The 72,089-nt window shown below is 40.8% G+C and overlaps 2 protein-coding genes across 2 annotated transcripts; both read left to right on the top strand.

The window, feature by feature from the left end:
- Positions 1-17,882: 17,882 nt before the first annotated feature.
- LOC148595821 (epidermal retinol dehydrogenase 2-like) lies at positions 17,883-29,155 on the top strand. Its single transcript, XM_088540110.1, has 8 exons — positions 17,883-18,212; positions 22,497-22,628; positions 23,820-23,919; positions 25,471-25,615; positions 26,135-26,257; positions 26,745-26,832; positions 28,295-28,426; positions 28,871-29,155. The coding sequence occupies exons 1-8, from the start codon at positions 17,883-17,885 to the stop codon at positions 29,153-29,155; spliced, it is 1,335 nt and encodes a 444-aa protein (XP_088396236.1).
- A 7,445-nt stretch (positions 29,156-36,600) lies between these two features.
- LOC104576662 (epidermal retinol dehydrogenase 2-like) lies at positions 36,601-45,432 on the top strand. Its single transcript, XM_088540102.1, has 6 exons — positions 36,601-36,930; positions 40,736-40,867; positions 42,123-42,222; positions 43,798-43,942; positions 44,709-44,831; positions 45,315-45,432. Exons 1-6 carry the CDS (start codon positions 36,601-36,603, stop codon positions 45,406-45,408), a joined length of 924 nt encoding a protein of 307 aa, XP_088396228.1. The 3' UTR covers positions 45,409-45,432.
- The last annotated feature ends 26,657 nt before the right edge of the window (positions 45,433-72,089 follow it).

Below are 72,089 nucleotides of genomic sequence, written 5' to 3'. Positions count from 1 at the left end.
GTGTGAAAAGACGAGGATTACACTGGAGGTGGGGTCAGTGTCCCTGTCTTTTTTTACTGCTCTCTACCCCAAGAGGAGGGCTATGGGGCCCGATGCACCTTTGCATTGACACAGTAAAACAGATCTTCTGCACTTATGTTATAATAGATGTTAATAATGGAAAATGTTCGTGTAAATGTGGATCATGTCAGTAAACATCTCCAAAGGGAGGAACAAGAGCTCCTCTTGTACTGGTAAACTGCCTTCTAATACTTTCTCTTTATCCTTTTCTCATGCAGGTTAGAAAGGAAGTTGGGGATGTCAGCATCCTGGTAAATAATGCAGGCACATGGATTGGGAAAACCTTCTCTGACATGTCAGGAGCCGAATTTGAAAAAGCCATAAGTGTTGACTTCCTGGGTCAAGCCTGGGTAATATATTTTTTTTTCCTCTTTCCTGTGTATACATGAGATATACGGGCAACTATTTTAATGTGATAATCCTCAAAAAGGCACCCTGGGGGACACCCAGCTTTGAAGAAGGGTGGGAAAGGCACAGAGAGGGGAAAAAAATGGGGTTTTTTAGTCATCCTGCCTGGCACTTCTCAGCACTGTTTACAAAACCCTACCTGGGCACTCTGGTTAATCCTGTATCTTTGCACAGCTGTATCACAAAGCAGCCTCTTGCTGTAACCACCGTGGCTCAAGTTAGCGCTGAAGTAATGGCACGGGCCTTTCCTGCTCCAGATGTCCCCTGGCATCAGAGAGCCTTGTCTAACATTGCGGGAGGCGCAAACGTGCTGCATGCACTGGTGCCAGCCTCCAGGTTATAAAAAGTGGGTTTTGCCCAGCTGCTGAGTTGTTCCAAATCTTTCGATCTTTATAGCAAAGGAGTCCAAGCACACACACCCAGAGGAAACCAGGCATTACAACACTTTTCCGCTATTGAAAAAAGCTTTCTAACTGTTCTTTCTTTTTCTCCTCTTCCTACTTATGAAATGCCAGCATCTTCCATGTATAATTAGTAGGAGGCGCAGTGGTGGATGAAGAGCCCACAGTAACTGCCAGTCAGTTACGTTTAGAGCACTAGGGCCTGTTGCTGCTGAGGGCCCCTCCATGTGTTGGCTTCTAGTTCCCTCTTCTGTACCAAATCTCTTAGTGCAGAACAAATCTCCAGATAGAGGATTGTGGTTCTAAGAAATGCTGCCTGTCAGCACTGTCTGTCTGTCTGTCTAGTTTTAAAAGCTAATTTTGAATGCAACATTTTTTAAGATACGTGTAACTTGAATGACATTTTATTACGTGTTTCAGACTTGCAAAGCCTTCCTCCCAGCCATGATTGCCTGCAATCACGGACACCTGGTTAGTATGGCAAGTGCAACAGCACTTGCCGGCTCCTACAAAGCATCAGGTTAGTATCATCAGGTGCCTGACATGAACCAGAGACACATGCGAATAACTTGTCCTGGAGATCTCAGGAATGCCTCACTTCAGCACTTTACACCAACACATTGAGCACTCAGGAAGAGCCTGCAGATACACAAGGTGGCAGATACTGACTCTGGAAGAGGAGGATGGTGGTACGATGCCCACATGGCACAGGGAGCTCCGTGCACATTTTGCCGGCTCCTCTGCAGCCTCTCTTATCCCCATGGGAGAAAGGCCATACATGTTCTTACACAGGCTCAAAGCCCTGAAATATGTTTTGGTTCTATGTGGATTTTTACACTTCTTTGGACATGGCTTTTGGGCTTAGGTGGTATTTTGTAAGGTTTTTCATTAAAAGTAATTCAGAATAATGGTATTTTAAGCTATTTGCCAGTTTCTTATCCCCAGTTGTTTTTCTCGGGACTGTGGCTGCTACGGTCCTGATTATTTCATGTTTGCTGCCCAGTGTCTCTTCAGCCTGTCTGACATTCTGGTCTTATGCCCCAAGTTCCCCTAGGAGAATGTTAGCTGTGGTATAACAAGTATCTTCTGCTTGGTCTCATGATCGTCTGTGTTATCATTCTTTGTTTCCAATCTGTTATTAGCATGTTAGATTCTATACCCATTATAGGATATGCCCTGTTTTCCTCGTTCATCCATGAATGCATATGAGAGCAATCCTGCCAGTCCAAGCATTCAGACCTTTTACAAATTAGCAAGCATTTTTTAGTGATATGGTTTCAGCATCCATGATGGATGGAATAAAAGCCTGTCTCTGATGACAGTTTTCAAAGTTACTTTTCTGATAGAAGGGAATTTAGTCACACTAAAAATAACCTAGTGAGTTACATATAAATACTCGCACTTAAATAAGGCTCTTACAGCTGTGAAATCATAAAATAACTTAGTTTGAAAGAAACTTCTGCAGGTCACTTCATCCAAACCTCCACTAAAAGCAGGCCCAATCTAGATCAGGTTGCTCAGGGCCACGTGCAGTCAAATTTGGATTATCTGCAAGGAGGGAGATTTCACATGTGCACCTTGATGGCTCCCTACTAGATGTACTTCAGGATGCCAATATTTTCCATGCACTGCAGAGTCCAAAACCAGACACAGCGCTCCAGCTGAGGTCTCACATCTGGAATCAAACAATAAAAATCCAACAGTATTCAGTATTCCCGTGCATACAAAATGATACTGCAGTTGCAAAGCAAAACAGGAGAAAAGATAGTAATGGGTTGAAGCAGCATTTATATTATTTAGACTGTTCCACTAGAAATATTTCCTACTAAAGAGTCAGCTGTGATATTAAATATGGCAAACACTCTGAACTGAGAGAATCCCTGGTTTGTATATGAACATCTGGAAATATATATGTCAAATAAGATCTTCATCTCATATGCCTCTATAGTATACCAAGGCTACCAAGAAACATACAGCTAATTAATATCATGACTCAAATAATACCATAAAACTTCATATTTCTTATGTAATAGATCATGATGTTTCAAGATGTTTTAGATATTTCTTCTTTCTCCACTCTACAGCTTACTCTGCAAGCAAATTTGCAGTCGTTGGAATGATGGAAGCTATAGATCATGAGCTGTATCAGGCAGGAAAAACTGGCATTAAAACCACAATCGTCTTCCCTGCCTTTGTCAAAACAGCTTTAGTCAGAGGTATTCGAACCTAGTAAGTAAAACCTTCGATCCTATATAACACACTATTTCATCTGCAAAAAAAGAAGGTCTAGTCACTGGATATTACATGTTCACTAATTATTATAAGCTTGATTTGCTTCTTAATTGTACACTTTTTGGCCTAGTGGCAAACACAACTACCTCCTTTGACATAAGAAATTAAAACTCTGCATATGGTCAATTACTAACATGCATCAGAGACTGCAGAGTAACCCTTCAATGAAGATCATGGAGTTGGCCTGCACAGAAGTTATTCATTAGCTGTTACAATTCACATCACTAAAATTCTTTCATTTTAATCTAGTGATAGAAGGAACAAATAAGACTGGAGAGGTCCCTTCCAACCTCAACCAGTCTGTGATTCTGTGATTCTGTGATTCTGTGACTTACTTTCAGAACTACTCGAGGGGAAGGGAGGAAGGGAGGAAGGAAGGAAGGAAGGAAGGCAGGAAGGGAGTAGGAAAAGAAGGAAGGAAGGAACGAGGGAGGGAGAGAGGGAGCAAACTTACATGAAATAATTTTTGTTCACATCTCAAAAAAAAAGTTTTATAATTTCATAATTCTTTGTTTCTTGTTTCAACAGCAACAAACTTTTCCTTCCTGTCTATGAAGCAGAGTATGTAGCTAGCAGGATCGTGGATGCAGTTCTAAAGGAGAAGTTTTATCTAATTATGCCTCCCACTCTTCTCTTATTTGCTTTCAAATAGTAAGCATATTACTCCTAAATTCTGCCATTTCTTTCTTTCTTTTGCTGCAAAAACAGCAGGAAAGTTTAGTAGAAAGGTTCATTCATGGTGTATTCTGAATTATGAAAAACCAGTGCTTTTAATTCTTAATAATTAAGGTGTTAACTAAATTTGGCTACTTTCATTGTTAATGCCTTTCTTAATCGATATTTGGATACAGCAAAATTTCTAGAATTTTTATGGGGTGGTACACTCGCAATATGCCTGGACCAAAACACTGCTTTCAGCAGCTGCCTCCAGCACTGACTGGGCTCTTCACAAGGCTGCTTGAGCTGTCATTCACCTTCCTCATTGCAGCAAGGAAGTGTCAAATGCACTACTGCCAGTCACTAAAAGTATAATGCACGTTCTATAAATTTATCATTTCTTTAGTTGGTACAGTTCATTGCTCTTGAAGGCAAAAACAACAACATGAAGCTAACTGTGTTTATCTCCTCAGTTTCGTTCCTAGGAAAGTTATACTGCTCTTCCTATCTTACGTTAAGATCGCCGACAGCGTGGATGAAGTGACTGCTCCAAAGAAAAATGTTTGAAACCAAAATGTTCTGAAGAGCCCAAGTGCCAGCTAATTTATTTTTTTCTGGAAAGAAAAAGACACCGCAGCTATACCTCAGTTAAATTAATCTTTAATCTTTTTTTTTCAATAGAACATCTGCTTCCCATATAATACTTGACATTGGTCAGGATGTGATATAATTCTAGTATTAAAATTAAATAATATTAATTCTTAATAAATTCTTAACTCTCTTTTAATCAGCATTGTTTAGCCCCAACGTGCTCTCTGTTTCATGGCTGTACTCTCCTTAAATATTTAATCAAACTCTCAGTAAAAGTCCCTGTAAGATCTGGCGGGGAAGTTTCCCTTCATTTCATAGGCTTTGAATTCACAATTTCCAAGCAAACTTTCAAAACACAGAAGGGTTTTCAAGCTTTATACCCTAGTTCTGTATTCCTTAAAAAAAGCCAGACCTCTAGTTTCCTATGCAATATTTGCTAACATGCCCTCAAATTTCTACTGTTAAATCCGACATAATCCCACAAAAACAGGAAACAGCAAACAGCACCCCTGTGTAACATCTTTTCCCATTAGACACACTCAATACGTATTCTATTCATTTTAACTCTAATTGCTGACTGCAGTTCACTCTCCCTTCACATTTTCATTTCAAAGTGTTTCAAGACAGCGAGTGTTTCAATAAGTTACTCCTGTCGTCGTCCCTATATCACCAAGCTCCAGACCTTACTTTGCAGGTCCTCCTTAGGAAAATTGCACAGCACATACCCGGAGACTCCCAGGACACACTGATAAGCAGGGGAGGAGCAAGCCCAAGCAAGAAGATAGATTTGGCCTGATAAAGCCTTGTCATTGAAACCAGTTGAAGTGCAAAGTGGTGGCATGGAGCAGCATTAGGGCTCTGCTGTCCAGCCTGTGGCTGTCTCAGCACCAGGTCTGAAACCTGCACACCATCACGAAGGTTAAGGGGATTAAGAACAGTGTAAAGGAAACGGCCTTATTTTCTGATTTCACCTGTCCTGCACAACCACCCTCAGCCTTATTGCTGCAGTCCCAGCTGCTTGGCTCCATTTCTTCTGGTTAATCTGCTTGTCTCAAGAAGGAATTTGTAAAGCTTATGCTTTATAAATCTCACACTGACCTGCTAGATCTTCTTATCGGCACCAGTAATCAGTAACTTTTTCTCTTCTGGGAAAGCACAGAAAAAGCTTTTCATAACATGTATGCACAGAAGGGAAGTGACATGGATCATGTAACAGAACTCTAAAACTGTAAGCTAATGCCTTTTTATTAAAGTTCAGCAGACCTTTCCTGGTTTTTAATATAAAATTATCTTTTTTTTTTCCTAAAGCCTCTGCCTAAGAAGAAACTTGGAGGTACTACAGTTCTTCAGAAATGTGTGTTTTCATTTTTGGAGGCTTTCACCCTATTTCCCCCACACAGAAAGAAAGATGCAGGGCAAATTGTATTACTTAGGCTGAAAATGGGCCTGGAAGGCAGTTTGCCATACATTTTCCTCCTTTGGGAGCAATCTTCATTCTCTGTGAAAATTATGTAGAAGAAAAGAGTGGATTAGCCAGATATGCCATGGCATGCATCTACCTCGGTAAGTGTAGCAATGGAGAGGATAGCTGTGCAATGCCAGATAAGTTATGACTTCTTGCTCCTGTTTTATATTCATTGCTACAATATACCTTTCCAGAGCGCAACTACCTCATTACAGAGTCATATGTAGAATCAAGGGTCTTACAGAGAGCGTTAGTCATGTTCAAATGGCAAGCATTTTGAGGAAGGTAAAGCTTGAATAATGTAGGCTCACCACATAACCTAACCAAAATCGTTACATTAAGCCCTAGCAACAACTGCATTCAACATTAGTTTCTCAGCAGCTTCTGTCACTATTTCAATTCAGTGACTCTGATGCTCCCCGTGCGATCTGCCAGTGCACCTGAGCAGTTAGGATGGTGCCAGATGAGAAGAGACACAGGCTCATTGTGGCAGCTTTTCCTTCATGTCACAGGCTGCAGGGTTCAGTGTGATTATTTTCCTGCACTTCACTAAGGTCCTTTGTGGAGGAAGCGTAGATTAAAATCATCTGCAGAAGCCACAGGAAAAGTATGCAGGTCCAAATGTACAATACAATATATAGCAGAAATCATGATGTAGCTCCTTAGACACTCAAAGCTGCAAAGTACGCTTGGAGTTTTTTCTGGGTCTACAGTGCACTGCCATAGTCAGGTCAGGAGAACAGTCCAAGGTACTAACCTCTCAGGAAGGTGGGAATTGCCCATTCTCCTAATCTTTTTTTTTTTTTTTTTCGTCTTTTACTGGAGAGATAGATGTTCTAGCCCAAACAAATTCATTTAAAATTGCCTATAAATTGTTTTTGTAGTATCACACATTCGTTCCTTCTTTTTCATCTAAATACTTACACACATAACATACTAGAAATACTGAGATGTAACTCGCAATACATAAGAACAACCAGACATCCCCAGAAATTCTGATATCTTGTTTTGCTTAATCTAATGAATTGGCATCACCCTATTGAATTATAAAATATTCTGGAAACAATCTCAGGATGCTCAGAGGGCTGGATCACCCTCCATACAGGCCAACCTTGAAAATTCCTTATTCTGGGCTCTCTGTCTAATTAAGTCATTTGAATCCTAATTATGAAGAGTGAAACTTGTCTGAAATAGCAAGCAACTTGTAGAGCCTGAGATAAGACAGGAGGAAACAGAGAATGGATAACCAGCATCACACAGGGACAAGTTTCCATCCTGCTGTGTGCCAGGTTTCCCTTGCTCGCAGTCAGGATGCTGGGGCCTGCTGGAAATGGAGAGGACGGTTTCAGGACACTGCATGTGCAGACTTCCTCTCCATCATATGCTCCCAAACTGCACAAGGCTATAGACACTTTTACACACAGACCACAGACTAGCACATGTGAGTAAGTATCTGAATATGTTAATCAGCGTGGGCAAGATTCCCATTAATTTCACTTAGAGTTGGAACACCTACTACAGGCATGGGTAATTACGAGCTATTGGGGAATCGCAGTGTCATCTTTTTCTCCTGTTCTAGTAATACGTAATTCTAAAATTGGAGAATCTATCTCAGGATAACCTAGAGTGGGATAAAGAAAGGAAATTATCTTAGAAAGGGTGTTCCAAAAGAGAGTATTTCTACAATATACAACTTTATAACAGCCACGTTTCTCATTTTCCTAGACTTTTTGTTTCATTTTTTATTCTGGATGTAAACACTGCAGACAGAAAGATCATCCATGCTGTTTGAAAGAAGTTTTATCTATCTTTGCCTAAGTTCATCTGATTTTCTACCATAAAATTAAGAACATGACTCCTTTCTCCCAGCACTCGCTCTGTTGAATGTCCCTATGAGTAGTAGGAGGGCTTTGCTTAAAGCACACTGTAAGATGCTTAAAGCCAATCTGAGGCTAGTTTTGATACTAACTAATGTCAAAAAACACTATTTTCAAACTCTGAAATATTTCAGGCAAGCTAATTCACGTGTAACTTAGGTCTTCTGCGCAATGTGACTGTGTACAGATCTCTCCTCTTTTCTACGGGCTTTTTGCACTGGTGTATTTCATATCTAGCCTATCTTTCTTTCTCACCCTTTTCCTTAGTTCCCAACAGTGGCCACGAGATTTATCCACTGCAAGGAAAAACCTTCTCCATCACTCTTTTTCTAGATAGAATTTGACACACCTTTTATCTAGACCATTTATATGCTCTGCCCTTTCTTCATCCTGTGCCTTTTTCACCATAGATTATCTGCAGGGATTATCTGCTCCTCTGTATACACAGAGCTCCTGGTGCTGCCTGGGCTTTCCTCAGTACCACATTAAACACTGTGGGTAACATCAAACAGAGCAAGGAAGGACACGGCAGAGCACGGTGCTCACTGGGCAGGCTCTACGCAGGAGCCCATCAGCACGAATCAACCCACAGGACTCCTCTGATGAAGCCCAGCATGAAAAGCTCCCTCTACAGCAAAGGAGGCGCTAAATGCATCACTCCAGAGTCAGTCAGTGCAGCCCTGAGCATCTACCCAGACAAAAGGGCCAAGACCTTCCTTCCCCATGGACGCGGCGGCTGCGAAAGCATGAGATATCACTGCTGATCCAGTGGCAGTGCCGTGAGCTCCTCACTCTGCATCCACAGCCCTCACATCACTCACACAAATACACCCACGGCGATGATGCTTAAAACAACCACCTCTTCTCTTGAGGTTTCACTTACGAAGTTGGCTGATATTACTGGATAAACAGGGGGCTCATTCTCTTCTCACATGCCCTGATCCATATGCAGGAGCCGTATCTTTGGCTTAAATTGATATATTTCTGACAAGACAGACGTCCATCCAAACCCCTTTAATCTGAATTAGATTGGTGATGTAAAGAGGAACAGGTGGCTCAAAGTACAATTCCCATACTGTACTAGCATTAGATTTCATGATACTTCTGAAGAACGAAGACCTGGCTGCATCACAGTCTTAAGATGACTATGAGACATGAGAGTACTGCAGCACTGGAAAAGGTAAATGAGATCAGAGGAGGTATAAACTGAGTTGCCTTCATCCTCCTGGGGAGAGAGTTACAACTTCATGCCCTAAAGAAATTTCCTCTGAAATACTATGTACAGTTCCCAGCACCCATGCCCCAAAATGATGAACTCCATGTGTGACTAGTGCCAAGAACACCTAGATGGGAAGGGTCCACCTCAGGAGAGCAAGCTGACGAGCACAGCATGTTCAGCTCAGCAAAACACATGCTGAGAAGGAAAATGGATACCCTCTAGCAGCAGGAGGGACATCAGTGCTCTTTGAACATAAGGATAATGAAAGAAGATATAAATATCAACCAACTAGAAATAACTTTAGACTGAAGGTGGCCTCTGACAGCCCAAGAACCAGTACTTGGCACAGCTAGGGTAGACCCACTTGCAAACGGGGGGTGCTGGAGACGGGTGTCACCGCTCCAACCTGCTCCGCCAGGGTGTCCAGCTGAGCAGAGCAGCGATGTGCCCAAGCCGCAGGACTGAGGATCTCTCGGAGTTACCTGAGATTTTGCCTCTGCCTGCTTCCTTCAGGTGCGCTTTCCGTGTCACAGAAAATGCCAAAACAAGGCAGGACCCTCCATACTTATGAAAGCCTGATATTTTTTAAATACAAAACCTTCCCCACTGCTTTGTTCTATCAAGCCTCACTTCCCCAAGCGCAGCAGGTCACATCAGAGGCCAGGGGGAGAACAAAGCAGCGAGGAGAATTTCCTCAAAAGCTTCCGCGCCGGCACGGCACGGCACGGCACCGCAGGGAAGAAAGTAGTGGAAAGACAGAAACGCAAAGCGCTGCCTCCCTGCCCCCCGGGCCCCTCCTGCCTCCAGTCGCCGCCGCTCGGAGCGGGGCAGGGGCGTCGCGGGGGATTTCGTGGGCGCTGCGTCAGCCGGGGCCCGCCGGCGATTGGGGGAGGCTCCGCTTTGCCCGTTTTCACTAATTATAAAGTGGCTCCCGCCGCCTCCCGCTCCGAGTGCGGAGCGGCCGCAGCCTCCGCTCGGCGCCGCGCAGGCTCCCCGAGCAGGAGCAGGAGCAGGAGCAGGAGCAGCCGCGGGCGCCTCTGCCCTCGCTTCCCTCGGGTTACCGCTCCCGCCGTGCCCCGCTCGCGCTTCCCGGGCGGCTTCGCAGCATCCGCAGCAGCGGCCGGAGCGGGACCCGGGCCCGGCGCGGCCCCGCCGAGGACGCCCGTGTGTGAGTGCGCTGTCCCGGCGCGGGGCCCGGGGACCCGGGCTCCCTTCACCCCGGCTCCGCGCTCCGCCGCGAGCCTCGCCCGGGGTGCGGGGAGCAGCGGGAGCCCGGGCGCGCCTTGGCCGCGGGGAGGGCGGCTCGGTGCGGCCGCCCGGCTGCGCAGGGCGCGGGTCGCCCGCTGCGGGTGTCGGCAGGCGGGACGGGCGGCGCGGCGGGCGGCGCTCACCTCTTCTCTTGCAGCCCCCATGGCGCGGCTCCTGCCCCTGGGCTGCGCGCTGCTGGCGCTCAGCACCTGCCTGCTGCTGCGCGCCCGCGCAGACTGCGGCCGCCAGTGCGCAGCCTGCGCCTACCGCCTCGGCCCGCGCGCCCGCATCCTGCCCCTGGTAAGCGGCCCACGCATCCCGAGCGGCGGCGCCGGCGCGGCCTTGCGGGCGGGAACGGCCTTGCGGCGGGGAGGGAAGCATCCGCCCGGAAAGTTGGGGAAAACGTCGGCGCGGAAAGTTGGCGGCCTCTTGTCAAGGGCCGCTGGAGCAGAAGTGTCTCCCTCCTCCCCCCTGGTACCTCCTTTAGCGCTGAGGTAAAGCACGCTAAGAAACCTCCAGACTGCGGCTTTTTTTTTTTCCGTAATTTTAAGGGCATTGCAATGATCTAAAAATATGCCCACAGGACAACTCGCATGAACTTTAGGCGCTAATGGGATGCACTCTTGAGTGCTGAGGGTGCTAGGCATCTAGGTAAGCCACACTCCATCACCTCGAAAAAGTAGAGAGATGCCTGAGGCCTGGAAGAAACCCAGTGTCACTTCAGTCTTCAAAAAAAGGCAAAAACGAGGACCTATGGAACTAGAGGCCAGTCAGCCTCTGAAAAGGTAATGGAACAGCTCATCCTGGTTGCCGTCTCTGACTATGTGAAGGATAAGAATGTGATCAGAAGTAGTTATCATGAATACACAAAGAGGAAACCATGTTTAACCAATCTGACTTCTATGATGGCATGACTGGCTGGATGGGTGAGCAGAGAGCACTAGGTTTTGTCTCTCTTGACTTCTGCAGGTCTATCATAATATCCTCATAGGCAAGGTCAGGAAACATGGCTTAGATGAGTGAACAGTGAGGTGGACTGAAAACTGTCCGAAAGGCAGAATTTGGAGGCTTGTGAACAGTGATACAAAGTCCAGATGGACACCAGTAGCTAGCAGTGTCCCCAAGGGACAGTACTGGGGCTAGCATGGTTCAATCTCTTCATCAATGAAGGGACAGTTTGATGATGATACCAAGCTGGTAGGAATGGCTGATATCCCAGAGGCCTGTACTGGCATTCGGAGGGATCTCGACGAGCTGCAGAGCTGGGCAGAGGGTAACCTCAAACTGAACAAAGGCAAGTGCAGGGTCCTGCCTCTAGGGAGGAATAGGCCCATGCACCAGTCCAGGCTGGAAACTGGCCTGCTGGAGAGCAGCTCTGCGGAGAAAGGCCTGGGGATTCTGGAGGACAAGTTGTCCATGAGCCAGCCATGTGCCGTTGGGCAAGAAGACCAATAGTATTCTCAGTGGCATCAGGAAGAGTTGAAGGAGGTGATCCTCCTTCTCTACTCAGCCCTGATGAGGCCACACCTGGAGTCTTGTCTCCAGTTTCGGGCTGCTCTGTACAAGAGAGACATGAAGCTACTTAGTGGTGGGCTACTAAGATGATTAAGGGACTAGAACACATCTACTAAGAGGAGAGGCTGAGAGAGATGGGACTCTTCAGACAAAGAAAAAAAAAAGAGAAGAGGTGTCAGTGGGGAGGATCTTAGCAGTGCAGGTAATTATCTGAAGTGAGGGTGTAGGAGATACGATCAGACTCTTTTCAGTGGTGCCCAGCAATAGGATGAGAGGCACAAACTCAAACACAGTTAATAATTCAGTGACATTCATTCTTAAAAGCTGTCTTCCTTGGGAACTAGAAAGCTCAGCTGGACACCAGCAGCAAGATTCCTTGTCATGCCAGAAGGAATACCTCACAATTTGCAGCTTCGACGGCAAGTAGTTCTTAAATTCCCTGTTCTTAGATTGCTTCCAGAATGAAGAAATTCATGAGTTGCTTGGGCCATTCAATTTACACTTGCATTGTGGGACAACCTCAAGAAGTATAGCATGTCTGGACTGTTAACACACTGAACTGGAATCTAAAAAGACACACTCACAAAGGAGAATGTAAACAATTCCCTTCCAAAGTCTTAAAGCTTTGATGCATAGCTTCTATTCCCATGAAGTTGGGAGACAGAAGCATCACCAAACAACAGATATGTCTTCCCAGTTAACCTTTGCAGCCTGTTCTTCTCTCTCCCAAAATGCGGCTGCTTTAACAATACAGATTTCTTCATTATTTCCACTTTCTCTGTAAAAATCACTTTTGTGAATCTGCACTCATAGACTTGGCTGTAATTTCATCAACCAAAACATAGAGGTCTGCCTTTTCACTTAAACCATAAAGAAAATTGTATACTTTTCTACATTTCCATGTTCATTTCTGCAAATAACCAGCTGACAAGCACGGAAGATGAGACAGAATTTTCAGCTATTTCACATTTCTCCATCTAGAAAAATACACCATAGAAATATATTTTTTATTTTATTCTTTGTTAATATTAACATAGCTGTCATGATATGACAGCTAATGACACAGTAAATGTGACAGATTCTCAGAATGTGATTCACTCAGTCTTTTCCCATCAGCCAGAAAAAAAAAAAAAAAAAAAAAGATTGTCAGCTTCCATCTGAGCAGAACTAGTGGAAATAAGTCAAAGTAAAGAATTTTGGTAGGAACCCACTCATGTTTAAATTTTGCTGCAGGTCAGCAGACTTGAGTTACAGGAGATATTTCACACTGGGTATCAGCACTATTGAGTATCTTGGTAGTACTTGGAATGGAGACCAGAATTCCTCGAAAGGGCTCTCAAGCAGGATTAAGAGTTTCTCAGGAACAACTTCTCTCTCTAAATGATCCCTTGGGCCCAAGGAGCATCAGCAGGACTGCAAAACATGAACCCACTCACAGCATCATGACCATTAACAACATCTGATTGCTACCAAAAAGTACAACATGTGGTTTCCACTAAAATCCACTGTCCCAGCACCAATCCTTGCCGGCCCTCAAAAGGTTAAATCCTCTAGTGAGGCCTGGCAACAAACATGGCAGTGTGCTGATATAGCCCCCTGACTTCCTTCTTCATATAAAATGGAATATCACCACCATTAATCTTCTCAAAACTTTTCTGAAAAGGAATTTAAGTCACTAACTAACCTTAACCTGGGGCAAAACAAATAGGCGTAGCAGCAGGTAAACAAAAAGACTCTGAATAAATACTTTCTGAGTAATAGCCCTCACTACTGAAACACCTGCCCTCTAATTCCTGCACGACTTTGAGATATTTTGTAGTTCTCTGGCACTGTTACCGCACTCCAAGTGGTTGCATCTAAGCTGTTAGATATAATATCCACAGATGCAAGAGAAACCTCCTATACACTAAATTTGGGCTGAGGATTTAATATCACTGTGATGAACTAGTAAAAACGCTGTTTTGATTTCATTGAGTTTTACTGTTCTGGTGACATTTCGGTACAACACCTTTGACCTCTGGGGATCAAGAGCATGTTTGGACTCATTTAGTCTTCCCAGCTCCTTTGAAGCTGAAATTCTTAAAGACAGGCCAGAGAGTTAAGGTTGTCAGATATTCTGTGTATTAAGGGATTCTCTTATTTCAGCTTGTGTCCCAGACTGGATTACTCTTAAAAGTTAAGCACATGAATAAATTCGGCATGCAAAGGCTAGAAATTTCCTGTCCAGGTCATTATAAAGCTGGGCTTAACAACTTAATATTATCACTTAATATTAGTGACCTGCAGAAGGCTCCTTTACCTCACCAGTGCTTACTGGTGTTTTTTAGGTTTTGGATATGTTTGGATTATTTTTGTCTTTCCAAATGTGTCAACTCAAGTTCATTTCCTGCACAGTCTACACAACTACATTAACTGTTGGCACTGACATGATATCAAACAGCTTTTGAATATCTGAGATAATATCCTCCCACAAAGCTGGAAGACATTTAAGGCACTAATACAACCTAGTAGAAAAATATTTTGTCAGAAAGTAATAACATTTCCTTTGATTTGTTTGTATTTATTGAGGCATTTGCATGGCATATTTTGTTACAGCATGTGAATAATTAAATTACATCTCAAAAAGATAAGCACAAACACAAATTATTCAGCTGTCTGGTAAAAATATTATTCGTCATCTACTTTAATAAAGTAATTTAATTCTATTATATCCATTTTCTTTGTTTTTGACATGATATTCTTAGGCAGTTATAATACATGAATACATGCCTTATTAATGTATTCCTGCAAAAATTGTTATAAAAAGGTGTGATACATAGCTAATAATAAATAATGTATTAAAATATGAAAAAGTAAATAAGATAAATACAGAATGTTATAAGAGATATAAAAAATGTAAAAGAATATATAACAATGTTAAAAATATGTAAAAATTTCTATGCCTAAAGGCATAGATGTATTTCATTAGTGTTCATTTCACCTCCACATAACTAAGCTTTGACAGTTCAGTCACACAAGAATGCCAGTCAATGAGGAGTCAGCCAAAAGCATTTGAAAGACCCAACCAGCTTGCAAACGGCGACCACTTCCCTGCCTATAATCTCCACAGCCTGTGGAAAGTTAGATAAAATCAGTAACACTTGCACATACTTCGCATGGTCTACTGCCATTTTGACACTTCAGTGTATTGCAGCATACAATATATGCTGGAAAACTGGTACTCTTTATCACTCTGGCAACTGCACGCGTGCCAGGGAATTTACACAACATTAAAAGCTGAAAAGCACCTTCTGTCCCTGTGTGGGCTGACTTTAGCATCAGCATGTTTGACTAGTTCTCGCACACGTAATAGAGATGGATCATGATTTATTTTTATAGGTCTGTGATGCTTGCTGTAACTTACATGGACTATACACGATTACACAAGAGATGCACAGAGAAGCTGGTGTACACTAAGTTTTACATATTCTTGGTTGTGTGGTTCTTTAATTATGTCATTGCTCTTGTTAGTGGCTTACCTTTAGCATGTTAGTCTCGTTATAAATTACACCAGTTTCTCTTATCTAATAGCTTTGTTAGGCTGAAAAATAATGCCAGCTATCTGAAGGCTTACCAGCAAAAGGTAAATAAGACAAACACTTACAACTGCTTGCATGGCTTCTTTGCCTGAGGCACTGTTTCTTTTGCAACGTAGACAAATGTCTTAACATTTGAGCCACCAGATGGTAGAGTGCCACCCATGCTAAATACATGGCCATGCCCAAACTACTTGGCTGCTTTCGACTCCCACTCTCTACCCAAAGCTAGCAAAGAGCCGCAGCCATCTCACCACTCTGGTGTCTCAATGTTAGCTGTCCAAACTATTACTCATCTTTTGAGCCTTGCAGAATGATAGCTTGGAGCGTCTTGAGTCACGTCAGCATAAGAGCAGGAAACTTAACGTGCATAAACATATGCTTTGGAAACAGGATCATCCTGTTGGGAGACTTGCAGCTCGCAAGGTGCTTGGTTGCAACAGAATTCCTTATGGACATGGTTTGCCTTAAAACATTATCCTAACAACCAGCCATCTCTTCTTTGCCTCGTAACCAGGGATTCATCACTGACGCATTTCCCTGCTCCTTCCTGAAGTCCAATGCACTTGCAATTACTGACGGCAACACAGCCCCTTCCCCTAGTCACGGAACATTTGCCAGGCATTGGCCAGCTCCTTGTTTAGAGCCACAGTTGGCTGAGGCTTTGAACTCTGCCCTCAGTCATAATGAGCTTGGGGTTTGGTAACACCCTTTCCTGGAATCTAACCAAAAGGAACAATAATTAATTGCACATGGAAGTAAATAACTTCCATATAAATATTCTTAGCAGTGACAGACTAGAATTTTTCACAGTGTATAGGATGTAACTTGATATGAGCTACATCAAACTGCATGAGCTATATGTGTTTGAGTCTCTTACCAGCTGAGATGAAAACTGCTCCAGAATCCCCAAAAGCTGTAATTTGAAATCAGAAATGTACTCACCACATAAAGGTGGGAACCAAAGCACACCATGTCTCTATCATTCAAATTCTTTCCTCCTGTGCCTTGCCTATAAGCAAGACAAGACTTTCCCTATTGCTTATTCCAGATGCTAACTGCAACAGATAAATAGCCCTCTCCTCATTTGCCTTTTAGATAAATAATCCCTGGAAGATATTGCAATGCTCATGAGAAACCTCAAGCTAAATAGGAAAAGCACCATCTTGTAGGCCTAAGAATGGACAAAGAGTAGGAACATGACTTTTATTCAATATTCCACTACTTACAACAGAAAACACTGACACAACACTGGTGCAGGATCGCATGCTTAAATAACATATGCATAATGTGCTAGATAATGTATATATGAAAACTGATGGGGAAAAATGATGACCATAACTATAATGTAAAAGGCGTAAAACAAAGCTAGTTGGTGGTTTTACAGTTCTATAACAGACATTCATAATAAGTATTTGCCTTTTCATGCCCATCCCAGTAACGGAGAGAGCCGGAGAACAGAGATTTATGTTATAACAAGCATTTAATTTTGTAGCTGCAACAAAGTAGCAAGACAGGGAGGAAAGACAGTGTCTTTCCTCTGACTTCTTGGAGAGGACATTCCTCAGACACCAGGAGAGATGCCAAGAGCCACTGTCACCTCTGTGCCTGGGGCAAGCTGAGGTGGGAGGGGCGGTAATGCAGGACTGAGGTTGCATAAGGCAGCATCGCATTGCACCGACTGCAGAGGTGAATTGCACAGCGAGCCAGACCTGGCCCCCTCATCTTTGGAAACCACCAACTTTGGAGTTGAGCTCTCCTGAAGAGGAGGTAGGTGGTGAGGCCAGGGCGGGCGGCGGGGTGGGTACCCGCCGGGGGCCCATTTCCACGTGGGAGTTGCCGTCACCATGGCCTGGTTTGGCCAAAAGTCTTCACTTGCCAGGGGTCTGATGGGGCTGATCCCTCTTGTCAGCGTTGAGTTGTGTGTGTTGCTCCTTATCTCAGTCTGGGAGTAGGGCTGGAGGGTTCGACATCTCATTAATCCTTGCCTGGTGGAAAATTTTCATTTGGTACCACTGAAAGGCCCCAGCGGCCTGGGAGGCAGCAGCAACTTGGCCCAAATTATTTGAGCTGGGGAAGGGCTTATCTCTAGACCCAGGATACCCTTGGTGCGCTACCATAGCAACGATGCTATGAAAGATTCTTTGTCTTTTATTTTTTAGTTATTGCACTGTTGAGGTTGTCAAAGTATTTCCCTTCTTTGGAGCTTTGCGTGATCCTCATGTAAATACAAAATCCAAAGGAGTTTTACATTTTTACCTGACTGGACAGTAAATGGCTGCTGAATGTAATGTAGACCTTGCTTTTACCAACTAAAGCAAAAGAAATGGTATGGTCTGAGGAAAAAAAAGGCATTTAAAGCTCAATCCTACTAATAGGAAACTTGCAGCTTTCACAGAACAAGTCTTCAGTTATATTGTGTATTTGGACAGAAGAGAAATGTAAACAAACCAGCTTTTAAAAAGAAAAAAGGCTTTACAAATCTCTTGCTTAGTCTATCTCTCAGTGTTTTGCTGTTCCAGTAAAATATTGTATTTCTGGGTTTTTATACTTAGTCCTTGTGCCTGAAAAATCATGATCAGCTTCAGAAGCATCCTGAAGATACCACAGTTCCTCAAATTTTTAATTACTTCGCTCTATTTGACTTTCATCTCATGCATTTGCAGTCCATGCAAAAAAAATCTTGCTGGGGAAATAGTTCTTATCACTGGTTCTGCAAAGGGGATTGGAAGGCAGCTTGCCTTAAAGTTTGCTTCTCTGGGAACAACCTTGGTTCTCTGGGACATTGACGAAGAAGGTAACAAAGAGACAAGAGCATTAGCCCAAGAGAAAGGCGCCAAAAGAGTGTTTGCCTACAAGTGTGACTGCAGCAACAGAGAAGAGGTCTATGAACAGGCAGAAAAGGTAAGATATGGCTACTTGCTTCTAATATGGCTTCGTGCTTCTGATTTTCACTTGCTTATAATAGTCTATCCTGATGACATTTTTGTAAGCATTCTATTCAGCTGAGGATATTTTTTCTCTTTTTGACATGGAGCTTCCACATGAAAATCGAATTATTTTTAGTATTAAAAATGGATTTAATATGTTCTGTGTGGATGAATATATTTCAGTTCTTCATTAAAATGAGATATCTTATTTCAGATAAAGAGGATGGTAAATTATGTGGCCAAGTTTAGCACTTTATTTTAGGTTTCTGGGCTTTAAGATTTCAAACAAGAAGCAAAACAAAATATCCACGGAAATTGCTGAGGAGATAGTTCCCTTTCCTTATCCCTTTATCTAGATATTTGTAGTTCCATAAAGGGTGATTTGGGTATAAAGTTTCAGAAATGTGTCCGGGAGCGAAACTTCATGATGATGCAACTTCATTTTATTTTTTCAATCAACCCATCTGGAAGACAGAGCAGAAAAGAATTCAGTTTAAATGATTCTCTTCCTGTGCTAACCTATATTTTGTAACCTATTTTATTTCTCTTCTGTGATGATAGAAGTGAGACCTTCCATGCTTCTGGACTGTGTTATTAATATTTACCTGTCTTTAAACAGTGAGTGTACTGCCTGAGAACATCTATGAGGGTAACCACACATACAATTTATAGTTATTCATTCTCCCATTCTGTCCCATTCTGTTTATTAGTCCCATTTATGAAAATAAATTCATTTGTTAAATTCTCATTATATGTACATCTTTCACAAGTCACATCTTTAACATCCTTTGCCTGAAGGCATATATCAGAGAAGTCATCTGAAATGTTTCATCACCCACACATTTCAAGAGATTTCTTTAAAATCACCTGAAAAAATAAGTTCATTTTTTCATCAGTTGTCAGGTGTGTTCTTTATTTTATGGTTGTTGCTTATAAATTTAACCAAAACAGATTCATTCTTTCTGAATATGCATAGAAAAGTTCGAAATAGAATACTCCATTGAGAAATGTTCCTGATTGGAAGAACTTCTAAAGAGTAGATTAAATTCAATATCTGCAAGAACTTAGGTTACAGTCCCATGGTTACAGTCAAAAACGTAATATTTCACTCTTACTTGTCAGCAACATTAGGGACATAGCTGACTGAAATAAGTAGGAAAAATTAGCTGTTGGGGCCACTCGTGACAGACTTTTAAGAATCACCAGTAGTAGTGCACTATTAGTTGCAGACAAGGGTATATATCATTATAGCATGACCATTACATGAGCCAAGACAAGCTGTAAGTTTCTCACAGTTCTGGCCTGTGCTGACCCAAAACACAATCCCCAAGGAGGACAATCTTTAACACAGTTTTTTGCCTGGTACAGATCACCTCATCTTCACAGGGTAAGTCACTGTCTACCGCTTATTCTGTTTTAGCCTGTGAAGTGAATCCCAGTAATTGCAACATCTTAACATCAGTTAGTATTTTCAGGAAAAAAAAAAAAAATCTAATCTGACCAGTACTTCAAATGTGACACAATCTTTAATGGGAATTACACTATAAATCAAGTGGCACACCTTCTGGAATCTTCTTCTTACAAGACAAAACGTCTTCAGAACTTACCAAGATCAAATCTCTAATTAAATAAAGAAATTGTCACCATCTCAAGGGAGATCCTGCCCCTCTATTCAGCACTGGTGAGGTCGCACCTGGAGTACTGGGTGCAGTTCTGGGCTCCCCAGCACAAGAGGGACATTGAGCTTCTAGAGAGGGTGCAGCGGAGAGCCACAAACATCATTAAGGGACTAGAGCATTTGTCATATGAGGAAAGAGTAAGCAAGCTGGGCTTGTTTAGTCTGGAGAAGAGAAGGCTGAGAGGGGATCTGATCAATATACACAAGTAGCTGAGCGGTGATTGTAGGGAAGATTGGTCCAGGCTCTTCTTGGTGGTGGCCAGTGACAGGATGAGGGGTAATGGGTACAAGCTGAAGCACAGGAAGTTCCATGTCCATGTGAGGAAGAACTTCTTTCCTGTGAGGGTGACAGAGCCCTGGAACAGGCTGCCCAGAGAGGCTGCGGAGTCTCCTTCTCTGGAGATCTTCCCAACCCACCTGGATGCCACCTTGTGTCATGTGCTCTGGGTGTCCGGGCTGGAGCAGGGGGGTTGGACTAGAGGATCTGTAGATGTTCCTTCCAACCTCAGCCATTCTCTGATTCTGTGTATGATTCTGTGTTCTCCACATTCCTGTAAAGCTATTTACTTCTTGCAAAAGCATGTACCAAAATTTTACGTTAAACTCAATCGCATATATTCTGTTAGACTCTTCTGTTTATGTCGAATGTCTGCAAATGATTTGTTTTCTCTTAGTGCAACAGAATCTCAAAACAAATCTGTTATACACTCAAGTCATTCCCAATCTCCAAACAGATTAACTGATTCAGCCCAAAAAGGAGCATTAAAGTCTCCAGCCTCTAGAATTTGCTCTGCCCTTATTGGCCACAAGTAATCTGAATTATAGACTGGCCTACGAGCCAAAACTTGAAGAGCTATCTTATACCCATGAGTTGGTGTAAAAATATTGCTAATACCAACACCTTCCATGATTAAACGGATCTGGAAGTCTATAATTTTTTGAGAGTAGGAACCCCTGAGTGAGGAGTCTTCCTGAGCTCTTGCAAATATGTGCAACTTTTCCATTGGTCATATGAAAAGACTTGAGCTTGGACAACAAAAATAAAGGAATAGCAGAAAAGGCCATTGATTATTATGGAAGCTTGCTTTCTAGGAAGCAAATCAGAGCACTGAGGTGCCCAGGGAAGAAGTTTTAGAACAAACTGATGAAGCAAAAAATAAGAGATGCTCAGGACCAAGGAGGGTTTACTAGGGAATGCTAAAGAAAGTCGAATACAGGACCAATGCACTATAACATGCATGGGTGACCTATTGCTGTAGCAGGTTACCGGATCCAAGAAAAAAAAAATAGCAAATAATCCATTTTTTAAAAGCACTTGAGAGGACACCAAGAAACTACAAACCTCTCATAGTGAAAGTTGTCTTAAACTATAATAAAGAAAAGAATTAACAGACATCTGGGGAAGCACATAATGGAAAATAACAAGCCTGAAATCATCCTTCCCACAATCTTCTGTGGGAGCAAGTCAAATGCACGACTGAGAATGAATGGAGTGAAATGCTTCTGACCAGGGATCAAAGTCATCCTGTAAAGAAAGGGAGGATCTTCATATGGATCAAGCACGCAGTTTAAAGGTACAAGCTAGGAGAGATTATGGATGTATTCCCCAGAGGAAGAGCTGGCTCTTCCTGCCATCCTCAGCAGTGTCTATGTCTGCATTCATTTGTGCAAGACGGAGAGGTGCTTGGATCTGAGCTCCTATGAGTGCCCGAGGCAGCTGGAGGAGCCTCCAAACAGTCTTCACCAATGTGTGGGGAAAGCCAAAGCAAGGTCAAATGATAGGACACCAGAGCCAACCACCCATTTATTCACTCTGCCAGACTGCGGTTTTCTTATGCTTTTTGAAACCATTCCATAATCTATGAGACAACAAGTAACTCCTTGCTTCCAGTATAGAAGTCTCTGCAGTGAGCCTGATTCCTAATGTTGAAAACCAATCTCAGCCATCAAAGTTAAAACACAGAACAGAACCTGCCCATAACAAACCCAGGGAAAGTTAATTGTGATTTTACCTTTCCCTCCAAGTGATGTCATCAGCGTATTTCATGGTAAATACATCTGTTTCTCACAATGGAAGAATTATCTAGGTGTCAAGAAATGTGCAGGTGACAAAGTTAAAGCAGGTTCACAATGTGCACTGCCACTTTGCAATCCATTATCATGGGTGGTTATGAAAAGCTAAAGTATCTGGAGTTCAGCACTAGAGAAATTCTTAGAGGAAGAAATAATAGTCATCACGATGTATTAAACACAAAGTCATAGATACAATATCTGGCTCAGGAAGTTCCTAAGCTACAACGTGTGAAAAGACGAGGATTACACTGGAGGTGGGGTCAGTGTCCCTGTCTTTTTTTACTGCTCTCTACCCCAAGAGGAGGGCTATGGGGCCCGATGCACCTTTGCATTGGCACAGTAAAACAGATCTTCTGCACTTACGTTTTCAGTAGAGACGTTAATAATGGAAAATGTTTGAGTAAATGTAGATCATGTCACTAAACATCTCCAAAGGGAAGAACAAGAGCTCCTCTTGTACTGGTAGACTGCCTTCTAATTCTTTCTCTTTATCCTTTTCTCATCCAGGTTAGAAAGGAAGTTGGGGATGTCAGTATCCTGGTAAATAATGCAGGCATATGGATTGGGAAAACCTTCTCTGACTTGTCAAGTGCCGAATTTGAAAAAACCATAAGAGTTAACTTCCTGAGTCAAGCCTGGGTAATGTATTATTTTCCTCTTTTCTGCATATACGTGAAATGTACAGGCAAATATTTTAACGTGAAAATCCTCAAAAAGGCACCCTGGGGGACACCCAGCTTTGAAGAAGGGTGGGAAAGGCACAGAGAGGGGAAAAAAAATGGGGTTTTTTAGTCATCCTGCCTGGCACTTCTCAGCACTGTTAACAAAACCCTGCCTGGGCACTCTGGTCAATCCCGTATCTTTGCACAGCTGTATCACAAAGCAGCCTCTTGCTGTAACCACCATGGCTCAAGTTAGCGCTGAAGTAACGGCACGGGCCTTTCCTGCTCCAGATGTCCCCTGGCATCAGAGAGCCTTGTCTAACATTGCGGGAGGCGCAAACGTGCTGCATGCACTGGTGCCAGCCTCCAGGTTATAAATAGCGGGTTTTGCCTGGCTGCCTTTTCCTCGTGCTTGCATGCCTAATTGGTATCTCCTTGATGTATGTGCAGAATTGGTCTAGATATTACCAGTGTTACAGCAAAGATAATATATACTGTGCAGTACATATTATCTGTGGGAATTCTCTGCCCCTTGGGGGCTCAGCTGGCATTAGGAGGTTTCCTTGTGAGGGATGATCGCTCTCCTCCCCATATTGGCTGCTCAAATTCCTGAGCGAGCAGCCTGGCTCAGAGGGAAATGCAGCATTGCAGCTGCCTTGCTGAGTGACCCCTCCTGCTGAATATTATTACAAATACGGAACTGTTTCACCTAAGAGTTGTTCCAAATCCTTGGATCTTTATAGCAAAGGAGTCCAAGCACACACACCCAGAGGAAAACAGGCATTACAACACTTCTCCGCTATTGAAAAAAGCTTTCTAACTGTTCTTTCTTTTTCTCCTCTTCCTACTTATGAAATGCCAGCATCTTCCATGTATAATTAGTAGGAGGCGCAGTGGTGGATGAAGAGCCCACAGTAACTGCCAGTCAGTTACGTTTAGAGCACTAGGGCCTGTTGCTGCTGAGGGCCCCTCCATGTGTTGGCTTCTAGTTCCCTCTTCTGTACCAAATCTCTTAGTGCAGAACAAATCTCCACGTACAGGATTGTGGTTCTAAGAAATGCAGTCTGTCAGCACTGTCTGTCTGTCTGCCAGATTTTAAAAGCTAATTTTGAATGCAACATTTTTTACAACATGTGCATGTCGAATGAGATTTTATTATGTGTTTCAGACTTGCAAAGCCTTCCTCCCAGCCATGATTGCCTGCAATCACGGACACCTGGTTAGTGTGGCAAGTCTAGCAGCACTTGGTGGCCTCTACAAATCATCAGGTTAGTATCATCAGGTGCCTGACATGAACCAGAGACACATGCGAATAACTTTTCCTGGAAATCTCAGGAATGCCTCACTTCAGCACTTTACACCAACACATTGAGCACTCAGGAAGAGCCTGCAGATACAGAAGGTGGCAGATACTGACTCTGGAAGAGGAGGAGGGTGGTACGCTGCCCACATGGCACAGGGAGCTCCGTGCACATTTTGCCGGCTCCTCTGCAGCCTCTCTTATCCCCATGGGAGAAAGGCCATACATGTTCTTACACAGGCTCAAAGCCCTGAAATATGTTTTGGTTCTATGTGGATTTTTACACTTGTTTGGACATGGCTTTTGGGTTTAGGTGGTATTTTGTAAGGTTTTTCATTAAAAGTAATTCAGATTAATGGTATTTTAAGCTATTTGCCAGTTTCTTATCCCCAGTTGTTTTTCTCGGGACTGTGGCTGTTACAGTCCTGATTATTTCATGTTTGCTGCCCAGTGTCTCTTCAGCCTATCTGACATTCTGGTCTTATCCCCCAAGTTCCCCTAGGAGAATGTTAGCTGTGGTATTACAAGTATCTTCTGCTTTTTCTCATGATTGCCTGTGTTATCATTCTTTGTTTCCCATCTGTTATTATCATGTTAGATTCTATACCCATTATAGGACATGTCCTGTTTTCCTCGTTCATCTATGAATGCATATGAGAGCAATCCTGCCAGTCCAAGCATTCAGACCTTTTACAAATTAGCAAGCATTTTTTAGTTGCATGGTTTCAGCATCCATGATGGCTAACTCTCCAAAGAATAAAAGCCTGTCTCTGATGACAGTTTTCAATGTTACTCTTCTGATAGAATTGAATATAGTTATCCTAAAAATAACTTAGTGAGTTACATATAAATACCCACACTTAAATAAGGCTCTTACAGCTGTGAAATCATAAAATAACTTAGTTTGAAAGAAACTTCTGCAGGTCACTTCATCCAAACCTCCACTAAAAGCAGGCCCAATCTAGATCAGGTTGCTCAGGGCCACGTGCAGTCAAATTTGGATTATCTGCAAGGAGGGAGATTTCACGTGGGCACTAGGTGGAATTCAGGATACCAATATTTTCCATGCACTGCAGAGTCCAAAACCAGACACAGCGCTCCAGCTGAGGTCTCACGTCTGGAATCAAACAATAAAAATCCAACAGTATTCAGTATTCCTGTGCAAACAAAATGATGTAGTTGCAAAGCAAAACAGGAGAAAAGATAGTAATGGGTTGAAGCAGCATTTATATTATTTAGACTGAAATATTTCCTACTGAAGAGTCAGCTGTGATATTAAATATGGCAAACACTCTGAACTGAGAGAATCCCTGGTTTGTATATGAACATCTGGAAATATATATAAAATGTCAAATAAGCTCTTCATCACATATGCCTCTATAGTCTGTCAAGGCTACCAAGAAACATAGGGCTAATTAATATCATGACTCAAATAATACCATAAAACTTCATATTTCATATGTAATAGATCATGATGTTTCAAGATGTTTTAGATATTTCTTCTTTCTCCACTCTACAGATTATAGTGCAAGCAAATATGCAATTGTTGGAATGATGGAAGCTATAGATCATGAGCTGTATCAGGCAGGAAAAACTGGCATTAAAACCACAATCGTCTTCCCTGCCTTTGTCAATACTGCTTTAGCCAGAGGTATTCGAAGCTAGTAAGTAAAACCTTCGATCCTATATAACACACTATTTCACCTGTAAAAAAAGAAGGTCTAGTCACTGGATATTGCATGTTCACTAATTATTATAAGCCTGATTTGCTTCTTAATTGCACACTTTTTGGCCTAGTGGCGAACACAACTACCTCCTTTGACATAAGAAATTAAAACTCTGCATATGGTCAATAACTAAAATGCATCAAAGACTGCAGAGTAACACTTCAATCAAGATTGTGGAGTTGGCCTGCACAGAAGTTATTCATTAGCTGTTACAATTCACATCACTAAAATTCTTTCATTTTAATCTGGTGATAGATGGAACAAATAAGATTGGAGAGGTCCCTTCCAACCTCAACCAGTCTGTGATTCTGTGATTCTGTGACTTACTTTCAGAACTACTCGAGGGGAAGGGAGGAAGGGAGGAAGGGAGGAAGGGAGGAAAATTACATGAAATAATTTTTGCACACATCTCAAAAATTTTATAATTTCATAATTCTTTGTTTCTTGTTTCAACAGCAACAAACTTTTCCTTCCTGTCTATGAAGCAGAGTATGTAGCTAGCAGGATCGTGGATGCAGTTCAAAAGGAGAAGTTTTATCTAATTATGCCTCCCACTCTTCTCTTATTGGCTTTCAAATAGTAAGCATTTTACTCCTGAATTCCATCATTTCTTTCTTTCTTTTGCCATGAGCCTGCAAAAGCAGCAGGAAAGTTTAGTAGAAATGTTCATTGACTGTGTATTCTGAATTATGAAGGACTAGTGCTTTTAATTCTTAATAATTAAGGTGTTAACTAAATGTGGCTACTTTCATTGTTAATGCCTTTCTTAATCGATATTTGGATACAGCAAAATTTCTAGAATTTTTATGGGGTGGTACACTCGGAATATGCCTGGACCAAAACACTGCTTTCAGCAGCTGCCTCCAGCACTGACTGGGCTCTTCACAAGGCTGCTTGAGCTGTCATTCACCTTCCTCATTGCAGCAAGGAAGTGTCAAATGCACTACTGCCAGTCACTAAAAGTATAATGCACGTTCTATAAATTTATCATTTCTTTAGTTGGTACAGTTCATTGTTCTTGAAGGCAAAAACAACAATATGAAGCTAACTGTGTTTATCTCCTCAGTTTCGTTCCTAGGAAAGTTATACTGCTCTTCCTATCTTACGTTAAGATTGCCGACAGCTTGGATGAAGTGACTGCTCCAAAGAAAAATGTTTGAAGCCAAAATGTTCTGAAGAGCCCAAGTGCCAGCTAATTTATTTTTTTCTGGAAAAAAAGGAAAACACAGCTATATCTCAGTTAATTTTATCTTTAACCTTTCTTTCAATAGAACATTTCCTTCCTATATAATACTTTACATTGATCAGGATGTGATATAATTCTAGTATTAATATTAATTCTTAATAAATTCTTAACTGTCTTTTAATCACCATTGTTTAGCCCCAACGTGCTCTCTGTTTCATGACTGTACTCTCCTTAAATATTTAATCAAGCTCTCAGTAAAAGTCCCTGTAAGATCTGGCGGGGAAGTTTCCCTTCATTTCATAGGCTTTGAATTCACAATTTCCAAGCAAATTTTCAAAACACAGAAGGGCTTTCAAGCTTTATACCCTAGTTCTGTATTCCTTAAAAAAAGCCAGACCTCTAGTTTCCTATGCAATATTTGCTAACATGCCCTCAAATTTCTACTGTTAAATCCGACATAATCCCACAAAAACAGGAAACAGCAAACAGCACCCCTGTGTAACATCTTTTCCCATTAGACACACTCAATATGTATTCTATTCATTTTAACTCTAATTGCTGACTGCAGTTCACTCTCCCTTCACATTTTCATTTCAAAGTGTTTCAAGACAGTGAGTGTTTCAAGACAGTGAGTGTTTCAATAAGTTACTCCTGTCGTCTTCCCCCTATCACTAAGCTCCAGACCTTATTTTGCAGGTCCTCCTTAGGAAAATTGCACAGCACATACCCAGAAACTCCCAGAACACACTGATAAGCAGGGGAGGAGCAAGCCCAAGCAAGAAGATAGATTTGGCCTGATAAAGCCTTGTCATTGAAACCAGTTGAAGTGCAAAGTGGTGGCATGGAGCAGCGTTAGGGCTCTGCTGTCCAGCCTGTGGATGTCTCAGCACCAGGTCTGAAACCTGCACACCATCACGAAGGTTAAGGGGATTAAGAACAGTGTAAAGGAAACAGCCTTATTTTCTGATTTCACCTGTCCTGCACAACCACCCTCAGCCTTATTGCTGCAGTCCCAGCTGCTTGGCTCCATTTCTTCTGGTTAATCTGCTTGTCTCAAGAAGGAATTTGTAAAGCTTATGCTTTATGAATCTCACACTGACCTGCTAGATCTTCTTATCGGCACCAGTAATCAGTAACTTTTTCTCTTCTGGGAAAGCACAGAAAAAGCTTTTCATAACATGTATGCACAGAAGGGAAGTGACATGGATCATGTAACAGAACTCTAAAACTGTAAGCTAATGCCTTTTTATTAAAGTTCAGCAGACCTTTCCGGGTTTTTATATAAAATATTTTTTTTCCCTAAAACCTCTGCCTAAGAAGAAACTTGGAGGTACTACAGTTCTTCAGAAATGTGTGTTTTCATTTTTGGAGGCTTTCACCCTATTTCCCCCACACAGAAAGAAAGCTGCGGGACAAATTGTATTACTTAGGCTGAAAATGGGCCTGGAAGACAATTTGCCATACATTTTCCTCCTTTGGGAGCAATCTTGATTCTTTGCGAAAATGACGAAGAAGATACAAGCCAATTAGCCAGATTTGCAATGGCAGGCACCTACCTGCAGGTAAGTGCAGCAGTGGAGAAGATAGCTGTGCCAGTCAGCCTCTGAAAAGGTAATGGAACAGCTCATCCTGGTTACCGTCTTTGACTATGTGAAGGATAAGGATGTGATCAGAAGTAGTAATCATGGATTCACAAAGAGGAAATCATGTTTAACCAATCTGATAGACTTCTATGACGGCATGACTCGCTGCATGAGTGAGCAGAGAGCAGTAGGTGACTCTCTTGACTTCTGCAGGGCTTTTGAGATGGTCTATCATAATATCCTCATAGGCAAGGTCAGGAAGCATGGCTTAGGTGAGTGGACAGTGAGGTGGACTGCTCTCTGAAAGGCAGAATTTGGAGTCTTGTGAACAGTGATACAAAGTCCAGATGGACACCAGTAGCTAGCAGTGTCCCCAAGGGACAGTACTGGGGCTAGCATGGTTCAATCTCTTCATCAATGAAGGGACAGTTTGATAACGATACCAAGCTGGTAGGAATGGCTGATACCCCAGAAGCCTGTACTGGCATTCGGAGGGATCTCGACGAGCTGCAGAGCTGGGCAGAGGGTAACCTCGGACTGAACAAAGGCAAGTGCAGGGTCCTGCCTCTAGGGAGGAATAGGCCCATGCACCAGTCCAGGCTGGAAACTGGCCTGCTGGAGAGCAGCTCTGCGGAGAAAGGCCTGGGGATTCTGGAGGACAAGTTGTCCATGAGCCAGCCATGTGCCGTTGGGCAAGAAGACCAATAGTATTCTCAGTGGCATCAGGAAGAGTTGAAGGAGGTGATCCTCCTTCTCTACTCAGCCCTGGTGAGGCCACACCTGGAGTCTTGTCTCCAGTTTCGGGTTGCTCTGTACAAGAGAGACTTGAAGCTACTTAGTGGTGGGCTACTAAGATGATTAAGGGACTAGAACACATCTACTAAGAGAAGAGGTTGAGAGAGCTGGGACTCTTCAGCCAAAAAAAAAAAAAAAAAGAGAAGAGGTGTCAGTGGGGAGGATCTTAGCAGTGCAGGTAATTATCTGAAGTGAGGGTGTAGGAGATACGATCAGACTCTTTTCAGTGGTGCCCAGCAATAGGATGAGAGGCACAAACTGAAACACAGGATCTATCTGAACACGAGAAAAAAAAGTCACGTGAGTGTGACTGGGCCCTGGAACAGGTTGCCTGGAGAGGCTGTGGGATCTCCATCCTTGGAGATCCTCAAAAGCCATCTGGACACAATCCTTGGCAACGCGCTATAAGTGACCCTGCCTGAGAAAGCGAGTTGGTCTATGATGATTCTAAATTTTCATTCTCTGAATTTATCATTTCTCTTGGCGTCTTTACAGGGCACTCAGTATTCCAGGGTGTGATCACAAATGGTATCATTGATCTGAATCCTAAATAGTAGAAAGTGAGAATGCGCAATGAATGGTCAACAGGTCTAGATCAGTCAAAAAGATTAGTTCCTCTGCATTAGGAACTCAAGCAAGAGTGTCTTGTTGAGTATGAGGCAAAGATGAGTTGGGTTTTGTAATAGAAACTAATTAGAGGAAGGAAGGAAAAAAGGATTACCCAAACCAAATTGGGTTCACAGACAGGAGCAGATGGTAAGGGAGAGATAAGTCAACAAGTAGAGTGATTTCCCACTACAAAAGTGCATGCAGTTCAAGCTCTACCTTAAAACTTATAACCTTATAATCTTATATCTTAAAGTAATAAGGAAAGATCACAGTGCCCATACCACAGCTTTCTTTCTGCATTTACAGATGAATCTGGTATATTTTACAACGTATCAAGAGCATAACTTTGAACTCCCTGGCTTTTCTCTGGTAAATTAGATTGCATATGCAGTGCTATTTACATTAAATATAAATAATTCCAAAATGTTATTATAGTAATTACTTCATGGTTATTTATAATTATTATAATTTATTTTGTAATTGTTTATAGCTTTATCATAAAAATAATTGTAATGTAAATATTCAATGTTTCAGATAATGCAGAAGCATGTCCTATTTAAAATACTGAAATAGATACTATTAAACTGTGTCTAATATAGACTCTAAATGTGCAGCGGCTCATTTTAATTCTGTAAGGAAGTTAGTTCAAAAACCAAACTGCTCAACATACAGTGTTTAAGGCCTTTCTCTCATTGCAGATGGCTTTGCAGGCCTACCTGTGAGACCAAATCATACATTCACTGAACACTTGTTACTCAGCATAAATATTATTTCAGTGCCACAGGAGCTTCTCTTAAAAGCTGTCTTCCTTGGGAACTAGAAAGCTCAGCTGGACACCAGCAGCAAGATTCCTTGTCATGCCAGAAGGAATACCCCACAATTTGCAGCTTCGACGGCAAGTAGTTCTTAAATTCCCTGTTCTTAGATTGCTTCCAGAATGAATTCATGAGTTGCCTGGGCCATTCAATTTACACTTGCATTGTGGGACAATCTCAAAAAGTGTAGCATGTCTGGACTGTTAACACACTGAACTGGCATCTAAAAAGACACACTCACAAAGGAGAATGTAAACAATTCCCTTCCAAAGTCTTAAAGCTTTGATGCATAGCTTCTATTCCCATGAAGTTGGGAGACAGAAGCATCACCGAACAACAGATATGTCTTCCCAGTTACCTTTGCAGCCTGTTCTTCTCTCTCCCAAAATGCGGCTGCTTTAACAATACAGATTTCTTCATTATTTCCACTTTCTCTGTAAAAATCACTTTTGTGAATCTGCACTCATAGACTTGGCTGTAATTTCATCAACCAAAACATAGAGGTCTGCCTTTTCATTTAAACCATAAAGAGAAAGAAAATTGTATACTTTTCTACATTTCCATGTTCATTTCTGCAAATAACCGGCTGACAAGCACGGAAGATGAGACAGAATTTTCAGCTATTTCACATTTCTCCATCTAGAAAAATACACCATAGAAATATATTTTTTATTTTATTCTTTGTTAATATTACATAGCTGTCATGATATGACAGCTAATGACACAGTAAATGTGACAGATTCTCAGAATGTGATTCACTCAGTCTTTTCCCATCAGCCAGAAAAAAAAAAAAAAAAAAGATTGTCAGCTTCCATCTGAACAGAACTAGTGGAAATAAGTCAAAGTAAAGAATTTTGGTAGGAACCCACTCATGTTTAAATTTTGCTGCAGGTCAGCAGACTTGAGAGACAGGGGATGTTTCACACCGGGTATCAGCAATATTGAGTATCTTGGTAGCACCTGGAATGGAGACCAGAATTCCTCGAAAGGGCTCTCAAGCAGGATTAGGAGTTTCTCAGGAACAGCTTCTCTCTCTAAGTGATCCCTTGGGCCCAAGGAGCATCAGCAGGACTGCAAAACATGAACCCACTCACAGCATCATGACCATTAACAACATCTGATTCCTGCAAATGCCTTTTAAATACCTGCAGTTACTAAAATCCACTGTCCCAGCACCCATCCTTGCCAACCCTCAAAAGGTTAAATCCTCTAGTGAGGCCTGGCAACAAACATGGCAGTGTGCTGATATAGCCCCCTGACTTCCTTCTTCATATAAAATGTGAATATCACCACCATTAATTTTCTCAAAACTTTACTGAAAAGGAATTTAAGTCACTAACTAACCTCAACCTGGGGCAAAACAAATAGACGTAGCAGCAGGTAAACAAAAAGACTCTGAATAAATAATTTCTGAGTAATAGCCCTCACTACTGAAGACACCTGCCCCCTAATTCCTGCAGAACATTGAGGCTTTCTGTAGCTCTCTGGCACTGTTAGCACACTCCAATTGGTTGGGTCTCATGCTTGTCCTTTTTCCTGGTGCCATTATTGCCTATTCTGTAGTTTTCATACTATTAACTGTTAAAATTCTGTATATATATGGATCCATACCTTGAGAAAACAATAGCATGCGACTATTAAGCATAGCAGTTTGTCTGTCTGAAGTCCCAGATATTCAACATCACATCCCCTTTGTCCACTTCTCTATAGTACCTCACTCCTATTTGAGACCAGAATCCAGTTCAGACTCTCTTATCTCAAAATTCAAGTCCCTCCTGAGCAAGAATACTGTCTTTCCCTCCTTCATCATGACAAGGCTCTGAAGTGGCATAACAGGTGTTCAGACACAGCCGGGCTGCAGAAGGCATTTCTGCAGTCAGCATTTTGGAGACCAATATCAGAGAGTGTTTTAAGTATATATAAAGAAAGATAAATTATTTAAGGATTCATTTAAATACAAGTATGTATTATACACAAGGACAACTAAGCAGAGAAAAGAATATTTATCCATAAATAATTACAGAGTTCTTCTGCTTAAGCTGGAGGAGGAGAATACTGCTTGACAGAAAGAACAGGCCAGGCCACATAAGCAAAGAGCTTGAATGAACAGAAGACACCATACTTTTCCATAGCTTCTCCTCCTTGGGGATATGGTCATTTCACACTGGAAAGTGAAATTAGTGAGTTTTCTTTTCACTTGCCTTTCTACTAGGGAAAACTTCATACTTTTGTGTTCTTCTCATTTGCTTCATTTCAGCCCTCATAGTTTTTGTTTGTTTTTTTTTCCTTTGTGAAAAACATGGCACATATTAGTTTTTTGCAACATTTCTAGAATTTGGGGATCTGCAGCTTAAAATCTTGAGGATCGTAAGGCACCATAATGCCAAGCTCTGCACTTTTTGGTGTCTTTCTCAGAAAAATATATCATCACCAATACATTTCCTTGAAGTTAAGCAGCTAACAGACATTTGTGCCCTGGGTAACTATGGCCAGATATGATTACATGATCATAGCTAATATATCTAAATAGAGCCAGGACATAAGGAGTAAAAACTTGGTGCCACTTAAATATTGGCATGTTCAGAGATGACATCTCATGCTTTGATCACAGTTCAGTTTATTGCAGCATACATTTACATGCTGGAAAACTGGTACTCTTTATCACTCTGGCAACTGCACGCGTGCCAGGGAATTTACACCACATTAAAAGCTGAAAAGCACCTTCTGTCCCTATGTGGGCTGACTTTAGCATCAGCATGTTTGTCTAGTTCTCGCACACGTAATAGAGAAGGATCATGATTTATTTTTATAGGTCTGTCATGCTTTCTGTAACTTACATGGACTATACACGATTACACAAGAGATGCACAGAGAAGCTGGTGTACACTAAGCTTTACATATTCTTGGTTGTGTGGTTCTTTAATTATGTCATTGCTCTTGTTAGTGGCTACCTTTAGCATGTTAGTCTCGTAATAAATTACACCAGTTTCTCTTATCTAATAGCTTTGTTAGGCTGAAAAATAATGCCAGCTATCTGAAGGCTTACCAGCAAAAGGTAAATAAGACAAACACCTACAACTGCTTGCATGGCTTCTTTGCCTGAGGCACTGTTTCTTTTGCAACATAGACAAATGTCTTAACATTTGAGCCACCAGAGGGTAGAGTGCCACCCATGCTAAATACATGGCCATGCCCAAACTACCTGACTGCTTTCGACTCCCACTCTCTACCCAAAGCTAGCAAAGAGCCGCAGCCATCTTACCACTCTGGTGTCTCAATGTTAGCTGTCCAAACTATTACTCATCTTCTGAGCCTTGCAGAATGATAGCTTGGAGCATCTTGAGTCACGTCAGCATAAGAGCAGGAAACTTAACGTGCATAAACATATGCTTTGGAAACAGGATCATCCTGTTGGGAGACTTGCAGCTCGCAAGGTGCTTGGTTGCAACAGAATTCCTTATGGACATGGTTTGCCTTAAAACATTATCCTAACAACCAGCCATCTCTTCTTTGCCTCGTAACCAGGGATTCATCACTGAAGCATTTCCCTGCTCCTTCCTGAAGTCCAATGCACTTGCAATTACTGACAGCAACACAGCCCCTTCCCCTAGTCACGGAACATTTGCCAGGCATTGGCCAGCTCCTTGTTTAGAGCCACAGTTGGCTGAGGCTTTGAACTCTGCCCTCAGTCATAATGAGCTTGGTTTGGTAACACCCTTTCCTGGAATCTAACCAAAAGGAACAATAATTAATTACGCATGGAAGTAAATAACTTCCATATAAATATTCTTAGCAGTGACAGACTAGAATTTTTCACAGTGTGTAAGATGTAACTTGATATAAGCTACATCAAACTGCATGAGCTATATGTGTTTGAGTCTCTTACCAGCTGAGATGAAAACTGCTCCAGAATCCCCAAAAGCTGTAATTTGAAATCAGAAATGTACTCACCACATAAAGGTGGGAACCAAAGCACACCATGTCTCTATCATTCAAATTCTTTCCTCCTGTGGCTTGCCTATAAGCGAGACAAGACTTTCCCTATTGCTTATTCCAGATGCTAACTGCAACAGATAAATAGCCCTCTCCTCACTTGCCTTTCAGATAGATAATCCCTGGGAGATATTGCAATGCTCATGAGAAAACTCAAGTTTAATAGGAAAAGCACCATCTCATAGGCCTAAGAATGGACAAAGAGGAACATGACTTTTATTCAATATTCCACTACTTGCAACAGAAAACACTGACACAACACTGGTGCAGGATCGCATGCTTAAATAATATATGCATAATGTGCTAGATAATGTATGTATGAAAACTGATGGGGAAAAATGATGACCATAACTATAATGTAAAAGGCGTGAAACAAAGCTAGTTGGTGGTTTTACAGTTCTATAACAGACATTCATAATAAGTATTTGCCTTTTCATGCCCATCCCAGTAACGGAGAGACCTGGAGAACAGAGATTTATGTTATAACAAGCATTTAATTTTGTAGCTGCAACAAAGTAGCAAGACAGGGAGGAAAGACAGTGTCTTTCCTCTGACTTCTTGGAGAGGACATTCCTCAGACACCAGGAGAGATGCCAAGAGCCACTGTCACCTCTGTGCCTTGTGCAAGCTGAGGTGGGAGGGGTGATAATGCAGGACTGAGGTTGCATAAGGCAGCATCGCATTGCACCGACTGCAGAGGTGAATTGCACAGCGAGCCAGACCTGGCCCCCTCATCTTTGGAAACCACCAACTTTGGAGTTGAGCTCTCCTGAAGAGGCGGTAGGTGGTGAGGCCAGGGCGGGCGGTGGGATGGGTACCCGCCGGGGGCCCATTTCCACGTGGGAGTTGCTGTCACTATGGCCTGGTTTGGCCACAGGTCTTCACTTGCCAGGGGTCTGATGGGACAGGGGCCCAATCCCTCTTGTCAGCGTTGAGTTGTGTGTGTTGCTCCTTATCTCAGTCTGGGAGTAGGGCTGGAGGGTTCAACATCTCATTAATCCTTGCCTGGTGGAAAATTTTCATTTGGTACCACTGAAAGGTCCCAGCAGCCTGGGAGGCAGCAGCAACTTGGCCCAAATTATTTGAGCTGGGGAACGGCTTATCTCTAGACCCAGGATACCCTTGGTGCGCTACCATAGCAACGATGCTATGAAAGATTCTTTGTCTTTTATTTTTTAGTTATTGCACTGTTGAGGTTCTCAAAGTATTTCCCTTCTTTGGAGCTTTGCGTGATCCTCATGTAAATACAAAATCCAAAGGAGTTTTACATTTTTACCTGATTGGACAGTAAATGGCTGCTGAAATGTCTCCATAATGTAGACCTTGCTGTTACCAACTAAAGCAAAAGAAATGGTATGCTCTGGGGGCAGGAAGGCTTTTAAAGCTCATAACACCATGCTCTCCTGTATACTTTCTAATGTGCTCACAAATCAAAACATACAATGTGATCTCAGCCACGCATTACTGGAAAATACACAGTAGGGGTAGGTTTTAATTGCCTGCTCTGAAACACAAGGCACGTTTTCTGCTAAGGAAGACACTTTCCATCCTGTGGCTGATATGACCCCAGTATTTTGGGTACTTTTCAGCTGACCTAAAGTCATTTCTCTTTAAAACAAAGTACGCTATAGGCAGTGCCACATAAATGAAGAGAATGTGTTTTAAAAACTTTCATGGAAGTTGAGGACTGAAATAACAGCCATGTAGTAGCCAATAGAAGCCATTTTATTTAATCCTACTAATAGGAAACTTGCAGCTTTGAAAGAACAAGTCTTCAGTTATATTTTGTGTTTGGACAGAAGAGAGATGTAAACAAACCAGCTTTTAAAAAGGAAAAAGGCTTTACAAATCACTTGCTTAGTCTATCTCTCAGTGTTTTGCTGCTCCAGTAAAATATTGTATTTCTGGGTTTTCATACTTAGTCCTTGTGCCTGAAAAATCATGATCAGCTTCAGAAGCATCCTGAAGATACCACAGTTCCTCAAATTTGTCATTACTTCGCTCTGTTTGACTTTCATCTCATGCATTTGCAGTCCATGCAAAAAAAATCTTGCTGGGGAAATAGTTCTTATCACTGGTTCTGCAAAGGGGATTGGAAGGCAGCTTGCCTTAAAGTTTGCTTCTCTGGGAACAACCTTGGTTCTCTGGGACATTGACGAAGAAGGTAACAAAGAGACAAGAGCATTAGCCCAAGAGAAAGGTGCCAAAAGAGTGTTTGCCTACAAGTGTGACTGCAGCAACAGAGAAGAGGTCTATGAACAGGCAGAAAAGGTAAGATATGGCTACTTGCTTCTGATTTGTCTTCGTGCTTCTGATTTTTACTTGCTTATAATAGTCTATCCTGATGACTTTTTTGTAAGCATTCTATTCAGTTGAGGATATTTTTTCTCTTTTTGACATGTAGCTTCTACATGAAAATCGAATTATTTTTAGTATTAAAAATGGATTTAATATGTTCTGTGTGGATGAATATATTTCAGTTCTTCATTAAAATGAGATATCTTATTTCAGATAAAGAGGGTGGTAAATTATGTGGCCCTTATGAGGTTAGCTCTTTATATTGGGTTGCTAGGCTTTAAAATTTCTGTAACATATCAAGCAGGAACAAAAACAAAAAAATTCATGGAAATTGTTGAGAGGATACTTCCCTTTTCTTACCCTCTTATCTAGATATTAGTAGTTCCATAAGGGTGATGTGGGTTATTATGGTTTCAGAAATGTGACCAGGAGCCAAACTTCATGATGATGCAACTTCATTTCATTTTTCAATCAATCCATCTAAAAGACACAGAAAATAATTACAATTTGAATGATTCTCCTCTGTGCTAACCTATTTTTCAAACTGCTATATTTCTCTTCTGTGATGATAGAAGTGAGACCGCCGTGCCTCCGGGCTGTGTTATTAATACTTAGCTGTCTTTAAACAGTGGGGGAGAACATGTCTGAGAACATCTACTAACTCACATACAGTTTATAGTTATTCATTCTCCCATTCTGTCCCATTCTGAAAGATAAATTCATTTGTTAAATTGAGACAAGGGTATGTATCATTATAGAATGACTATCAGGTGAGCTGAGACAAGATGTAAGTTTCTCACAGTCAGTTCTGGCCTGTGCTGACCCAAAACACAATCCCCAAGGAGGACAATCTTTAACATTGTTTTTTGGCTGGTACAGATCACCTCATCTTCACAGGGTAAGTCACTGTCTACCACTCTTTCTATTTTAGCCTGTGAAATGAATCCCAGTAATTGTAACATTCTTAACACCAGTTAGTATTTCCCCGGCCAAAAAAAAAAAAAAATCTAATCGGACCAGTACTTCAAATGTGACACAATCTTTAATAGGAATGACAGTATAAATCAAGTGCCATACCTTCTGGAATCTTCTTCTTGCAAGACAAAATGACTACAGAACTTACCAAGATCAAATCTCTTATTAAATAAAGAAATTCCCACCATCTCAAGGGAAGAGATCCTGCCCCTCTGTTCAGCTGTGGTGAGGCCACACCTGGAGTATTGGGTGCAGTTCTGGGCTCGCCAGCACAAGAGGGACATTGAGATTCTAGAGAGGGTCCAGCGGAGAGCCACGAACATCATTAAGGGACTAGAGCATTTGTCATATGAGGAAAGAGTAAGCAAGCTGGGCTTGTTTAGTCTGGAGAAGAGAAGATTGAGAGGGGATCTGATCAATATACACAAGTAGCTGAGGGGTGACTGTAGGGAGGTTTGGTCCAGGCTCTTCTTGGTGGTGGCCAGTGACAGGACGAGGGGTAATGGGTACCAGCTGAAGCACAGGAAGTTCCATGTCCATGTGAGGAAGAACTTCTTTCCTGTGAGGGTGACAGAGCCCTGGAACAGGCTGCCCAGAGAGGCTGCGGAGTCTCCTTCTCTGGAGATCTTCAAAACCTGCCTGGATGCCACCTTGTGCCCCGTGCTCTAGGTGTCCGGGCTGGAGCAGGGGGGTTGGACTAGAGGATCTGTAGATGTTCCTTCCAACCTCAACCATTCTCTGATTCTGTGTATGATTCTGTGATCTCCACATTCTTGTAAAGCTATTTACTTCTTGCAAAAGCATGTACCAAAATTATTACTTTAAACTCAATCCCATATATTCTCTGTTAGACTCTTCTGTTTATGTTGAATGTCTGCAAATGATTTGTTTTCTCTTAGTGCAACAGAATCTCAAAACAAATCTGTTATACACTCAAGTCATTCCCAATCTCCAAACAGATTAACTGATTCAGTCCAAAAAGGAGCATTAAAGTCTCCAGGCTCTAGAATTTGCTCTGCCCTTATTGGCCACAAGTAGTCTGAATTATAGACTGGCCTACAAGCCAAAACTTGAAGAGCTGTCTTATACCCATGAGTTGGTGTAAAAATATTGCTAATACCAACACCTTCCATGATTAAACGAATCTGGAATTCTATAATTTTTTGAGAGTAGGAACCCCTGAGTGAGAAGTCTTCCTGAGCTCTTGCAAATATGCGCAACTTTTCCATTGGTCATATGAAAAGACTTGAGCTTGGACAACAAAAATAAAGGAATAGCAGAAAAGGCCATTGATTATTACGGAAGCTTGCTTTCTAGGAAGCAAATCAGAGCACTGAGGTGCCCAGGGAAGAAGTTTTAGAACAAACTGATGAAGCAAAAAATAAGAGATGGTCAGGACCAAGGAGGGTTTACTAGGGAATGCTAAAGAAAGTCGAATACGGGACCAATGCACTATAACATGCATGGGTGACCTATTGCTGTAGCAGGTTACCGGGTCCAAGAAAAAAAATAGCAAATAATCCATTTTTTAAAAGCACTTGAGAGGACACCAAGAAACTACAAACGTCTCATAGAGAAAGTTGTGTTAAACTATAATAAAGAAAAGAATTAATGGATGTCTGGGGAAGCACATAATGGAAAAAAACAAGCCTGAAATCATCCTTCCCACAATCTTCTATGGGAGCAAGTCAAATGCACGACTGAGAGTGAATGGAGTAAAATGCTTCTGACCAGGAATCAAAGTCGTCCTGTAAAGAAAGGGAGGATCTTCGTATGGATCAAGCACGCAGTTTAAAGGTACAAACTGGAAAGATTATGGATGTATTCCCCAAAGGAAGAGCTGGCTCTTCCTGCCATCCTCAGCAGTGTCTAGATCTGCATTCATTTGTGCAAGACAGAGAGGTGCTTGGATCTGAGCTCCTATGAGTGCCCGATGCAGGTGGAGGAGCCTCCAAACAGTCTTCACCAATGTGTGGGGAAAGCCAAAGCAAGGTCAAATGATAGGACACCAGAGCCAACCACCCATTTATTCACTCTGCCAGACTGCGGTTTTCTTCTGCTTTTTGAAACCATTCCATAATCTATGAGACAACAAGTATCTACTTGCCTCCAGTACAGAAATCTCTGCAGTGAGCCTGATTCCTAATATTGAAAACCAATCTCAGCCATCAAAGCTAAAACACAGAACAGAACCTGCCCAATAACAAAGCCAGGAAAAGTTAATTGTGATTTTACCTTTCCCTCCAAGTGATGTCATCGGCGTATCTCATGGTAAATACATCTGATTCTCACGATGGAAGAATTACCTAGGTGACAAGAAATGTGCAGGTGACAAACTTAAAGCAGGTTCACAATGCGCACTGCCACTTTGCAATTCATTACCATGGGTGGTTGTGAAAACTCAAAATGTCTGGAGTTCAGAACTAGAAAAATTATTAGAGGAAGAAATAATAGTCATCACGATGTATTAAACACAAAGTCATAGATACAATATCTGGCTCAGGAAGTTCCTAAGCTACAACGTGTGAAAAGACGAGGATTAGACTGGAGGTGGGCTCAGTGTCCCTGTCTTTTTTTACTGCTCTCTACCCCAAGAGGAGGGCTATGGGGCCCGATGCACCTTTGCATTGGCACAGTAAAACAGATCTTCTGCACTTACGTTTTCAGTAGATACGTTAATAATGGAAAATGTTTGTGTAAATGTAGATCATGTCACTAAACATCTCCAAAGGGAGGAACAAGAGCTCCTCTTGTACTGGTAGACTGCCTTCTAATACTTTCTCTTTATCCTTTTCTCATCCAGGTTAGAAAGGAAGTTGGGGATGTCAGTATCCTGGTAAATAATGCAGGCACATGGATTGGGAAAACCTTCTCTGACATGTCAGGAGCCGAATTTGAAAAAAACATAAGAGTTAACTTCCTGGCTCAAGCCTGGGTAATGTATTTTTTCCCCCTTCCTCCATATACGTGAAATGTACAGGCAAATATTTCAACATGAAAATCCTCAAAAAGACACCCTGGGGGACACCCAGCTTTGAAGAAGGGTGGGAAAGGCACAGAGAGGGGAAAAAAATGGGGTTTTTTAGTCATCCTGCCTGGCACTTCTCAGCACTGTTAACAAAACCCTGCCTGGGCACTCTGGTTAATCCTGTATCTTTGCACAGCTGTATCACAAAGCAGCCTCTTGCTGTAACCACCGTGGCTCAAGTTAGCGCTGAAGTAACGGCACGGGCCTTTTCTGCTCCAGATGTCCCCTGGCATCAGAGAGCCTTGTCTAACATTGCGGGAGGCGCAAACATGCTGCATGCACTGGTGCCAGCCTCCAGGTTATAAATAGCAGGTTTTGCCCGGCTGCCTTTTCCTCGTGCTTGCATGCCTAATCGGTATCTCCTTGATGTATGTGCAGAATTGGTCTAGATATTACCAGTGTTACAGCAAAGATAATATATACTGTGCAGTACATATTATCTGTGGGAATTCTCTGCCCCTTGGGGGCTCAGCTGGCATTAGGACGTTTCCTTGTGAGGGATGATCGCTCTCCTCCCCATATTGGCTGCTCAAATTCCTGAGCGAGCAGCCTGGCTCAGAGGGAAATGCAGCATTGCAGCTGCCTTGCTGAGTGACCCCTCCTGCTGAATATTATTACAAATATGGAACTGTTTCACCTAAGAGTTGTTCCAAATCCTTGGATCTTTATAGCAAAGGAGTCCAAGCACACACATCCGGAGGAAAACAGGCATTACAACACTTCTCCGCTATTGAAAAAAGCTTTCTAACTGTTCTTTCTTTTTCTCCTCTTCCTACTTATGAAATGCCAGCATCTTCCATGTATAATTAGTAGGAGGCGCAGTGGTGGTTGAAGAGCCCACAGCTGCCAGTCAGTTACGTTTAGAGCACTAGGGCCTGTTGCTGCTGAGGGCCCCTCCATGTGTTGGCTTCTAGCTCCCTCTTCTGTACCAAATCTCTGTGAAACAGATTTTAGTGCAGAACAAATCTCCAGATAGAGGATTGTGGTTCTAAGAAATGCTGTCTTTAGATTATATCTTCCTGCCTCGGTGGAAGATCAGTTTGTCAGCTTCTTGTGTTGTGGGGATCTAGAAAGCAAATAAGATTTTAAAATCTAATTTTGAATGCAACATTTTTTAGAATGTGTATGTGTATGTCGAATGAGATTTTATTATGTGTTTCAGACTTGCAAAGCCTTCCTCCCAGCCATGATTGCCTGCAATCATGGACACCTGGTTAGTGTGGCAAGTCTAGCAGCACTTGCTGGCTTCTACAAACTACCAGGTTAGTATCATCAGGTGCCTGACACGAACCAGAGACACATGCGAATAACTTTTCCTGGAGATCTCAGGAATGCCTCACTTCAGCACTTTACAGCACACTGAGCACTCAGGAAGAGCCTGCAGATACAGAAGGTGGCAGATACTGACTCTGGAAGAGGAGGAGGGTGGTACGCTGCCCACATGGCACAGGGAGCTCCGTGCACATTTTGCCGGCTCCTCTGCAGCCTCTCTTATCCCCATGGGAGAAAGGCCATACATGTTCTTACACAGGCTCAAAGCCCTTAAATATATTTTGGTTCTATGTGGATTTTTACACTTGTTTGGACATGGCTTTTGGGCTTAGCTGGTATTTTGTAAGTTTTTTCATTAAAAGTAATTCAGATTAATTGTATTTTAAGCTATTTGCCAGTTCCTTATCCCCAGTTGTTTTTCTCGGGACTGTGGCTGCTACAGTCCTGATTATTTCATGTTTGCTGCCCAGTGTCTCTTCAGCCTATCTGACATTCTGGTCTTATCCCCCAAGTTCCCCTAGGAGAATCTTAGCTGTGGTATTACAAGTATCTTCTGCTTTTTCTCATGATTGCCTGTGTTATCATTCTTTGTTTCCCATCTGTTATTATCATGTTAGATTCTATACCCATTATAGGACATGTCCTGTTTTCCTCGTTCATCTATGAATGCATATGAGAGCAATCCTGCCAGTCCAAGCATTCAGACCTTTTACAAATTAGCAAGCATTTTTTAGTTGCATGGTTTCAGCATCCATGATGGCTAACTCTCCAAAGAATAAAAGCCTGTCTCTGATGACAGTTTTCAATGTTACTCTTCTGATAGAATTGAATATAGTTATCCTAAAAATAACTTAGTGAGTTACATATAAATACCCACACTTAAATAAGGCTCTTACAGCTGTGAAATCATAAAATAACTTAGTTTGAAAGAAACTTCTGCAGGTCACTTCATCCAAACCTCCACTAAAAGCAGGCCCAATCTAGATCAGGTTGCTCAGGGCCACGTGCAGTCAAATTTGGATTATCTGCAAGGAGGGAGATTTCACATGTGCACCTTGATGGCTCCCTACTAGATGGACTTCAGGATGCCAATATTTTCCATGCACTGCAGAGTCCAAAACTGGACACAGCGCTCCAGCTGAGGTCTCGCGTCTGGAATCAAACAATAAAAATCCAACAGTATTCAGTATTCCTGTGCAAACAAAATGATACTGCAGTTGCAAAGCAGACCAAGGGAAAAGACAGTAATGGGTTGAAGCAGCATTTATATTATTTAGACTGAAATATTTCCTACTGAAGAGTCAGCTGTGATATTAAATATGGCAAACACTCTGAACTGAGAGAATCCCTGGTTTGTATATGAACATCTGGAAATATATATAAAATGCCAAATAAGATCTTCATCTCATATGCCTCTATAGGCTGCCAAGGCTACCAAGAAACATAGGGCTAATTAATATCATGACTCAAATAATACCATAAAACTTTCATTTTTCACCATAAAAATTTCATGATCATGATGCTTTCAAGATGTTTTAGATATTTCTTCTTTCTCCACTCTACAGCTTACTGTGCAAGCAAATTTGCAGTCGTTGGAATGATGGAAGCTATAGATCATGAGCTGTATCAGGCAGGGAAAACTGGCATTAAAACCACAATTGTCTGCCCTTCTTTTGTCAATACTACTTTATTCAGAGGTATTCGAACCTAGTAAGTAAAACCTTTGGTCCTATATAACACACTATTTCATCTGTAAAAACAGAAGGTCTAGTCACTGGATATTAGATGTTCACTAATTATTATAAGCCTGATTTGCTTCTTAATTGCACACTTTTTGGCCTAGTGGCGAACACAACTACCTCCCTTGATATAAGAAATTAAAACTCTGCATATGATCAATAACTAACATGCATCAGAGACTGCAGAGTAACACTTCAATCAAGATTGTGGAGTTGGCCTGCACAGAAGTTATTTGTTAGCTGTTACAATTCACATCACTAAAATTCTTTCATTTTAATCTAGTGATAGAAGGAACAAATAAGACTGGAGAGGTCCCTTCCAACCTCAACCAGTCTGTGATTCTATGACTTACTTTCAGAACTACTCGAGGGGAAGGGAGCAAGGAAGGAAGGCAGGAATTAAGGGAGGAAGGGAGGAAGGGAGGAAGGAAGGCAGGAATTAAGGGAGGAAGGCAGGAATTAAGGGAGGAAGGAAGGAAGGAAGGAAGGAAGGAAGGAAGGAAGGAAGGAAGGAAGGAAGGAAGGAAGGAAGGAAGGAAGGAAGGAAGGAAGGAAGGAAGGAAGGAAGGAAGGAAGGAAGGAAGGAAGGAAGGAAGGAAGGAAGGAAGGAAGGAAGGAAGGAAGGAAGAATGCAGGAGGGAGGGAGAGAGGGAGGAAACTTACATGAAATAATTTTTGTTCACATCTCAAAAGTAAAGTTTTATAATTTCATTATTCTTTGTTTCTTGTTTCAACAGCAACAAACTTTTCCTTCCACTCTATGAAGCAGAGTATGTAGCTAGCAGGATCGTGGATGCCGTTCAAAAGGAGAAGTTTTATCTAATTATGCCTCCAACTGCTCTCTTATTGGCCTTCAAATAGTAAGCATGTTACTCCTAAATTCTATCATTTCTTTCTTTTGCCATGAGCCTGCAAATGCAGCAAGAAAGTTTAGTAGAAAGGTTCATTGACTGTGTATTCTGAATTATGAAGGACTAGTGCTTTTAATTCTTAATAATTAAGGTGTTAACTAAATGTGGCTACTTTCATTGTTAATGCCTTTCTTAATCGATATTTGGATACAGCAAAATTTCTAGAATTTTTATGGGGTGGTACACTCGCAATATGCCTGGACCAAAACACTGCTTTCAGCAGCTGCCTCCAGCACTGACTGGGCTCTTCACAAGGCTGCTTGAGCTGTCATTCACCTTCCTCATTGCAGCAAGGAAGTGTCAAATGCACTACTGCCAGTCACTAAAAGTATAATGCACGTTCTATAAATTTATCATTTCTTTAGTTGGTACAGTTCATTGCTCTTGAAGGCAAAAACAACAACATGAAGCTAACCGTGTTTATCTCCTCAGTTTCATTCCTAGGAAAGTTATACTGCTCTTCCTGTCTTACATTAAGATCGCTGACAGCTTGGATGAAGTGACTGCTCCAAAGAAAAATGTTTGAAACCAAAATGTTCTGAAGAGCTCAAGTGCCAGCTAATTCAATATTTTCTGGAAAAAGGAACACAGCTATATCTCAGTTAAATTTATCTTTAATCTTTCTTTCAATAGAACATTTCCTTCCTATATAATACTTGACATTGGTCAGGAGGTGATATAATTCTTACTATTAATATTAATTAATATTAATTCTTAATAAATTCTTAACTGTCTTTTAATCACCATTGTTTAGCCCCAACGTGCTCTCCGTTTCATGACTGTACTCTCCTTAAATATTTAATTGAACTCTCAATAAAAGTCCCTGTAAGATCTGGCAGGGAAGTTTCCCTTCATTTCATAGGCTTTGAATTCACTATTTCCAAGCAAAATTCGAAAACATTAGATTAAGCAAAACGTAATATCAGAATTTCGGGGGATGTCAGGTTGTTCTTATGTGCTGCAAGTTACATCTCAGTATTAGATTTTCAGTCCGGTTGATGATTTATCAATCAGCTGTGAGGATTTATCCCTACCTGGGCTGCACAACAGGAGTAAACTCTACTTGCACTATCCAGCACACACTACTTCACAAGGACACATCATTGTCGAGTCTGAGGTTGTCTCTTCCAACACACTGTCACATGATCTTGGTGTTTGGGCTGTGATCTACATGTTGCTAAATGTATTTGTAAAATAATACTCCCCTGACCACCAACTCCAGAAGCTGCATTTCCAAATTTTCCTGGCTATTAAATCAAGCCAATTTATCAGAGGCAAAGACATTAAAGACTCCTTTTTATAAGGAATACTTGTTCCCAAGTATTTTATTTCAGCCTGTCATAGTGGGAAAGAACTAAGTAGTTTTGCTAAAACCATAGACAACAACAGCAGGAAAGAAAAGCAACAGAATAGAAAGCTACATGGAAAATTCTCTTTATCATCTATGCCAAACCAGTCAACAAACTGTCAAATATGGGAGCACATTTTAGTTTGTTTCCCTGAGATAGGCCTTTATACAGAGGACAAAAAGGATTTTAAGTCGTATGTCATAATTTGGCAGAAAGTGCTAACAATTTGGCAGAAAAGAAATTTCTCCTGAGAGGATGCTGGCAGAATAAGTGACTACTTTTAGATTATAGACTAGTATCCGAGGAAGGAGAGGAATGAAAAGATACTTAACAGTTTACACCTCTTTCCCTACTTCTGGACATTGCAAAGCTTCAGAGGATCTGGACTTTTATTGAAATATTTTAAGATACAGATTTCAATTAAGGCTGCTGGACAGCTCCAGGATTAACAAGGTAACTTCCTCCATCCCCACACCCAGGGAAGCATTTTTGGTCAGTGTTCACACACACTACGCATCCTTTACATTAAAGAATGTTCAATGGCACAGAATCCCCCAGCTATTAGAAAAGATAACCCTGATTTTAGTTACATAAAATAACAGGGTTGCCCTCCCACTTATCCCTTCTGCCTGGAAAAGGGCTAGGAGGCACGTGCGAAGCATCAGCACTCTCCTCACCTGCACACAAGCTGATGTGCATATCCGGGTTTGTGCTTTCCAGACTGTCTGCCTCTCTGCTCTGCCAGAATTTCAGTCTTCCCACAGACGAGTCTGATCCAAAAAGGAAATGCTGCTTAGCGTTTCCCTTGACTTTAGGACTTTTTTAAAAAAATGTATTCCACTATATACAAAAAAACCTCTTCAGCTTAATTCAGATTAGATTCGGATAGTCACTAGCTTTTCCCTGTCAGTTTGAATTTGAATAGCCAATATCAATCATGTGGAAAGTTTTATTTAATTCAGCAATTCTGAGTACTTTTCAGGAATGAGATAGATTCTAGCTAGATCATCCTCTGTGGTGCTCACTAATTCAGTGAGACCTCCTGTAAAGAAGATCAGGAACTTCCAGCCATTTTTGAGAAATCTGTAGTCTTGCCTCTGTAGGAAGACCTTAGATCACACTGTAACCACTCAGTTATGTAATGCTTAACAGAAATATTTTCCCCCAGAAATGGTTAGGAAAGAGTTTGACAGTAGTTATACACATTTCCATGTGAGCTAAAAAGGCTCCCACAGGTCTGGTTAGCTCCTTGCCAGCTCTGGTCCACAGTGATGTTTCTCACCACAGTTCTGAGGAAAAGAGACCAAGGAAGGAGCAAATGACTCAGGAAGATGAAAAGTTGCTCTGAGGTTTTTTGCTGCCATTCTTAGCACAAACATCACTGTTAAAATAGTTGCTTTTGCCTGAAAGCAAGAACTCCTCCTCTGAAAAGTACTGGTTTCTGAACTCTGTTTCCCTGTATGAAAAAGCCAGCAGAGCTTCAGTCAGTGAAATTCCCTGAGAAGTCCTTGCTAAGAGCACAAAAAAAAAGGAGGGTGTTACTAAAGGTTGGGAAAGGCAAGGAAGGAGAATACATTTTCTTTTGCCATTTTTGTGAACACTTTTTTTTCAGACCAGTTAAGGTGAAACAGATTGAATAAATAAAATTTAAATGTGTGTATGACATATATTCCTAGGTGTCATATTTTTCTCACACAAACACAGGATGAAAAATACTATTTAGATCAATTATAGTCTTTCTTGATTTTGACTTCTTAATTTTCTGAGGTCATTTGCTTTGTTGGCACATACATGTCTTTTTTATCAGTGTGTCATAGAAGTTCTCTCCTGCATGAAGTGACAAACAAAATATTTTAATATCTTGATGATGCTAGTTTAAACATAAAGCACATTACACATAATTATGGCACACTTTAAAACAAAGATTTAAATGCATAGCCTTTGCTTATACTAATATGCACTCTCTCACCTAAATGATCCCACATCAGTAAGTGTGGCATCTGTCTCAATTCACTTTGATGAGCTGTGTGGTGGATCTAAGCTACTCATTTCATTGCCTGGTTGTTTTATGTTGGAACAAAACACCTGACAGTGATTTATTTCTACCATAAGTTGCAGAAATTCAGATAAATGTTATATCTTGAAGTGCTCATTTAAATGTCTTAAAAGGGAGCGTGAGGAGAGGAATCCCACCCAATGGTTCTTAGTGGTCTGAGTGAAGATATTTGTCTTTACAATATCCATCACAAAACAGATGGGAAGGATTACTACCTAACGAGTTCATTTCCAAATTTAAACAGTGTTGCTAAAAATCCAGCATATAATACAAATATTTATAAGACCTAAACACTGTAATGCTGTGGATGTGTTTGATTATTCCTTCTTTCTTCACTTTATAGATTAATATTTATTTATAGTCAATATTTGTAATAATTAGTCATTTATAATGAATAGTCATTTGTAATAATTGAGCAAGCTGGAAGCAATAGATTCTGAGTTGCACGCTGCAGGCAAAATAAGCATTAAAACAACAGATGTGTGTCCTGTGGGTATTGAATTACTACAGGTGTTCAAATGTAGAACGATAGGTAAACAGCCTTCCCCTGGTAAAATCTGCCTCACATCACTTTTCAATCTCTACCAGAGGTAAATAATGAGGTAAGGATTATTATGCGTTACAGGATACTTTTCCCAGAAATGGTCTTGAGGCTAAGAATCATGTTTAAAACAGCCTTATTGAGTGTGGTCACAGTGGAACGGATCGCTTCACTCTTCTCATGTACAGCATTAGCAAGACAAACATGTCATCAAAAATACTAATAAGGATGTGAAGCTTGGGTTCAAGTTCTGAATTTATTCTTTACTTCTTATTATGCAAAATCTCCAGAGTAAAATTTTATACCTTTCTGTACTAACTAAAAACACTGTTTTTCCCTTATGAAAGCTAAAAAGACACATAATTTAGAAAAAAAGGAGTCCTTGCTAGATAACTGCCTAAAAGGTAGAAACACATGGTAAGTGTGAACAGTTTATTTTCAAAGTGGAGGTTGACCACAAGTAGATTCCCAAAGACATCTGTGCTGGATCTGTGCTGTTTTAATGCATTTGTTATTGATCTGGAATAGGGGGTGAAAAGTGAAGTAACAAAGCCATCAGACGATATTCAAGATATTAAGGATCTCCCCTTCCAGACCTCGGTCTCCTGATCCCCCACAGTCTCTGTGCACATACTTGCTACCAGACAAACTAAGGCAAAGCAGCTGCCTCCCAGTTGAAAAATGACACAATATTGCAGAATAGTTGGCTACCAAGATGGCTTTGCGTGGATGGTATAGACAGCACCATGTCCAAAATATAAGGGAAGAGAGGAGCCCAATCCCTCGTTACAACTTTCAAAGGAAGGTTACAGGTGACGAACGTGATAGAGAGAGCTGGGGAGACTCTGTGGCCTGTCCCTGTCTCCAGTGTAACACTGTGGCGCTGAACCCCTAGGGGCTCAGATGCTCTTTTCGGGTCTTAGGCTATCTGTGCATTGCTCAGCCTTCACCCCCATAGCTACACCCTCTCTGAGTTGGGTTTTTGTTTGTTTGTTTGTTTTCTTTTGTGTGTGTGTGTGGTTCTTAGACACAGAGAAACTTGGATGGGCTCAAACTAGAACAGTGCAGATTGTTGCCAGCAAAAAAAATAATAATAATTTTGTAATCACCTTGTAATTCCACGTGCAGTGCAGAACTGGGGTTCAGGGCCTCCACTCACTCCAAAATCACAGAACTGAACCCAAAATGGCAGAGGGCAGAAGAGGCCACAGTCCTTCCCCAAAACTGAGGACTGGCAGTTGTGCAAGGGCCCACAAACCAGTTCCCATCACAGGCTTAGTGCGGAGCGCCTGCAGCACCCACTTATAGAGAAACATGGGAGACCTGGGACGAGGGGTGTCTTCTGTGCCAAACACCCACTGTGACAGCTTTTAATGTGGAGTGATTCCCCTAGCAGACAGTGCCAAAATCCTCATCTCCATAATGCCTGACATCCTCATGCAAGTCTATTTTTGCACGTCAGGGAGGAAAGGTTGGTTTGCTTCAATTAACTTTATGCTATGTAACGGACAGGAGTTGGGGATGGAATAAATCTTGGCGAGTGAGAAAGCTACAGCAAGCACTTGTAAAAGTGCCTGCAGCATTTGTAATGCGTCTGATGTGCTCTTTGCAGTCCAATGATGGATAACGTGGCGCACACAGCTTCTGCGGGTCTGATAGCCTTTTCCTGGGACCCGTACAGTGACACATGTAAACTGTCTGTCTGAAAGCAATGTCTGAGACCGCAGGTTTTGCAAAGCAAGCGCTCTGCCTCCTGCATGCTACTGCCTGCACTTGCAGGCTGAGGGGGATATGAAAAGGAATATTAAATAAATACACACAGAGACATGAACCCTTCTCGCTTCGCTGCTAAGCCCGCAGTGCCTGCAGGTGGCACTCGGTGCTCGGCCACGGGCTTTGAGCCTTTTCCTTCTTTTCTGCGTCCTTCACTTGGATGTGGTCAGATTCACTATTAATTTCTATTATTTGCCAGTATTAGCTTTATATTAATGATAAACACATTGCTGGCATATTAATGCATGCTTACTGCCTTTAAATTGTCACTTTCCACTCAAGGAATTTCATTTCTTAGTACAACCGCACGTAGGCATTTACTTTTTTTTTTTTTTTTTTTTTTTCCTTTTTTGATATTTTTGCCTTGCAGCTCCTGTAACTTCTAGGATGCATCAGCAGTATAGAAACTTCACTCACTGCGTGTATATAGCCCCTGACTGCGTCCGTGACTGCATCCGTCTTTGAAACCACCCCCAGTTCCTTGAAGGAGCTCGACGGATCAGGCAGCCGACGGACCCAGGGGGCTGCTCAGAGCACCAGCAGGACAGGGCCAGTCCCGCGCAGAGAATCTGAGCAGCCAAGGCCAATCTGAGCAACACCAGGGCGCTGCTCCCGGCTGCACCAGCTGAGCACCTCACAGCCCACTCACCCGCTCCGCAAAACGTGCAGGCAAAATTTGAGACGCGAAACACAAACAAGTTTTTATTTTGTTTTTTTTACTTGTTGGCATGCATTTTTACCGTGAGAGTTTTCAGCATGGAAAGGGACTGATGGCTTCTTTCCTTACTGACACTTTCTGCCTCCTGTCTTCACAAGCTCCTCAAATGAGGAGCAACCTTTCTAAAGGCATGATAGGTTTTCACATCAAGAAACAATTTAGAGGAAACCTGTTTCCTTAAACACAAAAACAATATAACAGGCCACACAATTATAAAACTGTAAGTACCCTGATCCAGCTGTGGTTACTCCTAAGACCTTGCCTGTGTGGCTCTACTTTGCTGTATAAGCCTGGACCAGGAGGGTTGCCCACTTATGGCATTACATTTCTCAGGCATATTTTCAGGGAAATGATCTTGTTTGTGAGCTAAAGGAATTCAGGGAGCTCTTTTAGAAAACTGCTATTAGTGCTAGAAAAATCACGTGCAGCTTTTGAAGCTTTCTGGAGTCATTCAGATTACTGGGACTGTTTCTGTAGTCATTTTTTGAGGTTCTGGGGAACTTAATAAACACCCTAATTAACTAAAAGCCTAACAGTAAGAAGAGACAAGGCAGATGTGAGAAACTGGTATGGGCAAATTTTTATAAATGTTATATTTGAAGTGCAACAAGGTATTTAAAAAGATATATCCAAACAACTGTAGGATCTGCAAGATTTGACCCAGCATAGAGTCACATTTTGAAATTGTTTCAGCAGGAAATAACAGAAGTGGATGAGGTTGCCTGATATTTGTTGAGGTATGAAAAGAGTAAATGCAAAAATAATCAGAAGAGCTGGGAACAGACAGTCACAGCGCCCCGAGCACCAGCTATTGTAAGAAAGAGAACGCACAACAGAAAAAAAAAAAAGCGTCCTTTAAAGAGCGATAAGGAAGCAAATCACTTGCCTAACTTACACAGAAAAGGCAGGCATTTAAAGTGTACTGAGAAGACAATTACTATCCTTCCCATTCTGATGCAAGTTTTCTTTGACGTTACATGAGCTGCACAGGGAATTTCACCTGCCATAAACCTGAGACGATCTAGGTCCAGTGGCCGGGAAGGTTTAGTTCTTGCTTTCTGTGAAGCAGATAAAGCTCCCTGTGGAGACCACGTACCCTAGAAATAGCCTCAGAGATGAATGAAAACTATGTCCTTGTGCAAGTGTGCAGTGTGAAAAACGCAGGCGTTGCTGAGCACCTGCCTGGTAGGGTCAGACACCACGAGACAGGAGCAGCCACCCGCCAGCTCCAAGGCATCCGCTGCCTTTATCACTCGCTGGTGCTCGAAGCCAGAGCAGTACGGATATCACTTACTGCTATATCCACACCAGAGTGATGGTCTGGAACTAACATTTTGCTGCCTAGGTGAGACAGACCCACTGTGCGGAGAGATGTGATATGGTCTGCTCTTGAAGGATACATATTTTCTCCCAATTTAGTTCAGCTTTGGTTTGAATGCTCGACCATATGTCTTTGTAATTTTTCATGCCTTCATTTGGAAGCAGAAATATTTCACAAGATTGTATAGCTTTTGACATAAAGACAAAGCAAATGAAAAGGGAAAGAAAAAAAAAGCGGGGAGGCAGGGGGAGGCTTTTACATGAATTCTGCCATGCCTTTTAGATATCAAGAATGATCCTATTCCAGTTAATGCTGACGTGTTCCAGGTGTCACCAAGCTCTTCCAGCAATCAACTTTTAACATATTGTGTTTAAAAAAATTGCTCAGAGTTGTGAAAAAAAATACGTGTAGCAGTGTGTGAAAAGACTAAAGAAAATAAGTTTGAAAGAAGAAAACTAGAAGATAACTAGACTGAAGTGGTTTTTGAGCCCTCTCTGTGTATGTGAGCATAGAAATTGAGTCTGCCTTCCCAGATAAATGTGCGTATCACTGCAGGGAACCGAAAATGCAGAGTCCCCTTCAGCTGGCACACAGATTAGGCACGCCTTTACAAAAGTAGAGGCCTGAATATTTATGTATAGCATGAGTTAGTAAATGTTTGAACAAGTCTGTTGCTGTGGGAAAAAGTCCTATAAATTTCATCAGTCTCTGGAACTACTAATGCAGAAGTGCTATTTATTCATTGCTTCAAACTCCCAGCCTGCAGCTGTTCTTATATATTTTATTGGGAGAGATGTCTGTGACGCTGGAAAATCAATACTAAGATATCTTGTTTTAAAACAAGGAATCTCAAAAGTAAATTTTTACACTAACTTGAAATCCACATTTCTTATTTTATCTGGTGCACATTTCATTTCCTAGTTCAGTGGTAGAATATGTCATTGGGAAACTAATGGTTTAAAATTAAGTGGAAAAATGCACACATATTTTTACTTAAACACTTAAGAATGTGTCCATTCTCCCCATGATCTCTTCCTTCTTTCTGCCAAATATTGATTAGCAAGTATCGATTACTAAGTAACCTAGCAAAAATGTGCAATAAGATGTTATGCTCGCAGCCTGTTTCAAGCGGCTTCATAAAGAAAAACTCTTTTCAAATCTTGTTATATTTTAGGTTAATAGGATTCCTATAGAAACACATACTTCATATGCTTTTTTCCAGTCCCATGCATGCATATATTTAGTCCAAGAATTTCCATGAGTCTCAAGCAGAATTCTCTGGCAGAATGCCCTCCAAGTAAGAAATCAGCAATTTCCAATTTCTAAAGCCCCTACTACTGACTGTTGTCTCAACTAAATGGCTTGATTTCAGTGAATGCATTTCTCCACTTGCAAGCTGAGAACGTCAAACACATCACAAAGAGTTGTGTTAGAAATTTAAGACCACCATATCTATTACTAACATCTAAACATCTAAAACATCTAAAAAGCAGTTTGTAATAACTATATAATAAAATGATATAAATTCATTTTTTTTGGATTTTTTAGATATAACTAGTGAAGGAGGCTTTTCACATTTTCAGGGCTAACTGAAACTGTCAGTTTGGCACCCAGAAGTGGTGCTAATCTCTTTCATATTTACCTTGGAATCTTTCATTGAGAGAAATTATTCAGTCTGTCAAGGAGTCACTCAACGAAAGGGGAAGACTGAACGCAAACAGCTCTGATGGTCTCAAATGCCAGCAACTTATGAATTTCTACAAGTGCATCAACCATGGGTTCCTAGCCATATAGGCTCATCCACTTCTGTTTCTTTATATTCAGCCTTGCAAACATAACATGAAAATGAATGTGATGTAAATGAATGTGTACAGAGTACGATTTAGCCATATTGGTTTTATATTGAATTACTGAAGGTGAGGAAGGAGAAGGAGGATTTTGCGATTTTATGGGCTAATAGATATGCTCTATTTGTCACCTCAGTTTTGTACCTAGAAAATAATTATACTTACTTTAAATCACTTTGAGATTTAACAATCTAGATAATTTCATTGTTCAGAACAAAAAGGACTGAATTTAAAAAGCTCCAAAACTTTAAGACTAGCATTTCAAACTTCTCTATTCAACTACACAGTCACTGAGTTGTTAGATTTAGTTCTCTCTTTAAGTAAGTAACATTTTCTGTATGATATTTAAGATTTTTCAGGATGTTATTGTCATTCTTATTGTCTCTTAAACAAAATATTGTTGTGAAATTTCTGATTTTTTCACAAATGCTATTCTGTTTAGCAGTTTAAAAAGCACATAACTCGTACTGAGTCTAATCCTAAGCCTAGATGCACTCTTAACTCTTTCCTGCAAAGCAGCAAAAAAAAAGAAAGTAAATTAATATACATTCACACATGTCTGTAGCTATTTTCAGACAAGGTAAATTCTAACTATCCCTATGTAAACTTTGTAGTCTACTTGGCAGTAAATAGTTTAGAAATTTCCCCGTTTCTAATTCTTTGCCTTCTGTTTGATGATGTAGGGGGCTGTGCAGGGTGTTAAGATAGCTGCCTTTAAATAATATGCTAGGAAAATGTTTCAATGCAAACAAGAATATCATTAGGAAAAGAATGAAATAGGAAAGAGGGAATATGTTGTTACGGAGTGTGTATGATTTCTTTCCTCTGTTGCAGCTAGTTCTAATCTAAGTTTAAAATAAAATAAAGTAAAATAAAATAAAATAAAATAAAATAAAATAAAATAAAATAAAATAAAATAATAAAAAAGACACTTCCCCAAAAGAAACTATTGCTTTGAAACTTTAACCACATTTACCAATTTTGGAGGGAATGAATGTTCTAAAAATTTCGTTGTGTTTTTCCTGTTACTTGTTATTTCTAAAATTAGTGTGTCATGCAGAGAAATCATAAAAAGAATTCCTTCATGATTAAGTTATGTTAAGTTATGGCATTCAGCTATAAATTACATGTCAGAGTTTACAGGTATGCACATAGTTAAGCATAGGGAAAGGTAAGACGAACACTAATTTTACAGAAAAAAAGCACAGAAAATGTTAGTTACGGTCACAGAGTATTCTAGATGCATACAACTAGATAAAGGGCAAATACAGTAAAATTCACATTTCACCTCAGAATAGAGAAATGTCCTGGCCAGCTTTTGAAATTAATTTTGAATGAATTCTCTGAAAACTGCAGAACAAGAAGTGAAATATTGCTTCTTGCAAAAGGGAGATCTTTTCTCTGTGAAGAGTAAGAACTGATCAAGAACAAGTGCCGGGGAAGATTCTGTGGTCGCTCTGGGATTTATTTAGAGTCTGAAAGAAAGTAAGCTTCAATTAATGATCTCTAGACTCGATATCTTCTCTATTATCTAAGGCTCCACGCATTGAGATCCAGCCTGACCTTAGTGATCAATAAATCTCCGTATGAGTTAAATAATTGTATTGTTTTCAGCAGTGCTACGAATTCATATTTTTGTAGAGAAAACATGAAATAATAATACTTTGTGTTTGCAGTAGATTGACAGCAATGGTCAATGCGAGCTTTAACCGCTAAAAAAAAAAAATGTGCAGAGAGAGTTTATTTTTCCAAGAAGAAAAATGTAACATGGAAGTTTGTTTGCTCTGACAAGCCCTTCACGAAAATTTGATGGGAATCTCTGTCAACCAGGTTTCCATAACCCTGTTTGTTAATAACTAAAATGGCTTACAATTTAAGTGTTATATATTTCTGTTGCATAAGTAGCATATAAAAGCTAGAAGATTCTTCTAAAAGACAGAAGATTAAAATACAGACACTATTTTTATCCAATTTTATTGCCTTGTTCATATTAGAATTTGCACTTTCCTATCAGTATGACAAATTCTTTTTTTAGCTGGGAGATTAATCTGATTTTACGTTTTTGTTTAGTCTGCCTAAGATTTCTTGCCATGGACAAGGAAGCTATAAGCTAAAGAAAGAAAGAAAGAAAGAAAGAAAGAAAGAAAGAAAGAAAGAAAGAAAGAAAGAAAGAAAGAAATGAAAAGAGATCTGATAGAGTGATGGGGGTGTTTGTGTAGGTTTTGGGCCTCGAACATAAGAACTTGAGAAAATTACTGTGGGCACACAAATTGTGTTTCGCTCCCTATGACAGTATTTCAAGGGCACAAATGGCAGAACCACATGCATTTGAAGGCAATGGTATGTTTACTTTTTAGCCTCTTAACACGTTTTTCAAAGAACTAGGCGCCAGGATCACATCAAGACCAGTTTACATCATGGGAACTAGACTTTAAGCTCTGTTCTGCTCCACTTTGCAAAAATTCTTTATACCTCACTCATTTGCATGGCATTAGAAAATCATTCCAAGATATATTAAGCAGCATGACTCCTTGCTTGTTGCATGCTGTTTGTCGTCTCATCTTCTTCCCAAAGGAGATGCTTGGGCAGTGAAGTGTTGTCTTTTGGTAGGGTTGGTTTGATTATAAATATTTATGTTGTTTTAGTTTTTTTGCTAGAGAAGGTCAAATGATTGTGTCTTGTACACAGTTGGAAAGTCAGGTTTGTGACTGTCCTTATTTCCCAGGATATTTATTTCACAATCTCAGAGTGGCCTCCAAGAACATTCTGTCTCCTGGATAGACAACTTTTATGACAGCATTTACCCCTACTGAGGTGGAGTCTGGGAGCAAAGGGAATGCTCTACAGGGACAGGCATAGCTGTCAGCACAAAGCTCTAGAAGTTTTTTGGTTATTGCAGGAAACCCCACTGTGAGGAGAAGGACCAAAACTTGGGTTTGACTTCTTTACAGGAAGAGAATGTAGACAGCTGAGGACAGATCTGATATACTCAAAATAAACAGTATGGCTGAGGGCTTTTTATTCTAGGTGGATTGTTCTAAGTGCTGAAAAGCTTGGTGACCAAATATATCAGAGTCTTGTAGCCTGGCCAGGAAGCAAGTGAGGCATGAACAACTGAGTAACGTGTCCATGTCTGCCAGCATGGGATAGGGTCTCGTGGCCAATCAAAGCTCACAGGGAGCATTACTCATGGGCAAAGCTATGTCCGAACTTAGCACAATCAAGGAATGCACAATTGAGGAATGCAAGAGGACTTCTAAATTATGGATTCAGCTGATCAATTACAGATGTGGATCGACCTACTCCAAAGTAGACTGCATTTTGCACTCCACAGAAAGGCTTTCCTCACTTCATGATTCTTGCATGGATTCTGTTTCACACAGCTGTTTTTCATCCTTGGGCTAACTTTGTCCAAGCACAGAGCCAACAAGACAAAAGCAGGATGGTTGTGTGGAATAACTATTAGATGGAGCAGTTCATCATCTACCCCTTTCTCATATCTGAGTCCACACTACCTGATCACATGAGGCTGACACCATAAAAGACCCAAGAGAGATCATTATTCAACACTAAATGCAAGCACTGTGATGCAAGTTGTAATTATTCATCACACATGCAGGAGGGACTCAGAACAGCTTAGCACATTGCCCATGTTTCTCAGAGGAAACAGCATATTCTCATGGTTAAGCATGTCAAGGGCTGTTGGAAGATATGGGAGGGTGTGAACGGACAGACTATTTCTCCATCTAAAATCAGCCCCGTTAACAGTAGCAGCATTTAGCCACTCAAGCTAAATGGCTTTGTAGGTCTAAACCCAGGTAATCCTGGATGCCAACATGTGGCCCACCACTCAGCACTGTAACATCTGCTATTTTATTTTCACAGATAATTGATCACAGTGAAGACTGATGATTTAGTCACCTGAACAATTAAATACAATATATCTGCCAAGATTATTTTTCCTTTTTTTTTTTGTTTTTTTAAACCACTACAATCCTTTTGTCATTATTCACAGCATGGAATAAACTCATGTTTGGTCAAATGATAAGTTTGGTAATGTTGCTTTGCATTTTGCACATCTTTGTTGAAATAGAACAGGAAAGCATAACAATTTCTGGTAACCAATGAGAAGTAGACTCTGTGTAACCACTCAGGACGGAAAAATATAAATTATATCAGCAATATTTCTTGATTGAGTAAACTGTGAATGGTAGATGCACAATGCATATACTGCTGAAATTCTGTCACAAAATTATTAAAACAGTAGAAAGAAAGGCAAAGTAATTATATATTACACAAATATTCTTTCTGCATATTTTTAGGTATCCACTGTTATACAGAGCATTCAATATATCTGCACCTATACTCAGCAGAGAAGAGAACTTTCTGTTACTGTAAATGACTGATCCTGGTAGTGCAGAATGAGGATAAAACATCATGTATTTTCGGAAAACTACTCTATCACAGATCTATTGCTTTGAGGGAATCAAGAAGCATGTGGCAATAGAGATTCAGCAGACATAATCTACACAGATTCACAAAAGACATTTGACAAGATAAAAGAAAATAACATAGCAAAAAAAAAAAAAAAAAAAAAACCAGGAAAAGCCCTTGTGTGATTAATAATTGTTTTAAAAATGCTTCGAGATATAGGAATAAATGTCAAATGTCACAGACTTCACAGAAAATCTTTGGGACCCATGCTCAGACCAAATCTGCTCACCACTACAGAAAGCTGTGACTTGGAAGGTGACACGGTTTGCTACTGTGTATGTAAAAAGAATTTGGGCTGACTATGAACTGCAGAAGAACCTCAGGAAACTGAGCGAGTAGGTAGCAGAAGAGCAAAGGAAATCACATTTGTGTAGACAAATGTAAAATGACACCTGGAAATATGGAAATATTGATTATATGGAAATAATCTTAATTCTGCCTACAAATGTAACGACAGACTCAAGCTGCCCATAAAAACATATTTACTTGAAAATACCTACCCAGTGTTATGTAATGGGATAAAAATGAAAGAAAATATTTTTAGCTATTAGAAAATGAATACTGAACAAGACAAAAATAACATCATTTTGTAAATGCTATATATTACGAATACCAAGCGCATGACTGAAAGGGTATAGCAGAAATTAAAAGGTAGAGAGAACCCTAGCAGAGATGATTTTCAAACCATAGAATGGCTTTTTGAACCACAGAATGGTTCCAAAGAACAGTTAAAACAGATTAGGAATCTGATGAAGAAATACCTGGAAATATGATAGGAGATCTACAGAGTAAGAACAGCACGAAGAAGATGAATGGAGAATCTTTGTTTTCATTTCCACTGGTAAAAACACTGGGAGACTAGAAAAAAAATGTACTGCAGATATAATCATGAATATCATTACAGCCTGTGTTGCATCAGACGGACAGCCACAAGCTCTTGAATTAATCTCTGTGGGTAGATCAGCAGTTTTAACGGAAGTTGAATCTATTTGTGACACTTCAGTGTTTTCTACTGACTGAATTTTCTTTATGCCTAAAGAGGTACCTGAGAAAACAGATTCTCTCACTTGGTGCTTGCACTTACATAAGACTTTTGATGCAGGTTGCCTACTAAATGCATTGTACATAATCACCACAAGGCAAAGATTTCTGTGCTGCAACAAGAATGCAGGTAATGAGTTAAAATCTTTTCCCCTCGAGAATGGGCTGGCTTCATTGATACTGCCTGCAAAGAACTGACCCTTTCCTGTACTATCCTCAGAGGACAGCCACACGTTCTTTGAGAGAGGGAGGACTAGCAAGGTCAAAAACCACATCAGTGAGGACGCTAATAAGACAGCAGTGTGATGGGGAAGTGTCTAAGCACAAGTCATTTGTGTTGTTTCTTTACTAGGACAGATGTAGCCACTAAGAGATTAAAAGAGAACAAAATGTATTTATCTCTGCACAGACTTAGGACAACCAGACAAGGCTGTTTACTGCTGCCTTGTGATTCATGGGCACTTACTGTAGGAACCATGTGAGAAAACTCAAGGTGCAGAGGTGTCTTCTGTGCTTGTTTGTGGAGTAGGTTTTAGCAAATAACTTTGATGAGAACTGTAGGGGATTCATAGACGTTTTTGTCTTAAATTTGTGCCATATGAATATCTACTGACAGCCAAAGAATGATAGCAATGATTCTTTGCAACCATCTGTGGAGTATTCCAGTCATTCCCAGCACGAAACAGGACATCAAGCCAACCATGCCCTTTCCTTAACAGAAAGAAGACCAGATCTTGAGAGTATTGTTGCAATTAGAAAAGCCCTTCTAGTAAGAGAAGTACAAGTTTTGCAATCTTTTTTACATCTGTCATCATAGTATGTGAAGTTAAACTGTCACTTGTAGAACATGAAGAGAATTATTTTATGAAATTCATCTTGAGCTACTGCTGACAAACTGGTTTAAAATAGAAGAGCTTTGATCATAACATAGTCTATTAAATTAACAGTTTTATGCAGTTTTATCAACAGATTTGAGTACAAATTGTAGCTCGAATGGTGAACGTAGAGTCCTGTTTAGCCAATTTCGAGAGAACATGAGTGAGAAGGTGCATTGTGTTTATTTCAACACCCAAGATAAGCCACTAATAAAGAACAGCATCTTTGCATATGGGATACATACAAACAAGCAAGCACTTTTGTGAAATTGTTAATGGCAAGTTCAGATGAAGGGAATGTGAATTAGCAGATGGGTCGTCAGTTACAACATCACTAGACAGCACGTGCAAAAATGAATCCAAATTGTGAGGACTTACTGTAGACCTCACCTGCTTTTAACTGGTGTTTGGAAAGGAAATGGCTTAGAAGCAGAAGCATAATTCTTTTTTCTCAGTACGACCTGTTCAAACAAAAAAGTGTCCTTCTGACAAAATTTTTTACTATGTTTATCCAGCTCTGCTACTGCCTTTTTAATCAGAGAACTGATTTATCACAGAAGATGTACAAAGGGAGGAATTCTCCAGTGCTCAAGCACTGTACAAATAATCAGTCTCATGAAAGATATCAGATAGGATAGTTGTTCACTGACATTAGTCTGTTCTTTCCTTAGATCAGAATAAGAGAAGCTTCTAAATAAGGCTGTGAATATATTTGGTTATGCTGCATGAGGCTGTGACTACTTAATCACTTTGGTCATTAGTTTCAAGAAATACCAAGTAGCATGCCTGTTGAAAGTTTCATTTGTTCCTGCAGACCAGCACCATGGACTAGTCACAGACCAGTCTATTATTTCCTGTAGGGAAGAAAAAAAATAGCAGAATGTAAACCTGTAATTCCTACAGTTCATTCCTTTAGAATGGGAAGGGAAGGGAAGGACAACTGTATAAAACCCTATAATTTCAAAGCCAGGATTGCCAGATATAAATCTGCAGAAAAAAGCTTGGAAAGCCTTACAACAAACTTTCAGCATGGACAGTGCTTTCCCACCTTGCTTCAGCATCAGCAAGCACAGGGCGCTGCTCAGGTGCTCCAAGTGAAAAACGATGTCTCATCAGTCATCCAGACACAATATGTGCCTCCTAGATTTCTCACCACTATGGAAATTATGGCTATGTCATGCACAGACCGCTCTTTTTCAATTGTGGAGTAAGCTCTTACATCCCCTATTCGCTACTTTTACTGAGTTACATAACATCCCAAAGCAGAAATTTTGGCAACTGAGGCCAAAACTTCACATTTTTGCTGTATAACCACACGGGTTTTTGCTTAGTCCCACCAGATGAAAAGCACTTTGTAAGAATTCAGCAGCCTCAAGTGCTCAGTTCTTCTCTGTGAGAGCAACCTGAGCAGTCAGGCAGACAGTGGGGAACGCACCGCGCTCCCTCTGCCCTCAGCACCTGGGGCCACCATGCTGGTAGGCCTCAGCCACCCCTGTCAGGTGGCTGAAATTTCTTGTTTTTCACTCAGCCCCCTCTGTTTTAATGCATTCAGCAGCAACTAAATCAGAATTCTCTGTGTGGTCCCTCAGAGGCGCAGCCTAGATGTCAACCATCATTTTAACTCAGCTCAGAAGCAGTTATCCCCAAGCCTCACAAACACTTTTGCTTTGCATAGTCCTACTTTACTCTCTGACACATCAAAACCTGTTTCTCACACACGTACAGCACTTCTGCTGTACCCAGAGCTTTTTGCAAGTCAAAAGATAAAAAATATCAGACATAGGCCACCTTCAGCTTTTACAAAACTTTCAGTACAGTAAGGCTATATTCACACAAAGTTCTCCTGAAGATGCTGGACATACATTAGCGCCCAGTCTGTTCAGTCATGCTCCTCTTACTCTTCACAGACATTCACAAGGCCAAGAGCCTTTCTAGGCCTCATGAATTTGCCGAGGAATCATTGTATTTTAAAGATGGAAAATAAATAATAAACTTGTCTGTTTGAAAAACATACAATTTTAACAGAATGGCTTAAGATAATGCCTTCTATAATGTTCGAAAATCACTACACTACCAATTTCTCCTGCTAGATTCTTCTCCATAAAATTTTGTTTTTAATTGTCATTAGCAAATCCATATATTAAATTATTTTTAATGATTGAGTTAAAAGGAACCATTTGGGTACCTAATGATTAGCCATGATTTCTAACCACATCTTGACCACACTTCAAGAAATAAAAATGCACTCTCCTCAGCACTTCATCACGAAAGAAGTCTAGTATTCAATTTGAATGGGACTAGTTCAACTTTTATAGTTGTATTTTGGGTTTTCTTTTGGACAACCTATTTTGTTTTACAAAGGAAAAATATGGAAATAGCATTTGCAGTTAGGATACTAGAATCTAGATCCAAAGCCTCTCATTACTTTGGGCACAAGTTCATTCTCATGACTTTCCATCACTCCTATTAAAAAACACATCAGAGAATGTTATCATTGGAAAAAAAGTTTCTTCCCTTTGGAGGTCAGAGAGTCACAGAAAAAAAATGAAGCTCTCATAAGTTCAGTTGCTTGTTCTGAAACTTCTTAATAGAATCATCAAATTCTGAGTTTCCAGATCATATATTTCATTCCCTTTTCCCGGGGTTTTTAGAACAAGGCAGTCCTCTTATTCTGTTTTGGGTTCTTGCCAACCAACTCTCGTATTTTTGCTACCATTCCTTCTGCTATTTCAGCAGTAGTCAGTAGGTGGCGTCAGAATATAATGTACTTTACCTCTTTTTATTAATTTTTATTATTGCAACAAGTTTATTTCTATATTGACAACAACTGTAAGCGGAACCACCTGCTTTTGATCATCTTCTTTTAATATTTCAGCATCAGCTATTCGTTAAGTACCTACCCCTTTGAGTATAACTCTTTCTATTTAGGTGAAAAAAAACTTTTAATTTCCTAATGATTTGGGAAATGAATAATGAAATTCATATAATTCCTCTGGTTAAGGAGTATCATCCCAATAGTTCTTGATTACCTCTTTTAACTTTTTTTTCTGATTGTGTAGGACTTGGAGAAATAATTTCCTTAAAAAAAAAAAAAAAAAGTGTGATCCACCTCTAGATAAATATACTCATATGCTCTGACAAAATGAACAGTTTCTAATTTAGGGTGTCATTTACAGTGGATATTCTTGAGGATCATGAAGTTTGACCCTTGGAACCTTCAACTCTGGATCTTTCAGAGTTACTGGCAACTCCTGCAGTTTTTCTCCTACATTTCCTTCTTCAGAACTCAGTTAACTTTGGGGATATAATCAGCCCCTGCCTCGGAACAAGGATGTTACCTGCATTAGTCCTACCGTGAAAAGGCCTTTTTGGATAGCAAGAGGGAAGTTCTTTTGATAGGAAAAGTGCAAAATGCTTTCCTAGCTGATTGAAGACCTTAATTACCCTACTTCCCACTCTTGTGGGAAAAGAGCTTCCTAGTGGTGTTTAAGGGGCAACTTGCAGATCTTTGTTTCTTTCTTTTTACTTTCAAGATAAGCAAGAGTACTATCACTGTGATCACTGACACAACATACTGGCAGATTCTTGCATTTTCAAGGACAGAAAGACTAACTAATATTCAAGACACAGTCATGGTTCATGTGTCTCCCAATTATCCTAAAAGAGGAATTTCTGAGCTCTACTAATTAATGGAACCATTTCTATAATATTTTGTCTTGATGAGACTCCATATCCATCTCTTTTTCTTATATAGCATACAAGAAATCCTACAATACAAGAACTATTGTGATTTTCACTATGGCCTTTTGCTCTGTAAGAAGTGCCAGTGTACTTGTGAAGCATATTTGTCTTATATTTATCTATTGTGGATGTCCCCAAATGTCATGAATTTACTTTCTGTGGACAATATGCAAGCTCAATTTCTGGTGATTGCCAGTAAGCTCATAAGACAGGCAGTTTCTCTACCATAATGAGGCCTGAAACCAATTTGGCCGGGATCAAGGAAATATGAAGCCTCCAAATATTTCTGGAATTGCCTCACTATAAACTTTTTTCAAAAAGGCAGATTGAAATGTCTTATAATAGATGTGACTGTTTGCATCAAGAAGTAGATATTTTTAGGTTTGTGTTAGCAAGTGCCTCCTAAAGAGAAGCTGGTGTCTGGTCCTATCCTATTTTAACAACACTCTCAGCTACGTTTGGCGTCTTGATTGCCCAACAATGTGGCCTCAGTACTGCCTTCATTTAAGGCTTCATTTATATGGGGACACTCAGGAAAACGTCTGCTCAAGACAAATTAACTAGTCAATGTACATAAGTGAGGCTTTATTACATTTTCATTCAGAAGGAAGGCAGTTTTAGTTCACAGGAGGCTAAGCTATAATGACTTAAGTTACAATGAATGAGAGCATCCACACAGGGGTTTAATGCAATTCAGCATATGTGCATTAGTTTATTTCATTTTAACATTCCTGAGCGTCCCAGTGTAGGCAAGTCTTAGGAAAATAACACTAGCTGAAATGAAACCTTGGGTTTGCATTTGTCCCCTCCATAGCCTGCTCTGCTACCATGGAGACAGACAGCTCAGTTAGAGTCTAGGAATCTCATCTTCAAAGAAACAAAAACATTCCTAGTGAAAGTGCCTGCAAGGCTATTTAGGCCCTAAATGTGACAGGAGATGTTGTACTATTCATTGAAATCCCTCTTTATCACAAAAGGAAACAAAAATATTCTCTGCTCTTCTTACCTTCTTCTCATCTCTTTCTCTGAATGGGAATCAGAGCTCTTAAATTCATCATTCCACGGGCCACAGAATCCATGGGTCCCGCGTGATGCCCTGCATTCCCCAGCATATAATGCTCTCCCACATCCCTTCCACCCATCACTGCAGATCTTCCAAGACCTCCACAGCAACTCAGGCCCCTGCAGTCCATGCTCACAGCTCCAACTTGGCCTAGTGTGATCATCTCCTGGTTGCTGGGTCCGTCTGAATAGAGAGCTGGCATCCCTTATGTTCCCCATCAAGTCACTTCACCTAACTCTTTGTTTATTTGTCTATGTAACAGAAACATGAAAAGTTAGCAAAACTAATGTTCATAGAGATATTTGGAGTTTAAGACACTGGTTGGATACTAGGGTACTGATGCTCCTCAGCGTTGAAGAAAGAACTTGGTAGGAGTTTTAATTCTCAGGAATATATAGAAAGGAAGACATTAAAACAAAACTACATTCAAGTGCTTGAGGACATTTGTGTTTGGGGGATATATTCTGAATAGTGCACATAATTTAGATGGAACTCAAGCTATTTGTAAAGAGAAAATAAGTGACACATGGAAGTTGTTTGCATGTTAGCTGGAGAGACATTGATGGAAATGTAAATGCAGTCCTCTGGAGCTGGGAGGGACAGAGCTATAGCACATTCATGTGTTTTAAATAAGTCACAAGATTGTGTCCTAGACTGAGCCACAGTAAGAATGCTCCAGCTGGCCAATAAAATGGTAGACTGAAAGTTTGCATGAACAGTGAAAAAATCCAGAAGTTTGTTAGTATTTTCTGGTTCAGATCAAAATGAGTTCTTAGATTTTCATTTCTTTACCAATGACATGAAACATCAAAACATCTTTTGTTCATGTGACCATTCAGTTCCATCCAGCAAAAAAAACATTTTTTACAGAAAAGTGAAACTCCTTTGCTCTGTTCTGCTCTCCTCTAGATGATTAGTCAGAAGTCTCACAAGCCATCACTGGTCTCAATTCAGTTCCTTTCAGAAGTTGCTTTGAGGAAATCATGCCCCTGCTTACTTTGCTGGAGCACACTACAACCACATGAGTATGTATTATTCGGCTGATTACAGTGATCACACTCTCCTTGTTAATATATCTCTTCTGTGCATAAACTACTGAACAGTCACTGACATGGGCTCCCAATAAAATGCTCTATCTTGATGCTGATTTAACTTCTGAAAGCAGCCTGTGCTCCGCTGAGATGGTCTTGGTGCAAGCGCAAATACAACAGGATCAAAGAAGACAGTAGTATCACCCTTCCCTTTTCAAAGAAAAACAAACAAGCTAACAGCTTCCTTAGTCTGCTTAGGTGATAGCTGAGGGTGGCAGAGGCCAGCTCTGTACACCAGGTACCTCATGCTACTTAACCAGGAATGTAGTGAACCTGAAATCACCCAACTGAGGCCCATGTGCAGCAGCAGAAAGCATGAGATGGAAAGTACCAGCCTTCTACACACTCCCAACTCTTCCAGCTATAACAGTTTAATGGGAGTTCAAGAGGCTGAGCTGGGAATGTTGCTTGACAGGCGGACGAAGTATTTAAGGGAAAGGTGAGCAGGTAAGAGAAAAGAAGATGGATATGCTCAAAAATCTATCACAGAATCATAGAATCACAGAATCATTAAGGCTGGAAGGGACCTTTAGCCATCTAGCCCAACCTCCCTGCTCCAGTAGGGACACCTAGAGCACATGGCACAGAACTGTGTCCAAAGGAGTTTTGAAGACCTCCAGAGAAGGAGACTCCACAACCTCTCTTGGCAACCTGTTCCACTGCTCTATCACCTTCACTGTCAAGAAATGTTTTCTTAAGTTCCTGTGGAACTTTTGGTGCTTCAGCTTATGACCATTTCCTCTAGTTCTATCAGTGGCCACCAAGGAAAAGCCCCATCAAGATTCAGCAGAGACGGACTACATTTTTGATTTCTTTATTATCCCTAACATATTTTAGGGTCAAAGCATGACCATTAACCTCATTCCACTATGGCAAAGTGGTTATAGGCAGGGTAAGAATCCATCCAGGATCACATATTGTCTATGCAACTCTGTTGAAAAAGACACCAGACTGAGAGTAAAGAAAGTTATGGCCTATTTCTTGATTAGTCTTAACCTTTTGGATGTGTTAACACACACAATTAACTTTTCCCTCTGCTTTCCCACCTAAAAATCAGATGATGATGCTAAGCATTATGTGAACTGTGCATTTTATTATGTTTAAAATATTTATTATGCCGTTCTTTATGTAAAGTGTGGCTATAGTTATTGCTAAGCCATAACAGTGTTGTAAGAACAAACTTCCATGATCACTGTTACTTAAATTCTTAAAAATATCTTGTTCTAGTGACACATTTTTTCTTGGCAAATGTCGTCTTTTTTTTTTTTTTTTTCTTCTGAAGTGCTGAGTTCAGTGTGACTCAAAAGTCTAAAGCCAGGAAATAATGGGTTAAGATACACACCAGAACCACCTTAGCTGAGCTCTCTTTGAACAACTGTAGTTTAATTCACATGCACATATTTTGCCTTTGAAGATCACACATATTGTTCAGGAATTAAGGCTTTGAATTTGCCTCCATCTATTGCTAATTCTAAGCATTTGTTTACACGAGACATGGAGACTAAATCTTCCCACGTCAGCTGTGCATTTAAACTTGTGGTATCGCACTCAGGATTAGCCCCATCTCTGCTAAATTTTACAGCCATTTCCTTCACTCTCGACCACACACCTCCATGCGAAGTGGCATTTTCACAGGCCCGCTGCGGACCCCAACCCGCTCTTGCCCGGGTGCCACCAGCAGCTCCCAGGAGGTCGCTGGAACCCACCGTGGACACACGGTGAAAAGCTTGCCTTTGAAACAGGCCATTCCACATTCCTCAGGGAATCTCTCTCCTTTTGATGGCATAAATGGGGTGAATCACCTCATGCCCCAATAAGAGCTCTGTCAAGCTGTCCCAGCTAATCCTCTAACCCCTCAATTCAGCACTACCTAACACTGGGGACACAGCTGGATACAGGCAGACAATTCCAAGTGATTATTTCCAGCTCCAGGAAGCAGGGCTAAGGTTGCATTAGCAAGTACCCTAATTCCTCACTCTCTAGTTTTCAGAGATCAGAGTGTTATTGAACTGCACATCCTGAAAGAGTACGAGACATTGCAGAGCAATTTTGACAATGTGTTAACACGTTTTTCAGCAGGGAAACCAGCAGGATTATTGAGCTAATGACCAAGCTTTTTAATTCACGAGCTCACCCTCTTTCCCCTCACCCTCCCACATGCAATCCTCTCTTCCTTTGTGTGGCCATCACATTCAGAAAAAAAAAAAAAAAGGAAAAAAAAAAAAAAAGGAAAAAAAAAAAAAGGAAAAAAAAAAAAAAGAAAAGAGGCAGTTTATCTTTCATGGCTCTTAAATTGCATTGCTGCCCCTGTTTTCATGGATTAAGAATATGTGCATGTTATTCTTGTTTGCTGTAAGTTTAGTCATAAGTCTAATAAACCTGTATTTACCTGTGCAAACTATTATGTAGAATATAAAATACGCACTTTTTTCATAAAGAGAAATAATGTTGTGTTTTGAACTACTGTGGAATATTGGAAATTAGACCTTGCAAATACTGTAGTCATTTACAGTTTTGACCTGCAACTGTGCTTATGTGTGTGCTGCAAAACACACAAAGTGAAATATGGACAGGGAGAAATGAGGATTTTTAATAGATTCCTTTACTGTTCAATTTGTGTATTTTTTTAAATTAATCTTTCTGTATCAGATTGCTCTAACAAATCTGAAACCGGTGCACTGCATTGAACTTCATATGTTCAGTGGTCACCAGGTTTAGACCTCTTATAGACAGATTATGTAACAAGAATATAAATCTAAATATGTAAGAAGGAGATTAGAACTCGCCTTTCCAAAACAATTATTCATTTTCAGCATCGATCTTTAATGACGTTCTGTTGTTTTGCATGAAGTATGATTCATTTATGACTTTCGGTGGCTGCATACAGTGTATAATGTTAAAAGATGAATGTAATTTCCAGTGACACCTAATGACTATCACCTCTTCAAACAGCAAGGGTATCTGCTGCACTCAAGGACACTATTTTTTTCATTATAAAGCCATCAAGAAATAATGCTCAATATTATAAACTTTGCTAAGGAATGTGTTAAGTGCTTCAGAGGAACAGTTAAAAGGACAAGAGGTAGTTTCAGAATGTTTACAGTCCAATTTTCCATATGGCAAAGCAAAAGTTTGCCAAACCTGAAGAGAATTTGTAGGGAAATGCAAGAAATAAAACCTATGATCTTCTTTGGTGTCATGTGTGAACGTTGTATTGGTAAGATAAATATTTGGTAAACAAAGTAACATAAGGCTATTAAAAAATAAAAAATAAAAAATAAAACAAAACAAACAAACAAAAGAACTCCCCTGACAGAATTGCTCTTCAGCATTTTGTCTCCTGCCCAATTTCCCAATTTCATTTGCATTTGTTTCCACACACACATACATAAATAAATAAATAAATAAATAAATAAATAAATAGATAAAGTGAGATACAGCACTATAAGTAAACTATAGAGACAGGCCTCAATATTTGAATATGGTTGAAATGCACATAACCAAAAATCGCATTTAGTAATGAGTTTGTAAGTGTGGGTTTGGTTTTAAAGAGGCAGAAATAAGAACTCAGTTGAGAGAGGAACGCAGGGGTAAGAAGTTTGGTGAGTTGGAAGGGCTGTTGGGGTCTGGGGAGTGATGGAGATAGTGATGCACAAAAAGGGAACCATGCGAAGAACTTGGAATCTCCGCTCTAGAAAAGGTTAAATGAATCACAGTCAGTTATCCAGAGATGCCTGGGAGGCTGTTCGGATTACCGCAGGGTCTCAATGCGTTTTTGGGATCCTTGACCCATCCATTTCACTGGGAGTACATGGGGCCAGGACTACATTTCCCATCAGCCCCAGCGCGCAAAGAGGGTGGGGAGGAGGTGGTCCCCGTGGGGGCTGCTGGGAAAAAAAAAGCGTTAGGGCGCGAGCCCTGAGGTGGGGCGGGTGGTAACGGCCGCCCGGGAGCGGGGGCGGCGGGAGTTGCCGCCCGCGCGGTGTGGGGAGGCGGTTGGCGCTTGGCGCTGAGCCGTGTTGGTGAGGCTGCACCTGCTGCAAAAACCCGCTGCCGGCGTGCAAAAGAAAGTGTAGTCAGTCCCCGCGTATAATCTCTGCTGAGAACTGCTTAGACAGGGTGTCAGCAATCAGTAGCTGTACTGAGGAGGTTCTGGGCTGCGTGCCCGTGATTACGTGGAGAGAACAGGTTCTTACTTGGGAAGTCTCTGGTGCTTGGTATTCATCCGTTTGAAATATAAGTTATTACATTTATTATGTCAGTAATCACAGTAATATATATCCTGAAAAGTAAAAGCTCTTAAAAAAGAGTTGCCATTCTTATGTACTGTGACTACTTTTAACAGCAGTTGGTCAACATACCTGCAAAATTCAGCCCTCAGGAGACCTAAACACTGTTCTGCAGGAACATGCAGCAGATCCATGCAGAGCTATCTTAGCTTGCCTGAGACTTGCAGAAACATGAGAAACAATTTTATTTCTTGTGGCTTTTTGCTCTTTTCTAGGAAAGATGGGGAATATCGGGCTGGTAGCTAGGCCATCTATTCGGCAACATCTTCCTGACCAGTGGTTTCTCACCCTTTGACATGCCAAACATGCAAAATCCTTGGGAAGACATCAACAACAACCCGTCAATATTCTGGAGTGCAAATAAATAAATGCAGAGGAATAAGAAAATGGGAAATGAGTCTTCAGATCACTTATAACTGAAAACCGTTTGGACAACACTGCCCAAGCTGCACTGTGGATTTTCCTTTACGAAAAAGGTAGCAGATCAGTTATTTTCCTTAAGGAGGTTGGGTAGCCTGTCAGTGAAAAAAAATGAAGGAAGGTCCTGTTAAATGTGATTGATAGAAAGATTTTTCCTTCCTTCTTCCTAAATCTGAGTATCTATATTTTCCATCTTGGGTTGTGATTCGTAGAAATTTTCAGATTGAGCTGCCTGTACCTTGGTGGCAAATCTAAGATCTGTGACAAGAAGCTTGCTTTTTTAGTACCTTTGTCACTCCTTTATCTTCTTTATAATCCATAGATGTGACAGACTGATCACAGTTAAAAAAGCAGTACATCTGCTGATTCACATTTTCTATTCAGTGATGCCTTTATTAGTTACTTTCCCCGATTACGACACTATAAATACTGCATGCTTATGCTTTGATGTCTGCCAAAGCAGGTACACCTGATAAAGCCCTGAGAATTTAATGTGTGGATGACATACTGTTAATAATAGAGACAAGCTGAAAATGCGCATTTGCAAGCAAAAGGTGCTTTTGTGGAAACTCGCACCGAGTCCATCCA

Source organism: Tinamus guttatus, unplaced genomic scaffold (assembly GCF_059628265.1).
Source record: "Tinamus guttatus ecotype Peru unplaced genomic scaffold, ASM5962826v1 Tinamus_guttatus_pri_ptg000056l, whole genome shotgun sequence".
Taxonomy (NCBI): Eukaryota; Metazoa; Chordata; class Aves; order Tinamiformes; family Tinamidae; genus Tinamus; species Tinamus guttatus.
The sequence above is the reverse complement of the archived record's forward strand: the minus strand, read 5'-3'. Positions and strand labels throughout refer to the sequence as shown.

Coding starts and splice junctions, on each gene's coding strand:
- LOC148595821 (XM_088540110.1), top strand. CDS start 17,883: ATGATCAGCTTCAGAAGCATCCTGAAGATACCACAGTTCCTCAAATTT. Junction 22,629..23,819: donor ACTTCCTGAGTCAAGCCTGG/GTAATGTATTAT, acceptor TATGTGTTTCAG/ACTTGCAAAGCCTTCCTCCC. Junction 23,920..25,470: donor TGGCCTCTACAAATCATCAG/GTTAGTATCATC, acceptor TCCACTCTACAG/ATTATAGTGCAAGCAAATAT.
- LOC104576662 (XM_088540102.1), top strand. CDS start 36,601: ATGATCAGCTTCAGAAGCATCCTGAAGATACCACAGTTCCTCAAATTT. Junction 36,931..40,735: donor TCTATGAACAGGCAGAAAAG/GTAAGATATGGC, acceptor TTTCTCATCCAG/GTTAGAAAGGAAGTTGGGGA. Junction 43,943..44,708: donor TTCAGAGGTATTCGAACCTA/GTAAGTAAAACC, acceptor TTGTTTCAACAG/CAACAAACTTTTCCTTCCAC.